Genomic DNA, 63,208 nt, shown 5'->3' on the forward strand with positions numbered 1-63,208 from the left:
TTCTAATCCTCTCTCTATTTTTTGCATTTTGCCCTCCCTCGATACTTTTTGGGTCTTGCCCTCCCTCGGCTTTGGCAATTGTCTCTTTTTCGCGCTTAATTTTATATAGTTCTCTGCGCCTAGCATTTAGTTTTGCTCGAACCTCAGAATACACAGTATCTCTTCCCTATTTATCACTAGCTTTCTCTTCCGTGCTACTCTCAAGATCATCTACATGGTCCCTTTTTTTGCGACCAGACATTTTTCTTTATGAGTTTATCACAAAGAAATATTTTCGAATATGGGATATATAAGAAATGAAAAAGTTGTATATCCTACTTGAAATCTTCAAAGATTAACCAATACTGTACCAGCCTTTCACTTTTAAAAGTAGAAAAACTATACGGTGTAACTTAACTCTCGTTTCATACACATAAATACTCAGTGACTGAAAATATACACCTTCGCATTGAAATTTCAGTCCAGAAATGAAGAGGATTTAGTTGCTGGCAGCAAAGAGAAAACATCCAACGTAAAAAACAGGAAGTGGTTAAAGGGAGGGTGAAATAGAAAATCGAGTTATTTTGTTTTTCAATTATTCTACAGATTATAAGACCAGTCTCCGTAGTGAAACGTCCAGGAAATATCTCCGAATGATTTTAAAATTAAAATTAGGTTGAGATTTATGGATTATATGAAATTAGGACCTGTGCCCAATCGCGTAACGCCCTGCTTTCTTGTTAACCAAATTTCCGTACCACACTTCATGCCGAATGAAATTTATCGCGAGATTTGATAAAATTTGAGCGCAATGTTATAATCGTGGCGGAGATGTAGAGCGTGCAACTGGAATATTGTTAACAGGAAGGCAGGGCGTTATGCGAATGTTTAGAGGTCCTTATTTTAAACTAGCCTAAAAAGGTCCTTATTTCAAACTGGCTTAAAAATCTGAACCTAATTTGAATTTTAAAATCATTGGGAGGTATTTCCAGAATGTTTTTCCACTTCACCCTCCCTTTAACATTCCAACGCAAGCAAACCTTATCTCCTTTTAGATAAGCCTCGACTCTCTGCATGATTTTTTTTGGGCGAAAAGCTAACGAAGACAAAAGATATATAGTAGTGTCATCCCATGTTAACTTGCCAAAAGCCCTAATACAGGCAGAGAAGGGTAGCAGAGCGGAGCCTCCGTCAGTCAGGGCCGGAGCCCGCTAGTCCTGAGCTAGGGTGTAGTGTAACGGCCGGCTACTTCACTCGCCGTATAGGCGCTAAAAGCCGCACGTCTCCATACTCTCCAACCCTCTATGCCTTTAGGGTGTCCTATTGTCATCTTAGCTGGGGTGGTCCTCGTGACCCTGACCTCCCGGACTAGGATGCCATTAGGCACTAATTTCAGTTTCCAAGAATCTACCTAAATTTATGGCTTGATGACTTGGCGGAGAGATGTTAAGAAACTCTCTCCGAATGGTTCTATGACAGGGTTGACTTGGGGGATTCTGTTGTTCCGAATAATAATATATCAGTTCTATTTCTACCCTCAAAACGAAGTCACTTTTTTAATAGATCGAGCTCGTTAGGAAACATGAGAAGGCGGAAGAAATCAAAAACAAGCATCAAAAACAAGCTATGCTTTTCTATCCATTTAGTTTTTAAAAAATTTAGAGGTTATTAATGGTTATTTTAAGAATTAAATTCACAACTTTCAATTTAATGAAGTTTGGTGGGGTATTGAAGACTTCTTCGATCGTGGTCACTTATAAGTGCATTTTGTTCAAACAAGTTCCGGAGTATCCGACCCCACAAATAAGAGGGCTTCGCCCCCATCCTCGACTCTTGAGACATATTTGAATTAATCGCCAAAGCTACCAAAAGCTACCGAACGAGAACGAAACCCACGAGGAGCGCGGTAGGAAACGGGAAAAATCGTTATCTATTTAATTAGCACATAAATAAAAATAAATAAATATAAAAACCTAAAAGAAAAAAAAAAGAAAATAAATATAAAAACCTAAAAGAAAAAAAAAGAAAATAAATATAAAAACCTAAAAGAAAAAAAAAGAAAATAAATATAAAAACCTAAAATAAAAAAAATCAGAAGTGTCCGACCCAACAGTAAAAAAAAAAGTGTCCGACCCCACAGATAAAAATTCAAAGGTATCCGACCCCACAGATAGAGAGGTACACTCCCCCCATCCCCGACACTTTAGAAATAAACTTAACGATAGAAACTCGAATATTCTATCGAGTTTGTATGGTTCAGTGGTAGCGAGCCTTCCTTCTGCGCCAGCGACCCGGGTTCAATTCCCGGGTGCGACGTGAAAATTTTTCAATTAAAATAAAATCTCTAACAGAGCTCAGCTACCCCTGTTGGTGGGTTTGGGTACTATCGAGTTCCTTTTAAGCTAAAATATAACGATTAAGGCTCGTTTTCAATCAAGCAAGCTTTTTGCTTACGATTGAGGTGGCAAAAAAAGCGTATTTTCAATCAGCGCGCTATCGCGTGAGAAAAAAGCAAACTGCAAAACTACTAACCGTTTTCAAACTGGTCGCGCAAGCTTTTAAAGCGTGCGTTTACCGATATCACGTGATAGTGGGCGGGTAACAAAGCCTTTTCGGCCCTAAAACTATAAACAAATATGGCGGTCACCTCGAAAAGACGGAGTATGCTAAGCCTCGGTTCCGTAAGTTTGCTTTATGTCTCACCAATTTTTAACAGCGCCACCTTTTTTAGCTGCCTATCTTTCTATCCGGTGCATTTCTTTTATTATTTATTTTTTTCTGCCATTTTGATTAATAGTATAATTGTTACAAGTTATTCAATGTAAAATATAACACTAAAAATCTCCGAGTCGAACGGTCAACACACACTCAGAGGCATGAAAAATGGAGAATTTCTATTGGACACTAAACTGTGACGTCATCCTCCATCACGCTTCAAAGCAAAAAGTTAACGCAAATATCTACGGAGGATAGATATCTGCTTGAACTAACATTCAAGCAAAAGCGCGCCTATGAAAGCTTAAAGCTTTAGCCCAAGCGCGATTGAAAACGGCTAAATATTTTGCTTTTGAGTTTTGCTGTGATTTTTCAAAGCTTGCGTTTTTGATCAAAAAAGCTTGATTGAAAACGGGGCTTTACGATAGCGAAAACTCCGGCCACTACTGTTACTACTACGGCTCGGGTCAAACTAAGAGCCTCATCGTATACTACGATGTGGCTAAAAAGGACCTCGGTAAATTTTCAACACCGTGTGATACACAAAAAGTGAAAATTGGACTTGGGTTAAGCATTTAACAAAAGCACTTTCGTCCAATAAAGCCTTTTTGTTCAAAATCAGGTTAGGTTAGTAATATCAGATCCGTGCTAATTAATTAGTTAGCTAATTTAATTTCTAATTAATTAGCAACATTTACTAATTGAAAATGGTAATTGAATTTTAATTACCTTAGTGCTAATTGAGAAGTAATTCTAATTAATTAGTATGAATCGGAAGGGCAATTATCTAATTAAAATTTAATTAGATTTAGGATTAACTAATTAGCCAATTGGATTTTCAATTAATGTTTAACGCCAATTTGTTGTAAAAAAATCGAGGAATTAGCTCTTGATTCATCTATTTGAATATGAAAAAGCCTTATTATATCAATGAGGAAACCTTAGTGCTACTCTAAATTTTTCAGCTCCTCAAATATGAGAGAATACTAGTACTAGTAGAAAATTTCGTAGTTCGCAACTGTCCCATTTCGAAATTTCGATTGTTTTACCTACTCGAATTAATAGCAGTGCGCATGTATTTACTACTCAGGAGTCCATAATAGGAACTGTGGCAAGGAAATGAAGAAATGAGACAAATTTTAACATGACGGAAGGCTCGAGGCTTGTCTCATTTTTCGAGAATAATTCATGCCTTCCGTACCCGTTTTTCAATGGCATTAAAACATTAAGCTTTGCATTACCAAAGTACTAAATCCATGGGCACTTTTAAACTTTTATGTTTACTTATGGTTTCTTTTTTACCTTCATTAGAAAATAGTAATTCTAATAAATTAGTTTGATAAATAAATGTCTAATTTCTAATTGAATTGAATTAGTTTCTATGTCTAATTGCTAATTGGCTAATTAATTAGTTCATAAATATTTCCCTAATTGCTAATTTGCTAATTAATTAGCTCATAAATATTTCCCTAATTGCTAATTTTAATTCAATTAGTTGTCAGCTAATTAGCACAGCTCTGACTTGGGGTTATAATTACACAAGAACGAAACATCGACAGCCCTAAGCCTTTGGAGAATGAAAATCTAGCAGCAAAGAGAGTATAGGGGAGGAGTGGAAAGAGGGGCAAAACTTGTCACGCTTTTCTACCGCGCATCTTCAATGCGCAGTACCGAGGCATTTCCGTTTGAGGCATTAAATGGTATCGTAGGTGGCGCGACTGAGCCGGAAACTCCCTCGTACCACTAGTATAATTTAGGCGAGACATTGTAATTTAGCCTTGTGGAGCGGGGGAGCTTCCACTCCTCCCCTATACTCTCTTTGCTAGCAGACAAATGGGCCGATACCGCGGAGAACTTAAAGAACTATTTTTGCAGTAAATTGGTTAAAAGCTGTGTACTTGCGCAAAGTTTTCGCGGTTTTCTTGAGGTTGGTCGGACTCTCGTTACCAAAGCAGGCTCTAATGTCTCCCTTCTCTCTTATTCCCTTCTGGTAATATTTTATAAATCATTTAACATTGTTAAGCCTTTTCCAAAATATTGATGTTTATCTTCATTGACTTCTCAAATAATATGCCTTTTCCAAAAAGTTGCTGTTCGGTTAGGTTTGGTTTGGTTAGGAGGACGTCTCGTCCTCTTTGGGGCGGTTATACACTTCAAGTACAGTAAAACGGCTGGCTTAAAATATTTCATAATGAATATAAGATAAACAAAACGGCCCAAGGGCTCGTAATAGTAGCCATATCGTACGAGTGAATAGCCCCTCTATACCCTACCCTAATGACTGGATAACCCCTCTATACGTTACCCTAATGAGTGAATAGCGCTATCTTTTTCAATGCTTAAATGATTTACCGTGCATAAAATCAGAGTGAATAGCCCCTCGATTCCCTACTCTAAACAGTGATTAAATTATAACCGTATAAATTTACTTATGCTGTAATTCTAATATTCCGGCGAATCGAAGAACGGATAGTTTTTAGTGATAATCCCCTCGATGAGTTTACAACATAGACTTATGCCGATGCACACTTATCGCATCTTATAAATTTCTAACAAGGACTTATGCCCAGAAACTTTTGAAAGAGAAAGTTTAGTTATAGTGATTACGCATTTTAGTGATTATCCCCTCGAATTACCTTTAGCAATGCTAAAATGATCAAACGCATAACGCTCATTTAACACTATGTTAGCTCTATCTAAACCCACATTTGAATTAACCGCCAAAACGTTCCAGTCAAACATAACATAGATGACGATAGCACCGAACGAGAACGGAGCGCGGTAGGAAACGGGGAAAATCGTTATCTATGTAATTAGCACATACATAAAAAGAAAATAAATATAAAAACCCCAAACATACAAATTCATAAGTATCCGACCCCACAGATTAAGAGGTACCCCACCCCGCATCACCCCGACATTTTAGAGATAAAAATAAATGAAAAAAAAACTCGGGGTTTCTATCGAGTCTCTATGGTTCAGTGGTTAGAGTGTTTGTCTACTACGCCAGCGACTCGGGTTCGATTCCCGGGTCTGACCTGAAAAAATTTTAATTAAAATTAAATCTCTAACCGAGCCCAGTAACCCCTATGGGTGGGTTGTGGTAATATAAAGTTCCTTTTAAGCTAAAATCTGACGATAACGAAGCGACAACCCCGGCCACTACTACTACTACTACTACTACTACTACGGACGGCTCGGGTCAAACTAAGAGCCTATCGTATACTACGATATGGCTAAAAATAAATAAATATTAGCAATTGATTTTATTATGTCATATATTGCTGATTTATTACTATTTTGATCTTATAATCCTTAGTTCTAAAATAATAATTTAGAAAATGTTTGGATCTAGTGTTCATTTTACGTAGGCCGTAAATTGTTTTAAGTTAAATTAATTTAAATTCCATCGGGAAAAAAACCCGAAGTGCGGGTTTTTCGGTGCATAGGAATTGTCCCATTGGACAGCATCTTAAATCCGCCAAAGTGCGGGTTTTCGGTCGAATGTCGTTGGTTCGGTTGAATGGGATTCGGCGCAATGCTACTGAAGCGTTTAAATAAAGCTAAGATGACGTTCAACTGAAATTTTGTTTTCCAACGAGAAGCGGCACGTGTTTTTCTGAAAACAATGTCTCTTATTTCTCAGGAATTAAGTCAACCTAAGTATTTAAACCGACACCATTGAAATATTTCAAGATAAACCTAAAAAAATATCTTTAAAACTAAGCTTATAAACCCTTAAACATGATAGGAAGCTAAGCTTTTAAACCTTTAGTCATGTTTCAAACCTAAACATATAATCCTGAAACATGTTATACAACTAGGCATATAATCGTGTAAACACGTCTTGTTACTAAGCATTATAATATAATAACATGACATATACCACCTTAAACATGTTTAAATACTAGGTATAACAAGCGATCAACACATTTTGAAACTAAACATAAGGTACTGCAAATCTAAACACCATTCTTACTTAAACATGAGTTTTTTTAAACATGATAAAATATCTGTTGCATTGTCGTGTTTAGGCAAACACTTTTTTTCTGTGCTCATTTGGTAAAAGTAAGCTCCCTAATTAAGATACCATCAAGGGGAAATCAAAGGCCAAGGATTATGCTATGTTCACACTTGCACAGGAGTCGGTTGTCAACTCGTTTGCACAACTAGTTTTGAAATAGACTTTATTAATAGTTCGAAGCGATTTCAGCAGCCTCGGTTCACGCTTTGGTATTGCTTGCTAAGGCGCGGTGAAAATAACCTTACCGATTGACTGCACGTTACAGATATTGCAATTTTTCTTTAATTATTTCTATTTATTTAATCCTTAATCACTATTTAATTCAATCAACTGATTTTACTGTAAGTTTTTCTATTACATCTAAATTAATTGAAAAAATTACATATCTACGCTTTTTCAAGAACTATTCCATTTTCCGAAAACACATTATCAATGAAATTATTTTGAAGGGATTTAGTGTCGATGCTCAATAACTTGTAGTGCAAGTACCAGTACAAGTACAAGTACAAATACAAGCACCGGTACAAGTACAAGTACAAATACAAGCACCGGTACAAGTACAAATACAAGCACCGGTACAAGTACAAATACAAGCACCGGTACAATTATAATTACAAGCACCGGTACAAGTACAATTACAAGCACCGGTACAAGTACAATTACAAGTACCAGTATGGAATACCCCTGAAAACTAGAAACTAGCCTACAAAGCCGCTTCAAGTTGGTTCGCGAAGCAACTTCAAGAAATCAAGTTTGTAAGTAGCTTCTCAAGTATCAGTTTTGTTCACACTTAATTTTGGAAGCGTTTTGAATCGCTTCCTCATATAAGTGTGAACAAGGCTTTAGGTTCTTCTGGCTCTGAGTCCCAATTCCAACTCGTGCCACGTGACTACCGGTCGACCGCCCTTTTTGGTCTAAATTCGTATGTGTGAACCGAACTAAAATCTTGCCGTCGAAGGGCTGCGTAAAACTCACTTTTTTGACGCAGTGCTCAAGTTTTCGGTCGTCATTTTCGATCAAGTGGGAACCTAGCTTTAAGAAACAAACTCCATAATTGAACACCGTTTGCTAACTTATGAATTATGCTATTGCAATTTTTGTGGTAGGTTAAATATCAAAGTTGAGAGACCTCATCCTGCATCACAAGGAAAAGTCTCGGATAAAGATAAGGCAAAACTCATAACTAAAGAGACGCTCAAAGAAGGAAATGTATGCACTTTTTAATATGAGAGGCTAGTTTGAACTTTTCTTGAGAACCAAACCTCTCTACGCACATATTTCTTCGTCATAATGTATTGCGCATTTCCAGATATCCGTATCACAATACAAGCAATATTTCAAAGCCTACGGTATAACATGGTGTGCGATATACCAAGTATTACTCACCAGTGTTGTAGTCCTTAATTTTACGTCAATGTATTGGATTTCTTTGTGGTGCGCGGACTCCAAGGAAGATTTTAAAGCAAACCCAGACTTAAAGGCAACCCGTATTGCGGTCTTAGTCGTTCTTGGACTAAGCCAAGCCATTGTGGCATTTCGGAACGTAATCATGAACATCGTTCGCTGTCTACGAGCTGCAAATTGTCTACATGGGAAAATGCTCGAAAGTGTATCTCGTTCTCCCATGTCCTTCTTCGACACGACTCCCGTTGGAAGGATACTCAATCGTTTCTCCCAAGATATTGACGCCCTCGACCAGCAACTACCTCCAATGCTGTCTTCCACCAATTGGGGATTAATATTTTTAGTGGTTTACCCGTTAGGAATTGGGATATATTTACCATTGTTCATAATTCCCTGCATTATTGTTGTCGTCGGATACCTTTTACCTCAGGTAGGAACTACATTTCAGTCTCATGTCATAAGTTGTTATACAGTAACACTGTCAATTGTTAATTTTCGTTTTTAAACCTTGAATTCGAATCGAGTGAGAGATAGACACTTTTGATCCAAATTCGGTAGTTTTGAAAAATAGAGCAATAAACATAGCCAATATTTCCAAAACTTAACAGACATTTTATAAAGTGACGGGAAAGAGATCTTGTTATATCTTTTCCATCCAGCACTTTCTACCCGAAATTAAAATAATATACAAATCTTTGAAATATTGAACCACTTTAAGTGTTTTGGCACTAAAATATTTTATGGCAAAAAATGTAGAAAGTATGCACGCGGCGTGCTGGCGTGAACTCCTTTGGATTTTTTTCTAAAAATGAAGATTTTCAGACATACCTTTTGCAGCGTTTCTTGATGTCGAGCAATCGTCAATTCAAGCGGATCACAAGCTTGAGAAATTCCTTCTTGTTTTCGCACGTGGGAGGATCAGTTTCTGGCAGCACTGTCATCAGGGCGTGTGACGCCGAAGGGAATTTCGAAGGACACTTCCTAAAACTTATCGACGAATTAAGGCCGCTAATTACATGATGAACATGGCGCAAAGGTAATTTTGTAATTGCGTCATTTTTCAATTGCATCTTGCTCTTTTTGGAGCGGCAGTTTTTTTCAACATCTGCACTACCATTGGATTGAAAAGCTGTTTATGCAATGAAAAGCGACAATTCCAAGTCGCAACTCATTTTTCTAATTTAATCAAATGCAATTTATTTTCAGATGGCTGAGAGCACGCTACAATATCTTGGGAAATTGCTTGTTGTTTTGCACAGCAATTTTCATCATTTTGAGCAAAGGGTCTCTGTCAGCTGATTTTGTAGGATTGATCTTGGCTAATGCCGATCGGGTAAGCGCTACCAATGACGACGAAGCGAGTAAATCATAATCCGTTCCACAAGTTAAAATCTCACAATCATGCAAAGAATATCTCGAGATGGAATTGAATGCGACTGGGGTTTGCATGGGAGATTGATAGGCCTATGGTGAAGCGTAGAAAGTTTATACTGTTCAATAATGTTTGGTCTGAAGGATAGCTGAAAATATCGTGCATTTTTTCAAGAAAGCATGAAACTTGGTATAAAGTTAGTTTGAAGTATGTGAAGTCAATTAAAGATTGGAGGCATTCCCTATCTCTGTTGTCACAGCCGTGATAAGCCGTCAAAGTGCCCGTGAAATTCGAAACTCACCTAACATCATAGGTAGCACCCCTTAGATACGCCGCCATTGAGCTATAGAGAAAATAGGGTCGTGTATAAAGCCTGCTTGATCGAAAATTTTGGTTATGTGTACTTTTCGCGATATACCATTTTCCTTACATTCAAGTCGTTATCAGGTCTTATCCATGAAAGATATTTCATTCCTTATTCTAATTGGCTAGTAAAAATTTCCCCTGAATTCAACCGTTACTTATTTTCTGGCGCTTTTCCGTCTCATCGAAGGGGTGCGCGGTCAGATCATCATAGACGGAGTGGAGATGGAGCGATTGGGAATGTCTGATTTGAGATCCCGGCTGACCATTATCCCACAAGAGCCCGTCCTCTTTCGGGCACGCTCAGACTCAACCTACACAAAAAATAGTGTTTAGAAACTAAACACTTGCCTAAACACGACAATGCAACAGATATTTTATCATGTTTAAAAACACTCATGTTTAAGCAAGAATGGTATTTAGGTTTGCAACACCTTATGTTTAGGTTCAAAATGTGTTGATCGCTTGTCATATCTAGTATTTAAACATGTTTAAGGTGGTATATGTCATGTTATTATACTATAATGCTTAGTAACAAGACGTGTTTACACGATTTAATACCTAGTTCTATAACATGTTTTCAGGATTACATGTTTAGGTTTTAATCATGACAAAAGGTTTATAAGCTTAGCTTCCTATCGTGTTTAAGGGTTTAAAAGCTTAGTTTTAAAGATATTTGCAGGTTTATCTTGAAATATTTTGAATGGTGTTACGAAGTGCGTCGGTTTAAATACATAGGTTTAAATAATTCCTGCGAAATAAGTTACACTGTTTTCAGAAAAACCCGTGCCGCTTCTAGTGGGTAAACAGAACATTTCCATTGAACTTCTAACTAGCTTTATTTAAACACTTCAGTAGCATTGCGCCGAATACCATTCGACCGTAAAACCCTCACTTTGGCGGATTTACGATGCTGTCCAATGGGACAATCCCATTGCACCGAAAAACCCGCACTTTGGGTTTTTCCCGATGGAATGTAAATTAAATTAACTTAAAACAATTTCCGGCCTACGTAAAATGAACACTAGATCCAAACATTTTCTAACTTATTATTTTAGAACTAAGGATTATAAAAACGAAATAGTAATAAATCAGCAAAATATGACATAATAAAACCAATTGCTAATATTGGTTTATTTTTTATGTTATATTCTTTATGAAAATATTTTAAGCCATCCGTTTTACTTTACTTGAAGTGTATAACCGCCCTAAAGAGGAAGAGACGTAGTAACGTTTTGGAATAGGCATATTATTTGAGAAGTCAATGAAGATAAACATCAATATTTTGGAAAAGGCGTAACAATGTTAAATTATTTATAAAATATTACTAACCTAACCTGGATTTGAACAAAAAGGCTTTATTGGACGAAAGTGCTTCTGTTAAATGCTTAACCCAAGCCCAATTAATTCGACAAATAGCGTCGTTTGAATTGTAAATACCAAACCCGCGGTTGGGCTAAATTCATTAGAAACTTTGGCGGGATTCGGTCTAATGGAATTCTGCGCAATGGGTATATACCTATTTAAACAAATCTAGCCGACCTGTTGGAAATGTTGTTCTATTATTAAAGCCAAGAAAGCTTATTTATTCTTCATGTCTAGCCATCACTTTAAACATATATTTTGCTGAAAATTTGAGTAAAGGAAGTCCTTTTCTCAATATAAAATGAAAGTCATTGTGGCTTACATTATTAATATAGCCACAAGGTGTTAGATTATTCACCTTGTGGCAAAATATACCTCCACTTTTTAATTGCTTTTCTAAAATATAATTCTTCATAAAATAAAGACTTAAACAAGTTGGGAAAACCAAAATATTACCTCTCCGAGTTAAGAGGCCTACTACTACAAACTTATTTACCTAGATATGGAATTATTTCTCTTTTTTGAAGTAATTTACGAAATATTGAAGCAGTATTCCAAGCATAGCGAATATACAGTAAAGCAGACGACATTTTACATCCAATAAGGATAAATCTTGGACACATGGAAATCAGTCAATGGGGAAAAGATCAGGAAATGAAGTCTACGCTTCAGCTGTTTACCGTATATTCTGATAGCTACATTCACAACTGGTTTGCAGTGTAAACACTATCGTCTCGTCTCACCTCAACAATATTCTTAGTTTGCCAACATGAATGTTAACGTTAAATAACACCAAAGCTAAATTGTAGCTAGACGCACTAATAGTCAATGCGCACCACAAAGAGAATAAAAAGTCTGTAGCTACTACCCGTTTACCATTAGCCCTTTTACTATTCTAATTGCCACCATGATCTTTTCTTCTATTATAAAACCTTAACCTGATTATTTAATAGTGTATTTAACTTTCGGCTCACTCTGAACCGTTGATGTCTCTTCATTTCAGACACGAAAATCAAAGCCCAAAGTTTACTTCACCTCAGGCCTCAATTATTTACTCTTTGTTTCACTAAGCCTATTGCGGATGATACTTAATATACCCGCCGGAGTCTAGGTCTTAGTGTTCATCATGAAATCACTAAACCAAGGATTATTCTATATACAGATGTAGTATAGCTTAAGTAATATATAAACAGCCATTTCAAATAACAATATTAAAAAAAATCTTTGGAATATCAAAATGAAACAGAGCTTTACAGCTACAAAAGTACTAAATGCATCATAATAGGCCTTTCCTATAATGGGGGTAGTAAAACTGTACCAGTCCAGAAAGAACATATAATTTTGTTTAAAAATGGACTAGCAATATTTCACTATTTTGTGTTCCTTAAACTTTAATGTCTGGCAGCTCTGTTGCCAATAGTTTTTGGTTACTTTGCTTTGGTGTGTCTGGTCACTCTGGTGACGACTAACGGACTAAGGCTTAGGCTCATACGCGAAAATGCCGAACTGTATACCTTATTCCAAAGTTAGGAAAGGAGGAACCACATGTTGTGTTCCAAATTGTAAAAACAATACTACGGATAGAAATGGGGTTTCGTTTCATATATTCCCAAAAGACGAGTATCTACGCGAGGAATGGATTCGAAGAATCGCCTTTTTAAAGAACACGATTTCAGCTAAGCCTCGGCCCAATAAGGTGGGCAGTGATTCCCAGTGGTATCCTGCCAAGAGAGCTGTTGTTTGCGGTGTTCATTTTCGCAAAGATGGGAAAAAGCGGAAGGAGGACACTAACCCAATCTACATGGGCAAGTTTGTGTTTTCAATAAATGCAACAAAACCTATTATACTTATCGACGAGGGCCAACTACCAGAAGTGGCGGCGTATAAAACTGTTAGTTCAAAAACGATACCTGTTTCCGCTGATGCTCCTCAATTTACCACAATTCAAGCACATTCGTCAGGTCCGAATCTCTACAGCTAATTAAATAGTTATCAATTTTATTGTCAATTAATTTTATCTCTAATCCCAAAATGTTTAGATCACAACTACAGTAAAACAAAAGGGGAGGAAAATGTAACGTTGAAGCAAAATGAAAATAAACTGATTGTGAAGATTTCTAATCTAAATTTGAAAGTGGCTACTCTACTTGAGGAAAACGCTGCTTTGAAGGATAGGATACATGCCTTGGAAAAAGCCTTAGAAAAACAGTCCAAAAATGCATTTAATTTTGAAAATATTAGCGAAAATGAGAAGAAATTAGAATTTTACACTGGATTCACATCTAAAACCGAGCTCTTAGACCTTTATGAATACATAGAAAATGATCTTCCCACTCTAATTATTTATAATAATAACAAAAAGGATTACAAAGCCACGCCTAGAAGTGATACTACACCAGGTAGACCTATGGTTTTAGATTTCAAGAACCAATTATTTCTGGTATTATGCCGACTGAAAGTTGGACTTTTAGAGGCGGATTTATCGTACAGGTTTCAGATTTCTGTTTCATCTGTTAGTAACATATGGATTACTTGGGTTGACCTTCTGTACAAGCGGCTTACTCGAATGATCATTTGGCCCTCTAGGAGAATAGTTGACAAGTACATGCCTGAACCATTTCGCGCACTCTATCCTACTACACGAATCATCATAGATTGTACAGAACTGTTTATTGAAACTCCTATTGATTATGATACTCAAAGCGATACTTATTCGAACTACAAAAGCCACAACACAGCAAAAGGCTTGATCGGAATAACACCAAATGGTTTCGTGAGTTTCATATCAGACCTCACTCCAGGGCACGTGTCTGACAAAGAAATTACAAATAAAAGTGGCCTGTATAAGAAATTAGAGCCCGGTGATTCTGTGATGGCCGACAGAGGATTTTTAATTTCTGAAGAGCTGCAAGAAATTGGAGTGACCCTCAACATACCACCGTTTTTACAGAACCGGACACAGCTAACTGAAGATGAAGTTAAAAAAACTAGAGACATCGCAAACTTGAGAATACACGTAGAAAGAGTGATAAGAGAGTTAAAAACCAACCGTATCCTAAAATATACATTCCCTAACCGCATGCATGGACATTTAAATAAAATCTGGAAAATATGTTCCTATTTGGTCAATTTTAAAAAGGAACCTTTGCTAAATAGAAAATCTGCCGCAACAAGCAACGATGCTTCATTTGAAATTGAATCACAATCTTTAATAATGGAGGAACATTGAAGTGCTTAAAAGCTCATACATTTTGAAAATACTTTAAATGAAAATCATAAAGTTTAGGAACCATTAATTGTAAAAACATATCACTATTAAACTTAATTCTTTGGCAAATGAAATCATTTCCTGTGACTATAAAAAAATCACACCATTGAAATCCGGTCACACCAAGTTCGCCTTGTATTTGGAAATAGTAGTTGTGATTTTCTTTCAAGACAATGTCTCCATTCTTTTCTTTTTTCAAACATGGGGCTATTTTATGTTCGATAGCTTGGGAAATACTATAACCCTCCTTTTTAGCTTTAGAAAGTGTTTTGATCTCCAGCAAGCCAAATTCTTTTTCGTTTTTATCATAAACTATTTGGTCGGGAGAAGCACCTATCACAGGCAAGGAAGGATTAACGCACAACCCGACAATAAAACAGATCACAGCACTAGCTTTAAAATCTTTGTACATTGAGATTGCATTTGACTCATTTGCCAAACCTTCCTGGACATATGAATTGCCACTTAAATCACAGCCTTTTTTTATTGTATCAACATATTTTTCAGTAACCGCCTTTTTTCTTTTAATTACATCACCAAATTTGGATGCGGTTATTCGTTTAACTCTCTCGCTTTTCCACAGTTGAGAATTCGATTGCTCTCTGGTTTGGAGTTCTAGAGATTTAGCTTGGTTGAGCGTTAGAATACAATCATCAGGAAAGGGCTTGTCAAATTGATGATTTGGTATTTCATTAAAGGGAATATCCGGTTCAAGAGTGTTTTTAGGAACTTCATCCGATAACTTTTCAATGGCTTCTTCAACAGTTATTTCTTTTGGCTCTGGAAGGTATTCATTTTCTTCTAATATTTCTTGCCACAGTTTTCTTGATCTTTTCCCAAAGTTTTCTGCAACACGCATTAGTCTATTCTCCAAATCCTTATCGTCAGCTTGACGTTTTTCGTCATTGTCTAGCACTGGGAGGGATGAATATTTACACTCTAGCTTTGTTGACTGAGGCATTTCTTGGCTGTAATTTGGTTTGTGTTTAACAAATTTAAGGTTTGAAAATTTGAAGTTTTTAATATTGCTGTTCCCTTTCTTTAATCCCCATTTCTTTACACGTTCGGTACATGACTTGTCTTGTGGGATAAACAAATGCTTTTCCAGCTTTATCTCCCATAAATACCATAAAACTGCGCAGGTATGTTTGCATACGCCTCCGTTTCCACACGGACACTCACAATACCCATCTAAAATTGATCCGCTAGTTTTGTCTAATTTTAATTGGATTGAATATCTTTTGGCCAGCTTATAAGACGCAACAATTGCACTTTTCACAAAAATATAGGTTTTGTCTTTCCCTGGATCACAGAGGAACAGACCTGCTACTTTTCTTGCTTTATGCATACGATTTCCATCTTCAAGATGTTTCTACGCTTTATAGTTTGTGAAATAATTAACAACATCTGCTATGTTAAACTGTAAAGGCAAGCATTTCAACTGGTTGGTCCATGGTCCCTTGGGGAAATCCTTTAATGGAACTCCTGTTGATACTCTCTTTTTTAACGTTTTCTGAGGATTCTCTTTATCAAAATCTTCATAAACCTTGTTCCTGTTTATTTTTTATTTACTTTTAACACAACATAATTTGATAATAATAATAATAATAACCAAAGTAATAATTACCTTTTTGGTGGAGTATTTTCAGTGGATTTTAAAATATCCATGGTGGCATATCAACAACTTACAACAGTTAAAAAACCGAGGCCTAACTTTTAGGGCGTCTGCTAGACCTATAAGGTACAATTCGTTCAGTAATATAAATCGGTTACATAGGCAAGACGCACTGTCCACGTTCAATGTATGGCAGACCTGCTATAGGAAGAGTACAAGTTTCCAATTTTTGGCGAAAAACGTGGGGGATGGAAATATGGCGGATAGATGGAAAGGCCTATTACGAAAAATACTTCCACATATTCACTTTATATTATGGAAAAAGGGAATATTAAGGTTCTGTATGATTTCTTAACACATCAACAAAAGGCTAACTGCTAACGCGACACACTAGTGTAACAATTTTGGGCTATATATACGATTCGTTTCCATTATGATAGTAAGGAAAAAGTGCAATTGCGAAAACCTTTGGTGGCGATCCCACCTTAGGGAGGCCAGACGTTTCTCGTAACCCTAGCTGATCGCCGCGTATATCCTAAAACCAAACGATGATAATGGAGTAGAAGCGAATGAGACAGATTGGTGTCTATGTGGAATAGACGGAAGACCAGTAGATGGTGGTGTTTAGAAGCCGGATTGTACAGACTGGTGTCCAAGTGGGATGGACAAAGACCAGAAGATGGTGGTGATTAGTAGCCAGTATGTACAGACTGGTGTCCAAGTGGAATGGACGAAGACCAGAAGATGGTGGTGATTAGAAGCCACTAAGTAGAGACTGTTGTCCGTGTGGGATGGACAAAGACTAGAAGATGGTGGTGTGAGAACTCAAGTAGAGGAGCCATTTCCGTGACTGTGAAAGCAGTGCGGAAATGGCGAACACGTTTGCTCCGATTTGGAAACTGCGAACGCGGTCACGTGGGTGTAACAACAGACAGACAGACAGACACGATCGTTACAGAACCTCTCCGTGACATACGTCACTCGGAGAGGTAAAAATTTAAACCATAAACCAACGTATTAAAAACATGTTACATTAAATAACACCTGGCAAGCGTTGATGTTTACGATAAGACCTGTGACTGATCTAATTGCCATGATGACACTTCATTCTATTAAAAAACCTAAACCTGTTTATTGTAATTTGTATATAACTTTCGGCTCGCCTCTGAACCGTTAATGTCTCTTCACAAAAAAACCAAAACAGGCTTTCTCAGCTACGAAACTACTAAAGGCATCCAAATTCCGAAAAATATTTTCCATACAAACTTTGAAATTTGACAAAGGCCTAGTTTATTTAACCTCTCCGAGTGACGACGACGTCACGGAAAGCAATTTTTGGCTTCTACTCTCATCGTTAGGATTAAGAAATAAGCGGCGATATGTTCTTATCATAATTTTTATTGTGAATAATCGCCTTATAGGCCTAAACCCTTAATTTCCAAAAATAGTTAAAGTGGCATAAGTTTGAATTCAAACGTCAACAAAAGCTATGTTTAAAATAATTTTAGGAATAAAGTTTCTTAAAACGATTTAACTAGAAAGGGAGAGCATGTTAAATATTATAATCAATTTTTATTTCGAGCAATTATCCACATAATTGACAAACTTTGTCGTCATTAATTTTTGTGTTTTTTTAGTTTCATTTGTATTTTTTCTTACGCGGTATTTTTTGAGTTTTTAGTCCCCAAAGTTGCACACCTGCATTAGGAAGCTCTCTTAATCCCCCAACCCCTTTGTTGACATAAACGCTGTTGTACGATGGGCCGGTAATTCTCCCCTCCCCTCTCTCAAGAGTTCAACAACACCGTACCTTACCAAGGCTTCCAAATGCAGGAGCACCACGAAAACCCGAAAAAACCCATGACGCACACGTTTTCCCTCGAAAGAGAGAAAAACTTGAAAGTGTACCTTTGTGTGGTCAGTTTTTGAGTTTTTATTCCAACCTGCGGGTGTATAAATTTTTGATCGCGAGTTAACGCGAAACTAAACTCCTTCCTACTGCCCTTTTTGATCTTTTAATTTGTAGTAGTAAATCAATATTCAGTCGTTTAAATAAATTTGTTTTGTTTTGTTATTATTTTAACCCGCTGTCGCGTTATTTTGCCGCCTCCCAGAACCTACGATTATTTTTTCAGTCGGTAATCGGCCGGTTCAGACTCCAATTCCTCCCGCTCTCCCACATTTTTGGTGCAAGATACCCGGGAATCTTTAGATGAACTAATTAATTTCGAACAAAGTTAAAGCGCGAGGCGCGTTACGGACTAGTACAACGAACGTCATAAGGACTATTGATGAGGAAATAAAGAAAAGAACGCCAGATTTAGCTATGATAGAGGAGAAGCTAATGCAGCTTAAAGAAAAAGAAAGGAAACTACTCCTTATGAACGACCAAATCCAGGATCTAATAGACGACTCGCTGATAGAAGCCGAAATTCTCAAGACCGAGGAGTGCCACGAAAGAATTATCTCCTGTAAGTTCAAAGCCAGCAAACTTATTCAACGTGGTGGAGAAAGATCCCACGGCAACGGAAACAACCAAGCTGCCGCCGAAGAAGATCGGTCGTCATCGTGCGGGTCCTCCTGCCAATCCCAAACTCCTTTGGTGAAATTACCAGTTCTGGAGATAAAAAAGTTCCACGGCGATTCCGCAAACTGGCAAGAATTTTGGAGCCAGTTTGATTCCGCAGTTCACCGAGCAGACCTGGACCCAGCAGTTAAGTTTACCTATTTACGTTCCTATCTTGAAGGCAAAGCCGCTAGGGCGATCAGAGGCTTACAGCCAACGGGTTTAAACTATGATTCAGCCATAAAGGTCCTTGAAAAGCAATTTGGTAGGAAAAAAGATATCATAGGCGCTCACATGAAATGTTTAACAAGCATGACTAAAGTTAAAGACTCAAGCGACGTCGCCGCGTTAAGAGTTCTATATGATAATTGCGAAATCCAGATTAGGAGCCTAGAAAATTTAGGAGTATCCACGAGTAGTTACAGCGCGCTACTTACGCCCGTTTTAATGGACTTAATTCCGGAAGACATAGTTATAGCGTTTAACCGAAAGTTTGATGATTGGGATTTAGATGACTTATGCGAATTTTTACTGCGTGAAGTCTCGAGTAGAGAGAGAGCCGCGGCTCTGACTAGGTCCAGAAAGACAGACAGCGAATCCAAAAGAAGCCAGTCTGACGCTAGAGGTAGCCATTCCCGTCCCGAATCCCGACCGAAAGGCAGTTTCTCTGCTCTGAGCGTTACCTCAAGCCAAAAGTTTTGTCTTTTCTGTGACGTAACTAGTCACTTCACGACCGAATGCACTAAACATAGTCCAGACGAAAGACGCGATATAGTGATGAGTAAACGTCGATGTTTTAACTGCCTACGCGAAGGTCATAGAACTAATGATTGCCGCGCTAGAGTAAGACAGTGCAAATGGTGTAAGAGAAAGCATCATTTCACCCTTTGCTATAACAAGGACCAAGATAGAGGTCAAAGCACGGAGCCAAAATCGGTGGACACTCCAGATGAACAACCAAGAGAAAACCCTCCCGCGAATATCGTGTCCGCGATTTCTAATAGCTCGAGCGTCATATTACTCCAGACCGCGCTAGCTACCGTAAAAAGTCCTAACGGTCAAACCTCCAGTCAACTCCGCTGTTTATTAGATAGCGGAAGCCAGTTATCTTTCATTAAAGAAGAAGATTCGCGCCGTCTCCAATTAGAGGTCATCGGAGAAGAACCTCTCCGTATTAATCATTTCGGTAGCGACACTCCCGTTTATTCCAAAAGAAGAAAAGTGCGCGTAGTATTGTGCAATATTCATGATCCTACAATTTCAACTCCCGTTATCGCGTTTGAAACCCCGCAAATATGCGGATCGGTTGTTTCAATACCCAGTGGCGAAATTGTGCAAAAAATGCAAAGTAAAGGTCTAGTTATGGCCGATGAACCGCGTACCGGTCGTCAGTATGATCACGCATCAATCGAAGTGCTAATCGGGTCGGATTTCTATTGGGAAGTAGCGAGAGACCGACACGAACGTCTCGGGAAATCAACAGCCGCGATCGAGACGATTTTGGGATGGACCATCCAAGGTCCTGCTGAGTTAAGCGTGAGTCGGTCGGTAGTCAGCGTAAATTCCGTGACGGTAATGAGAGTAGCGGCGGAACGCGTCTCGGAGGAAGAACTTGTCTCGCGTCAATTACGCGCCTTTTGGGACCTAGAAATTATGGGAGTCAAACCCGAAGAACTAGAAAAACCCCTCCAGGACGACGTCCAAGAATCTTTTAACAAAACCGTAAAATTTGACAACAATCGCTATGAAATCCAACTACCCTGGAAACCAAACAAGGATACTCTCAGCGATAATTTCGCCGTGGCAAAGAAACGAACAACCAACCTGCTAAACAAGTTAGCATCTAATCCAGTTTTATTGAGAGAATACGATGATATTCTGAGAAGCCAACTTCAAGAGGGAATAATCGAGGAAGTAGACCCGTTTGCAGTCCCAAAACTAGCGTATTATCTTCCCCACCGCGCTGTCGTCAGGGAGAACAGCGTCACAACCAAAGTCCGTGTTGTCTACGACGCCTCGTCCCATAGCCAAAACTCGCCGTCCCTCAACGATGTCCTAGAGTCGGGCCCAAACCTTAATCCCGAGCTTATCCAAGTTCTCATTCGTTTCCGAGAGCATCGCGTCGCCTTCTCCAGTGATATCGAGAAGGCTTTTCTCCAAATATCTGTAAACCCTAGTGACAGGGATGCCCTCCGATTTCTTTGGACCTCAGACATCACCAACCCGAGGAAAGCCGAACTAAAAACCTACCGAATCTCTCGGGTACCGTTCGGAGCCACCTGTAGTCCATTCCTTTTGGTAGCAACGCTACAATTTCATATCAGTAAATTTGAAGCCGAGTTCGAGGAGACCTGCAAAATCCTAAAATTAAGCCTGTACGTCGACGATTTACTGGCTGGAGCCGCAAACGTAGAGAAGGCGCATAAAATCACCGAGGAGAGCAAATTCATAATTAGTAAAGCCGGAATGAATCTCCGTAAATGGAATACGAATTCACCAGAGCTCAGAAAGTTATGGGGAGAGAAGGATCCACCCCCAGAAAGCGCCACTCATAATCTTTCCAATCCAGGAGAACTGACGGTCCTCGGATTAATTTGGAATAGTCAAGAAGACACTCTAAGTTTTGAGGTCAACAATTTGTTGCAATTCCTCTTAGAAAAACAAGAAACCAAAAGATGGGTATTAAGATCCCTCGCGAGAATTTACGACCCGCTGGGCCTCCTTTCACCTTTCACAGTTCGCGCCAAATTCCTTTATCAGCAGCTGTGGGAGTGGCAAGACAAACAGAAGAAACGCAAGTTACAGTGGGATGACCCACTTCCGGAAGAATTAGCAAGTCCGTTCAACAACTGGTGTGCTGAGATTGCATCACTCCGCAAATTACAAATCCCTCGGTTTTATTTCTCCGGAATTCCAGAAAATAATCACGTTACGTCAGAATTGCACTGTTACGTAGACGCGAGCGAAAGAGGCTTCGCCGCGGTTGTTTACCTGCGTTGTCAAAGAAAAGATGGAAAAATACAGACCAGTCTGGTTGCCGCCAAAACCAGAGTTTCCCCGATAAACAAGTTATCCATTCCCAGGCTTGAATTGATGGGTGCGGTCTTAGGCGTTCGCTTAACTAAAAGCGTCACGCGCGCTCTCATAAATAAACCGGAAGCAGTTCACATGTGGACTGATTCAACTATTGTACTGAGTTGGATAAAAGACAAGTCAAACACCTGGCGCCCCTTTGTCTCGAATCGCATACGCGAAATTCAAGCTAACTCCGATCCAAATACTTGGAATTATTGCCCAACAAGAGATAATCCGGCAGACTTGCCAACACGGGGACGAAGCGCGGAAGACCTCCTAAACAATTCCAAATGGTGGCGTGGACCACAATACTTATACGAACCGAACTGCAAAATTCCATTCGGTCAAAATCCTAATCCAGAGCCATTCCCGACGGAAGTCTTAGATGAAATGAAAACAGAAGCTCGCCTAGCCGCTCAAGGAGTTGTGTCCACCGCCATCAAAACAGACCCGCCTTTAAATCTAAACGCATTCAGTTCAATCACCAAGATATTTCGCATTACAGCCTACGTAATGCGCTTCATCCGTATCGGTCGAGGAGAAAAGCCAAAGGGACCCTAAACGGCCGAAGAAATACGCGATTCCGAGCTCTTATGGGTGAAAATCACCCAAAAAGATGTATTCCACTCAGAAATAAAAAGGTTGAAGGCTGGTCAAGAAGTAGAACAGGAATCCCCAATCCGTAGTCTAGATCCCAAACTAGACAATGCTGGCCTACTCGTGGTAGGAGGAAGATTGAAGACTAAATCCCTAACATACAGGGAGACCCATCCCTGGATTCTTCCAAACAACCATCGGTTTTCTGAGCTACTCGCTCAAAATTGCCACGCGCGGTTGTATCACGCCGGGGTGAATGACGTACTCGTGGGTTTACGGGAAACCTACTGGATAGTACGCGCGCGTCAACTTGTCAAAAGAATAGTTGCTGGTTGCCTTCTCTGCCGACGGTTTCGCGCGAAGCCCTGTACCGCCAGAATGGCTCCCCTTCCGGAGGAGAGAACCACTCCCGCTCCACCTTTCAGTGTCATAGGTCTAGATTACGCTGGACCGATTTACAATAAAAAGGGTGAAAAGTGTTACCTCGTTTTGTTTACGTGCGCGGTCACGCGCTGTATTCACCTTGAATTCGCGGAAAATATGTCGGCCGAGTGTTTTTTACTCGCGTTTCGCAGATTCGCCGCTCGTAGATCCATTCCGAGCATTATTTACTCGGATAACGCCAAAAGTTTTAAACGCGCGAACACAGACTTAAAAGAAATTTTCGCAAACATGCGGAATCCGGAAGTAATTAACTACTTCACTGATTTAAAAATCCGTTGGCGGTTTATTATAGACCGAGCCCCTTGGGTTGGCGGTTTTTATGAAAGGCTAGTGCGATCTGTCAAAAACTCATTGAAACAAACTTTAGGATCTGCTAGCCTATCAAATGTCGAATTATCCACAATTTTAGCGGAAGTTGAGGCCACTATAAATTCCAGGGCGATAACTTTCATGTCCCAAGAGGTTGGGGACCCAATCCCACTGAGCCCCGCCCACTTCCTGGTTGGTGGCCGGTTAACTGTGTTGCCATCGAGAAAATTCTCAGAAAAAGATATTCAGCCCGTCACGCGAGAGGACATTAGAATCCGATATAAACACCAACAAGCCTTGTTGGAACGACTATGGACCCGTTGGAAGCGAGAATATCTCCTTGAGCTGAGAAACGCTCATCATCTAAGTAGAGTTAAGTCGACCCCAGAACTAAAGGTGGGAGATGTCGTCATAGTAGAAGAGAACAGGATGCCCCGTCTCTGTTGGAAAATCGCGGTCATAGATGAACTGTTTAGGGGCCGCGATAATATTGTCAGATCTTGCATGTTAAGGTTAGCGAATGGGACCAAGATGAAAAGGCCCATTAAATTGTTGTATAATTTGGAAATTGCCAATTGAACCCTACTTTGAGCATTGCTCAAGGCGGGGGAGTGTGTTAAATATTATAATCAATTTTTATTTCGAGCAATTATCCACATAATTGACAAACTTTGTCGTCATTAATTTTTGTGTTTTTTTAGTTTCATTTGTATTTTTTCTTACGCGGTATTTTTTGAGTTTTTAGTCCCCAAAGTTGCACACCTGCATTAGGAAGCTCTCTTAATCCCCCAACCCCTTTGTTGACATAAACGCTGTTGTACGATGGGCCGGTAATTCTCCCCTCCCCTCTCTCAAGAGTTCAACAACACCGTACCTTACCAAGGCTTCCAAATGCAGGAGCACCACGAAAACCCGAAAAAACCCATGACGCACACGTTTTCCCTCGAAAGAGAGAAAAACGTGAAAGTGTACCTTTGTGTGGTCAGTTTTTGAGTTTTTATTCCAACCTGCGGGTGTATAAATTTTTGATCGCGAGTTAACGCGAAACTAAACTCCTTCCTACTGCCCTTTTTGATCTTTTAATTTGTAGTAGTAAATCAATATTCAGTCGTTTAAATAAATTTGTTTTGTTTTGTTATTATTTTAACCCGCTGTCGCGTTATTTTGCCGCCTCCCAGAACCTACGATTATTTTTTCAGTCGGTAATCGGCCGGTTCAGACTCCAATTCCTCCCGCTCTCCCACAGAGCAGTTATTGATAGCTACAAAGAGAAATGATAATTGTTGGCAAAATCTTAAGAGATCAGAAGGAATCCGGAAAATCCTAATTGCTTTCCCGTGCTATTAACCCTATCAAATTAGTACGATAAAATATGGTTAATGAGCAATTAGTTCTTATAAATAACTAGGAAAATCACTGCATATGCTATAGTTTTACCGTAAATTAATAAGTATTAAGTAACCTCGCTAAAGGTGGTGATTTTTGTTATGGAAACTGGTCCAGTATTCATAGATTAGTTATCATTGAGAGTGAAATACACGGGTGTACCCAGAAGTGTGATGAGACTAGAAGTGAAGGGCTCTAGCATTGATAGTAGATCCTGGCACTAGTGAACAAATTTGAGTATTTTATGCCGCTTCCCACGCGCATACACTACTGAGAAAAAAATTGGTCGAGTTCCAAAAACATTTCCTATCCCCTTCCCCTCAACCTAAAGCGGCCGAACACGGACGTGGCTCCTTGAATCTAGTTCGGCCGTCTACCACCGCGAACGTCTCACGTTTTGGAGAGAAAATTCAGAAACCGCTACTAGAGGGCCAACCTCTCTTGTGTTATCAAGAATATTCAGTTTCGCCGAGTGAAGAATTTGGTTAGCTCAGTACTTCTGGCCTCATCTCACTTCTGGTGTACCTCGTATCAGCAGTTCCCAGAAGAGCAGTTCTCGAAATAGCAACCGCGATTCCACAAAAACAGCGATGTTGTTCAAAATTGCTGTTTTAGAAATAGCGGCTGCTATTTTGGGAAATAGCAGTGTTTATCTTGTACTTCCAAGTATCTAAAAGGATTGACTCGTTAAAAACGAGATCTGACAACAATGAATAACGGTAAAAGAATATCTTGAAGGAATGTCATATAATATACGTAACCCCTAGGATTGTAAAAGAATGGAACAAAATTAAGCAAATATAAACAAAGATATAGCATTACACTGTTAAAAATAATGGAACTATATGACACCTTTAGAGGTGTTTCATAATGCATCCCCAGTAGCACCCCTATTGGTGTTGAAAAGCAACTTTTACAGAGGATGTCCATACGCACCTTTGAAAATAGTGCGAAATAATACCTTCACTGAAGGTGCTTTCTAAATCCTGTTAGGTGTCAAAATGGTATCTTCCCTTTCAACCGAATTCCCAATGGACCGAAATCCCATTCGACCGAACATCCCGCAATGATTTTAGATTTCCAGCCCAATGGCTATTTTCCCGATGGACCGAAATCCCAATCGTCCGAATATGCCCCTAAAAATACATCAATATAACTTGAAACACTGTAGCCTTCAGCGATTCGGTGATGTAGTGGATACGATGTTGGACTGCGAAGCGATAGGTTGTTGGTTCGAATCTCCGAAAGGTATGTTAATAATATTAAAAGTAAATGTTTCGTGATACTAATTAAAACGCTCACTTTCATTCCTTTCAGGGCAAGAGATATATAGAATTAATAAAAATATTGTGCTTAAAATGAAGTACAGTCTTAATGGTAGTTCCATCAATGTCTTTAAGTTTTAAATTAAGATTTTAATATTTTGGTTTCGGGTGGGTTAAGTTCGGTTAGGTTAGGTTAGGTTAGGCAAGGTTAGGTTAGGTTAGGTTAGGCAAGGTAAGGTTAGGTTTGGTTCCAATAATTCGTTGACACCTTTTCCAAAATATGCTCCTTTTAATTAGCTACCACCTTTTCCAAAATATTCTCCAATTAATTATCTGACATCTTTTTCAAAATATTTCTATTATTGCTAATAAATTGTTCGTGGTAAGAGGCGGGCTTTTAATACTCATATAAATAATCTAGGTGAGGTTCGCCGTAATTAAAACGTAGTTAAAATAAGTGCAGTAATACATTTTCAACTCACATTTATTTTAACAATAATAAGTTGTGAAATTAAAAATATATTTAATGCAAAACCACACAGTATGTCTTCTTCCAGTTCAATAGAATTTCGGTCCAATGGGACTATAATAAAATCGCACCTTTTGGCTACGTTCGGTCTAATGGGACACCACAAAAAAAGCCGTTCTGTCGAATGGGAATTCGGTTCAATGGGACCAAAGCGTTAAAATGACTTTGAATAGAGGTGTAATTTAATACCACAAAAAATGTTTATAAACACTTAAAAAAAGGTTTTTTAGGCTAATTTGGTGTTTTTAAACTCCATTAACGTTGGTGCTTTTTAATTCATGTTAGGTGTTAAACATCACCCTTAATAGAGGTGTATAATTATACCAGAAAGGTGTTTATAGACTCGGTGTAAAGGTGTTTTTGAAATAAATGTTTTCAAAAAAACATGAGTTACCATAGATTTGTCTTTGAAAATAGCTGCTCGAAATCTGCTGCTTAAATCCAGTAGATCAAGGGTAAACGCTTTATCTGCTGCAAGCCTTACAAACGTGTAAGAAGGGAAATGTCTATATTCACGGTTTGTAAAAAATAATAATAAAAAAACAAGTTGGGAAACCAAAATAAACCTCTCCTAGTAGAGACGAGGGCTAACATTTACTACCAAAAAGTATACTTCTTAAACAAAGGTCAATCAACCAATGAGTAAACATATTAACTGTATATATTCCTGATATAACCTCGTAGAATTAAAGAGTTTGCAAAAAGGTGAGATAAAAGCGTTGAAAGCGACAAGCCTGGAATTTTGATTTTGGTCAGCGGTACAGAGGATTCAAATCATCAACTGCTTCGAAAACTGAAAACTTAGAAAACCTTTTTGTAAATAACCTTGATGGTATTAATTTTTGAGATTAGATCAATAGTAGCTACTTTGGGCAATGAAGACTACGACTATCCTGATCTATCACAAATTACGCGTCATCCACAGTAGACCCGTGACGATTAAGGACGTCCGACGCTTTAGCAATGATAGAAATAAATAACCTCGCTAAAAGGCTTATGACCAGAAGCCCAGTTGTTTAATGCAGGACTTGATATATTCCCTAGAAAGGGGACGGCCATCTTGACTTTTGTACAAAAATAAGCAGAAAACCCAACCTTTCTAATAACAATATGGTCAAGGGCATAAAACGAAGCGTGACAGTAAACACGACGAGTAACTCAAAGCTCTATTCAAATAATATTTGTTAAAATCGGGCCTTCACGGGTCAACCTTAGAAATCTTGCAGGTGGTGGCTTCACGGAAAATAAACCCTTCAATTGAAAATAATCTGACGTGAAGCCCCCACCCATTGAAATCAAACTAGTACACCCCTTCCAAAGACGTTCCATCCGAGCCCCCGAAAACCCATTGCGTCACTGACCGCTATAGATAGCATGGCCCCTGAAAGGGCACGAAAATAATCCCTCGAGCATGGGGGAAGGAAGTAAAAATTCCTTGTAAGAACCCCTTTTTTTTCTGTGTACAAGTGAATAACAATCTCGTAGCAACCTTTAGAGATAAGACCAAACTTCTCAAAATAAAATTTAGTCAAAACCAAGAAAACTTGTATTTTTCTTCACAATCAAATCTTAGAATTTCAACTTTAAAGAAATTACCTCCAACCAAAATAAAACTTAGTTAATAGATTGGCAACTACAAATTGAATTTTTCAGTCGGCTCAGTTTATATGTATTAGCTCTGCCAAAACCTGGTTAAAATTAGTAGCCAGCCTTAGTAATAAACTTTAACTTTTGATTATCAGTCTTGATATTGTTAAATTCTCCGTTATGCGATACGTTGGCCTAACGTCAGTTTACTAAATTTTAAATGAAGGCTCCAATTCATTTAAGATTACGTTATCTTGAAAAGCGTATACATTTTTATAAATAAATGTTACTCTTTTTGGTTGTTATCAACGATGGCATATCATCATAAGATTATTAAATAGTCTTTCCTATTTATACTAAGGACAATCTTTCTTCGAGAAAATGCACAGTTCATAGAAGTGCACGAAGGATTTTAACGCCCGAAGTCTGGTATTTTATTATTTAGTTTTAACAGAGAGAGTTTATAATAAGGAGTGCAAGCTCTTGCCCTTGACAGTGCTAAATACTATGTAGCTCAAACAAGTAGGCTGTGACGCTAAAAACTTGCCAGGTAAATTTCCGGTCACGAGACACTCTTTTAATTTTAAAGTTTGACCCCAATCACTGGGATTGTACAATTACCCAATAAGGGTTCGCGATTTCGAGTGCTGCTAGCGTCATTTGGAGTTATTTTAAGTCAGACATTTCCCTTTCCCTAAATAGGTAGTGTCCATCTCCTCTAGAGACCCTCCCGCAATATTCTAGAACCACCCTAGAGGGTGGGGCCACAAAATATTATACCGGAAATAGACTTGGCCAGTTTTGTTGATCACGTGATTTTTGAGCTACATAATATTCCTCAGTTTCCGGTCCCTATTATATGTTCTCTCTGGTTTTAATGTAGTCGAATCTGAAATACACTTGTGTTTGGCGAGAGAGCTTCGATGTAGGCCTTTTAATGTAGGGTTTGACGGTTTTACGCTATTAACGTAAAAGTTTAATGGGGAAAAATAGAAGTATTAGTTAGACGCACGAAAATATCACAGCGACTAGTTCGTTAAAGAAGTTTCTCAAATTGTTTTTAGCAAAGATTTTAATATTACTCAACATCAAATGGATTCATTTATTCTGGATGACTTTTGTGAATCTAAATTTTGGGTATGTTAGTGTGTTGTTTATTTAATTTACCAAAGCTTTGATTTAGACATTTGATTGGTTCAAAATTTTACGTTTGCGTTTAAACATTAAGTGTGCACATTATTCTAAACAGGACGCCAATTTGACATGGTACACGGATAATCCTGATTTCACGCCTTGTTTTCAAAAGACCATATTGGTCTGGGAGCCATGCGCGATACTTTGGTTTTTCCTCCCATTAGAAGTCGCATTGATCGCCAAGTCGGAACGGCGAAGCTATCGTTGTTCTCATCTTTCTATTATTAAGAGTGTAAGTCCTTTTACACCTAACGAACAGGGAATCGTTGACGAATTCGGAAACCCCATACTCAGAAAACAACTTTCAGGGGCACTAGCCATATCGGGGGCCAAATACTTGTAATAACACTTCACGGTAGATGGCGCTAAAAGACTTGCCCTTGATATTAATTATTTTCTTAAAAATGTTTCGTTTTATTTTGCGTTTGTATATATACAAATAAATTTATACCTAAGGTCCAAACTTATTTATGTCAAAATTGATATAATTACTATAAGTTCAATTAGTTTTTAGTTCTCGTTTTAAAGTGTAGGGGCGAACGGTTTAAAAAAGCGCACTCTCATGCTGATTGGCTAGAATTATGCACCAAGTCATTAGCATCGTCTGCTCACGGGTCCGTCTATCCCTTACAAAAATCTTCTTAAGAACTCTTAAGAAAATTCCTTGGGAAATTTCTTTGGAAATCCTTAAGGCGTTCTTTAGGAAATTGGGGAATATTGGCCTCTTTTTCTTTGGAAATTACTTGGAAATATCTTTGGATTTTTCTTGGGAAATATCTTTGGAATTTCCTTGGGAAATATCTTTGGAATTTTCTTGGGAAATATCTTTGGAATTTTCTTGGGAAATGTCTTTGGAATTTTCTTGGGAAATGCCTTTGGAATTTTCTTGGGAAATGCCTTTGGAATTTTCTTGGGAAATGCCTTTGGAATTTTCTTGGGAAATGTCTTTGGAATTTTCTTGGGAAATGCCTTTGGAATTTTCTTGGGAAATGCCTTTGGAATTTTCTTGGGAAATGTCTTTGGAATTTTCTTGGGAAATGCCCTTGAAAGTATCTTGGGAAATATCTTTGCAATTTACTTCGGAAATATCTATGGAATTTTGTTGGGGAACATATAGAGAAGGTTATGGGGTAAATTAATTTGGCCACTAGAAACGAGGATAGTTCTCACATGCAGAACCATATCCCAATACTGGGAGTGCAGTTCTTATATGCTGAACTACACCCCTTATAGCGAGGGAAGTTCTCGCATGCAGTGTGAAATTGCTTATAAAGTCAGAAATTTAATCGGCTTTAAAACATCCGTAAACGGCAGAAAGTTTTAACCTTGTGCAATTGTATGGGGTACTAAGTGGGTTTTGGTGGCTTTAATAGCCAAGCAGTAGATACAGACGTTGTTGTTAAATTTAATAATGTATATTCATTGAGAGTTTTTCGAGTATCAGAGACGCGTTTAACCTAATTTTCTCTACAATATTTTTTAAAAAATATTTATTTTGGACTCTAATTACGCTCGAAATAAAGATACAACATGCCATAAGAGAATTAAGCAACAATTCCGACTGCTAGCTTAGATTCCCTGTAAATCTAAAAATAACGATTTTAATTACTCTTATTTTACTTTTAATCTATTTTATCCTTTACATAAACACCTCACGGATTATTAAAGGGAAAAAATAAAAAAATAGGTACATATAACATTCCATTTCAGCGCTTGCTGAGCCTTAGCTACGGGACAAGCCTTTGTGAAACGATTTTAAATTTTTTAACCATCAAGTTAATGTCTATCTAGGAAAGCTTTAGCTAAACAATTTGGGTAAAAATGTTTTGAGATAACTATATGTAAAGCATAATTGCAATATATCTGGCCCTTTGAAATTCATCTCTAAAATTCTTAACTAATTTCGTTGTAAAATAAACCCTAGACCTTCTTTGGAAATATATCATTTGAATTCCAAACAAATTTCTTTGGAAAATAAACCCTAGATCTTCTTTGGAAATTTATCTCTAGAATTCTTATCGCATTTCTTTGGAAAATAAACGGTATGGTCCCATTTCTCCCAATTCTGTGTTTCCCAAAATACATTTTTATCCCAAACTTTCCGATTCCCAGTTCTCCCAATCTTATATTTCCCAATCGGAATTTTTATCCCAAACTATTCAATTCTCATTTCTCCCAATCGAATGGTTTCGTCTAATATTTTATGCTGCAAAGGGTTGCTTTCAAAACGACTTTCATTATTTTTAATGCGAATAGGTTAGGTTAGGTTAAATAATTTTCCTACAAATTAATGTGAAGTGTTATTCTAAATGTATTATATTTTTCTGCTAGATCCACGAGAAAGTTCGTGTTTTATAAATCATTTAACTATGGTACGCCTTTTCCAAAATATTGATGTTTAGCTTCATTGACTTCTCAAATAATATGCCTTTTCCAAACCCTTACAAAAATCTTCTTAAGAGTTCTAAAGGAATTTCTTTGGAACCCTACGGAGCCCTTGGGATCATTTTCTAAAGAAACTATTTCCAAAGACTTCCTTGGAATTTCCTAAAGAATTCTTGAGAAAATTTCCAAAGAATGTCTCGGGATTATTTTCTAAAGAAATTCTTTTGGAATTCTAGAGATAAATTTCCAAAGAATGTCTTGGGATTATTTTCTGAAGACATTCTTTAGGAATTCCAAAGATTAATTTCCAAAGAATGTATAAGGTTTATTTTCTAAAGAAATTCTGAAGGAATTCTAGAGAGGGATTATTTTCTGAAGACATTCTTTAGGAATTCCAAAGATTAATTTCCAAAGAATGTATAAGGTTTATTTTCTAAAGAAATTCTGAAGGAATTCTAGAGATAAATTTCCTAAGAATGTCTTGGGATTATTTTCCAAAGAAATTATTTAGGAATTCTAGAGATAAATTTCTTAAGAATGTCTATGGATTATTTTCTAAAGAAATTTTTTAGGAATTCTAGAGCTAAATTTCCAAAGAATGGCTTGGGGTTTTTTTTCCAAAGAAATTCGTTAGGAATTATTGAGATAGATGTCCAAAAAAGCTCTAGGGTTTATTTGATTTACTCCCATTTAACCCAAACCGTTTCTCCCAATTCCCATATCTCCCAATCCCATTTGACCCAACACTATGTCTTTTCCCCCAATTTCTTTTGTCCCAATTCAGCATAAAACATATGTTAATAAGTTCAAAGAGAACTTTTTTGTTTTATTAACAATGATATGTTTTACATATTCAGTTTAGTTTGAATTTCCATTTTGTAGTTTCTAGATATTCAAATGGAGTTTTTCTCCCCGCATCCAGTTCCCTTTTTAGTTGTTTTTTTTCCTCCTGAATCTTGTATTTTCTGGTTGGTGGTCGAACAGGTTACCCCCCATTTCACCCAATTTAAAACACCCAATTCCCATTTACCCAAACCTCATTCAACCCAATTCCCAGTTCTCCTATTCCAATTAACCCAATATTGCATACCCAAAAAGACTCAAATAGAGTAGAATTTGATGGTTTTATTCATTTATTTTTTCATTTCATAAGGGATACACTTACTTGAAGTGTATAACCGCTCCAAAGAGCAAGAGACGTCCTCCTAACCAAACCAAACCTAACCTAACATAACATAACAGTAATGTTTTGGAAAAGGCATATTATTTGAGAAGTCAATGAAGCTAAACGTCAATATTTTGGAAAAGGCGTAACAATGTTAAATGATTATAAAATATTACTAACCTAACTTAACCAAACCAAACCTAACCTATCATAACAGTAATGTTTTGGAAAAGGCATATTATTTGAGAAGTCAATGAAGCTAAACATCAATATTTTAGAAAAGGCGTACCATAGTTAAATGATTTATAAAATATTATTAACCAAACCTAACCTAACATAACATAACAGTAATGTTTTGGAAAAGGCATATTATTTGAGAAGTCAATGAAGCTAAACATCAATATTTTGGAAAAGGCGTACCATAGTTAAATGATTTATAAAACACGAACTTTCTCGTGGATCTAGCAGAAAAATATAATACATTTAGAATAACACTTCACATTAATTTGTAGGAAAATTATTTAACCTAACCTAACCTATTCGCATTAAAAATAATGAAAGTCGTTTTGAAAGCAACCCTTTGCAGCATAAAATATTAGACGAAACCATTCGATTGGGAGAAATGAGAATTGAATAGTTTGGGATAAAAATTCCGATTGGGAAATATAAGATTGGGAGAACTGGGAATCGGAAAGTTTGGGATAAAAATGTATTTTGGGAAACACAGAATTGGGAGAAATGGGACCATACCGTTTATTTTCCAAAGAAATGCGATAAGAATTCTAGAGATAAATTTCCAAAGAAGATCTAGGGTTTATTTTCCAAAGAAATTTGTTTGGAATTCAAGAGATATATTTCCAAAGAAGGTCTAGGGTTTATTTTACAACGAAATTAGTTAAGAATTTTAGAGATGAATTTCAAAGGGCCAGATATATTGCAATTATGCTTTACATATAGTTATCTCAAAACATTTTTACCCAAATTGTTTAGCTAAAGCTTTCCTAGATAGACATTAACTTGATGGTTAAAAAATTTAAAATCGTTTCACAAAGGCTTGTCCCGTAGCTAAGGCTCAGCAAGCGCTGAAATGGAATGTTATATTTACCTATTTTTTTATTTTTTCCCTTTAATAATCCGTGAGGTGTTTATGTAAAGGATAAAATAGATTAAAAGTAAAATAAGAGTAATTAAAATCGTTATTTTTAGATTTACAGGGAATCTAAGCTGGCAGTCGGAATTGTTGCTTAATTCTCTTATGGCATGTTGTATCTTTATTTCGAGCGTAATTAGAGTCCAAAATAAATATTTTTTAAAAAATATTGTAGAGAAAATTAGGTTAAACGCGTCTCTGATACTCGAAAAACTCTCAATGAATATACATTATTAAATTTAACAACAACGTCTGTATCTACTGCTTGGCTATTAAAGCCACCAAAACCCACTTAGTACCCCATACAATTGCACAAGGTTAAAACTTTCTGCCGTTTACGGATGTTTTAAAGCCGATTAAATTTCTGACTTTATAAGCAATTTCACACTGCATGCGAGAACTTCCCTCGCTATAAGGGGTGTAGTTCAGCATATAAGAACTGCACTCCCAGTATTGGGATATGGTTCTGCATGTGAGAACTATCCTCGTTTCTAGTGGCCAAATTAATTTACCCCATAACCTTCTCTATATGTTCCCCAACAAAATTCCATAGATATTTCCGAAGTAAATTGCAAAGATATTTCCCAAGATACTTTCAAGGGCATTTCCCAAGAAAATTCCAAAGACATTTCCCAAGAAAATTCCAAAGGCATTTCCCAAGAAAATTCCAAAGGCATTTCCCAAGAAAATTCCAAAGACATTTCCCAAGAAAATTCCAAAGGCATTTCCCAAGAAAATTCCAAAGGCATTTCCCAAGAAAATTCCAAAGATATTTCCCAAGAAAAATCCAAAGATATTTCCAAGTAATTTCCAAAGAAAAAGAGGCCAATATTCCCCAATTTCCTAAAGAACGCCTTAAGGATTTCCAAAGAAATTTCCCAAGGAATTTTCTTAAGAGTTCTTAAGAAGATTTTTGTAAGGGAAACATTACTGTTATGTTATGTTAGGTTAGGTTTGGTTAATAATATTTTATAAATCATTTAACTATGGTACGCCTTTTCTAAAATATTGATGTTTAGCTTCATTGACTTCTCAAATAATATGCCTTTTCCAAAACATTACTGTTATGATAGGTTAGGTTTGGTTTGGTTAAGTTAGGTTAGTAATATTTTATAATCATTTAACATTGTTACGCCTTTTCCAAAATATTGACGTTTAGCTTCATTGACTTCTCAAATAATATGCCTTTTCCAAAACATTACTGTTATGTTATGTTAGGTTAGGTTTGGTTTGGTTAGGAGGACGTCTCTTGCTCTTTGGAGCGGTTATACACTTCAAGTAAGTGTATCCCTTATGAAATGAAAAAATAAATGAATAAAACCATCAAATTCTACTCTATTTGAGTCTTTTTGGGTATGCAATATTGGGTTAATTGGAATAGGAGAACTGGGAATTGGGTTGAATGAGGTTTGGGTAAATGGGAATTGGGTATTTTAAATTGGGTGAAATGGGGGGTAACCTGTTCGACCACCAACCAGAAAATACAAGATTCAGGAGGAAAAAAAACAACTAAAAAGGGAACTGGATGCGGGGAGAAAAACTCCATTTGAATATCTAGAAACTACAAAATGGAAATTCAAACTAAACTGAATATGTAAAACATATCATTGTTAATAAAACAAAAAAGTTCTCTTTGAACTTATTAACATATGTTTTATGCTGAATTGGGACAAAAGAAATTGGGGGAAAAGACATAGTGTTGGGTCAAATGGGATTGGGAGATATGGGAATTGGGAGAAACGGTTTGGGTTAAATGGGAGTAAATCAAATAAACCCTAGAGCTTTTTTGGACATCTATCTCAATAATTCCTAACGAATTTCTTTGGAAAAAAAACCCCAAGCCATTCTTTGGAAATTTAGCTCTAGAATTCCTAAAAAATTTCTTTAGAAAATAATCCATAGACATTCTTAAGAAATTTATCTCTAGAATTCCTAAATAATTTCTTTGGAAAATAATCCCAAGACATTCTTAGGAAATTTATCTCTAGAATTCCTTCAGAATTTCTTTAGAAAATAAACCTTATACATTCTTTGGAAATGAATCTTTGGAATTCCTAAAGAATGTCTTCAGAAAATAATCCCAAGACATTCTTTGGAAATTTACCTCAGAATTCCAAAAGAATTTCTTTAGAAAATAATCCCGAGACATTCTTTGGAAATTTTCTCAAGAATTCTTTAGGAAATTCCAAGGAAGTCTTTGGAAATAGTTTCTTTAGAAAATGATCCCAAGGGCTCCGTAGGGTTCCAAAGAAATTCCTTTAGAACTCTTAAGAAGATTTTTGTAAGGGTAGCCAATCAGCATGAGAGTGCATTTTTTTAAACCGTTCGCCCCTACACTATAAAACGAGAACTAATAACTAATTGCACTTATAGTAATTATATCAATTTTGACATAAATAGGTTTGGACCTTAGGTACAAATTTTTTTGTATATATACAAACGCAAAACAATACGTAATTCTTTTAAGAAAATAATGAATATCAAGAGCAAGTCTTTTAGCGCCATCTACCGTGATGTGTTATTACAAATATTTTGCCCCCGATATGGCTAGCGCCCCTGAAAGTGTTTTCTGAGTATGGGGTTTCCGAATTCGCATTGTAAATTAGCAGTAGCAGAAAAGAAGGAAACGCACGTTGTTTGAACTGCAATACCTATTAATTAGGTATTACATTTGCTTTGTGTTTTCAGCTCTTACTTTTGATACTGGCCGCAATTACCGTCTTAAAGTTCGGCAAACAAATACACTACGGCGATTTTCAAGTCGTTGACAATTTGGCGGTCATCCTTCAATTTGGAACTTATGTAACACAAATTAAAAAAAGCAAAAACGTTTTCATGAATTAATTTGAACTCGTGAGTTGCAGATCTTGGCGTTATTCCTCATTGTTTACGGCAGAGGGGATGGCACGGTGTTGTCCGGAATCCTGACATTGTTTTGGTTCCTCTTAACACTAACACTAACTGTGACACTGAGATCCACCATCATGAAATACTATTTACAAGTAAGCGAAGGTTTATTATCCATTTTATAATAATATTATGCTAAAATAAAAACGTGAAATATTTCAGAACGACAAGGACGACTATTTCGGGTTGGTAATTGAGTCGGTAATTTACCCTTTAGTAGTAGTTTCCCTCGTATTACACACACTGAGTGACACCTCTCCGCACTACGAGAAACATAATAACGCAATCGAAGCTAAAATGGTAATACACTAGGATTTTTTTTTATTATAAGTGGTCTATATATGATATGTTTGGCACTGGTTACTAGGAGCTCTGTCTTGTCGCTTGTCGCTCTCGATTTAGCTCTCAGTAAAGTTTTAGCGTGCAACTTTTTTGGTTAGTAGTAAGTTAGTAACGCGAGGACGAGTGCGCGCGCAATGTTCAATGTGCAACGAGTTAGATTATTTGAAAGGTGAAATTCGTCATGCGTAAGGTCTTCCCACCAAATACGCGTAGATACGACGAGAAAATTACTCCACAATGATTCCTATAAGCAGGAGTTCATAATAACCCCCCCCTTCGGGGAGGAGGGAAGTACTAAACTTTTTAAAAAGCCCGTAACAACAAAGTTACGCCGTAAAGCTCAGCGGATTCATACACAACTTAACTCCCAAAGAAATAGTTACCCCAATTTTTAGCGCCCACGCGCATTAACTTACGCACTTCCGCTTCAGCACTAGTTTTATCTTGTGATTTTGGGAGCGAAAATAGCTCGCGTCTGTGTCTGTCGGCGCGGTGGAAATTTGGACTTGGCTAAGAAGTTTTTCGATGGTTTCTAGTTTTCTACAAAACATTTAAACGATCGTCATTAATGTTTTGTTGTGATATGTGTGAGGGAGAATTCCGTGGTTAAACTAAAACGGTTTGGACAAATTTATTCGCAGTATCTTTAATATAAGAATTCCATCGTGTTTCTACCCCTTACAAAAATCTTCTTAAGAGTTCTAAAGGAATTTCTTTGGAACCCTACGGAGCCCTTGGGATCATTTTCTAAAGAAGCAATTTCCAAAGACTTCCTTGGAATTTCCTAAAGAATTCTAGAGATAAATTTCCAAAGAATGTCTTGGGGTTTTTTTCTGAAGAAATTCTTTAGGAATTCTAGAGATAAATTTCCAAAGAATGTATAAGGTTTATTTTCTAAAGAAATTCTTAAGGAATTCTAGAGATAAATTTCCAAAGAATGTCTTGGGATTACTTTCTAAAGAAATTCTTAAGGAATTCTAGAGATAAATTTCCTAAGAAGGTCTAGGGATTATTTTCTAAAGAAATTCTTTAGGAATTCTAGAGCTAAATTTCGAAAGAATGTCTTGGGGTTGTTTTCCAAAGAAATTCGTTTGTAATTATTGAGATAAATGTCCAAGAAAGATCTAGGGTTTATTTTCCAAAGAAATGCGTTTGGAATTCAAGAGATATATTTCCAAAGAAGGTCTAGGGTTTATTTTCCAACGAAATTAGTTAAGAATTTTAGAGATGAATTTCGTAGGGCCAGATATATTGCAATTATGCATTACATAAAATTATCTCAATTTCTCAAAATATTTTTACCCAAATTATATAGCTAAAGTTTTCCTAGATAGACATTAACTTGATGGTTAAAAAATTTAAAAACGTTTCACGAAGGCTTGTCCCGTAGCTAAGGCTCAGCAAGCGCTGAAATGGAATGTTATATTTACCTATTTTTTTATTTGTTTTTTTTTTTTTGCCTTTAATAATCCGTGAGGTGTTTATGTAAAGGATAAAATAGATTAAAAGTAAAATAAGTGTAATTAAAATCGTTATGTTTAGATTTACAGGGAATCTAAGCTGTCAGCTTAAGATCCTAGATCGTTCCGGTTGCCACCCTTCCCCCTTTGCGGATAGGAGTTAGCATCCAAATGGAATTGTATATAAGGAGAAAGTTTCTAGTGTATAAATCAGTTCTCATTTTGCAGTCTCATTTACACCCGGGTAAAATGTAGTCGTTATTATTTTCCTGAACGCTATGTTTAAAATTTTATTAGTTTGTGTGAATAAAATCAAAAGTTTTGATTAACCCGCTTGCTTTGCCTTCCAAATTAAGTTAAAGAATTTGAAACCCCTTGTCAACGGAACGGACAGAATCTTCTTTTCCGTTGCAATATTATTTGAAGATTAAAGCAATAAGCCTTGATTAAAGCAAACACTCAGTTCAAGAATATATGAGGTGAGTTTATACTAATTTAGTTTAATAGGCAAGGTTAGAGTAGATCTGCTAGAGCAGACGAGAGAGACCAAACTTTCAAGAACGTGGTCACATGTTGACGCTTCAAAATAAATGTCTTTCCGATTTGCCGATTGTGCCCGCTAGGTACCGTTTGGAACGTCCACCTTTGATAATTCCCCCTTAGACATTTTAAAAATCCTTGCTAGCCTTGGCACAAACGATACTCATTAAAACCAATTAACCAAAATGTTATCCATTCTAAAATAGTTTACATGATTAATGTACGGGAAAGAAAATGAACCGAAATATTCTGTAGATCAGTCTGGGAAATAGCACACTTCCTCTGGTCCAAAACCAGTTTATTAATTGCCTGGACTAGTCTTTTAATTCAAGAAGTGGGGGTTACTGGTCCTCAGGACCAGTTTATTAATTGCAAATCTATAGGAGAACAAAGGCTGGGACCAGTCCGGAGACCAGTTAATTATTTCGGGGACTAGGGGGGTCACTGGTCCCAAGGACTAGTTTAAAAAATATCCTTATTTCCCAGACTGCTGTAGATAATACGATTAGTCATAAGCGTGTAGTTGTTGGTTGGGAAGTGTACGTTGCGGTAGGATTGCAATCCTACCCCCCAAATTCGAGCGTGTCACTCTAAATTAGGTTAGGTTAATCGCGTATATTTTCTAAAACACAAATAGGGTTTAGGAATCGAGAAATTTTTCTGACAGGAGCAGCTATTGTCAAATATTCTTGAAGAAATTACGAACATCATGTACAAACATACTTTTCAGTGGGCAAGTAAAAGTCACAAAGAGATTCACCACCTTCGAGTGGTGGCGAAGGGCATCGTAGTGTACCACACATATCTCGAGGTCCATTATCTGTTTTTCCGGAATTCCCAAGCCACATTTATGGTTCCCAAAAACTTTGGTTTCTATTCAAAACTAAACCAAAAAAATAATTGTCAATTTGTCATTATTAGCAATGACAATAGGCCAAGGCTTGGTAATGATTTAGGCGCCTTTAAGATTGTCAAATTTCACTTACCTTATAGTTCTGACTTCCGAAAAAAATTTTTTAATTTAATTTATGTTTTCATACAAATAAAAGTTTTATTCCTATTTAGCAAACATTATTAATTGTGATCATTATATAATTAATAAACTGGTCCCGAGGACCAGACGCCAGTAACCCTGTAACCGCAGTTACTTGTGTTAAAAAACTTATGCCAAGCGGCTTCGGGTAAGACTAAGGTGCAGAATAAAGATTTTATCCCTAAGGGTGCCTAAAGGTGGAAAATCACTAAATCCCTAGTCTGGTGTAGAGTGGGATATAGACCGAGTGGGGAAAGGTGAAGCCCCGCCCATTGACATGCGCGGTAACCACTGGATGTTTTACTTCCAACAGCAACACGTAGATGGCGGAAAAATCTACATTTTGGCGCGAAATTTAAAATGCTTCGTTTTACAACATTGGTGTTGATATAGATAATGTTAGTTCAAATCTTAATAAAAAAGGTGAATATTTGTGTTAAAATATAGATTTTAAAATATATTTCCCACCATGTTTTGAACACAACATACACATTGTTTATTTCTAAACAGTACCATTAATTAATCCTGACGTTAGGAAAAAATGGTTAAAATTATTTGTTGACCGAGCGATGATGCCTAAATTGGAAAATACCTGCACTTGCTTCTTTGCAAGATCATGCCTTGTTTTTTCGATGAAAGACATAATAGTTTTGTAATAGCTATTTTGTTTCATGGATCATTTTTCTCTGAATTTTTGCAGTTAATTCCAGGATGAAGAGAGTAGTTTTGTAAAGTGCGTTGCTTAAAGTCAATTTAGTTACCAAAAACATTAATAATGACGATAATGAAACAGACTGAATGTATGTTAAACTTTTTTTGTTATTGTCTTAACTTTGCATTAATATAGCCGAAGCAAAACAAGTTTAACATACATTCATTCTATCTCATTTACATTTTTGGCCAATTCAAGTAACTTCAAGCGTCGTACTTTACAAAGACTTTTCTCCTCATCCCGGAATTAACCTCAATAAATCACAAAACAACCCTGATAACAAACAAGCAAGATATGTTATTAAATCTAATTTTATTATACATTTCCGCTGTTTATTCTTTTATTCATCATAGGGGCTTTAATTGATCTGCATTTGGGAGTTACTTTATTATTTCTACCAAAGAAATTCAGAGAAAAATTATAATTGAATGTTTATTGTGTATAAAAAAGTTGTAAAACAACTCACGCGATTATACACTTGATACACATTTTCAATCCAAAATATCAAGAGAATTACGCATAAATGAAATAGTCACGCGTACAAATTTAAATTGGAAAAAAGAAAGTAGTAAATCAGTGAATTTTTTCTCCCTCTCTTCTTTTAACATTCAGTAACCTTCATTAAGTTGAAGTCGAATTATTTTATGTACATCAGATACGTTGTTCGAAAAAAGATCAAAAACGCTAGTTAAGGAATTGAATTTGCATCCTAATTGTAATACTGCTATTGCAAAATGTATTTTGGGCTGCGCAAATGTTTAGGAACAGAAAAATTAAGAGCATTTAATAGAGTTGAGGGCTGGAGAATGTTATGAATTAACTTGTGAATAAAAGTAATATGATTCAGTCATTAATTTTGAGGAGATCAAGGATTGCCAAAAATAGTCCATATTTATATGTATAGCTTTAGGTAAAAAGTATTTGTGCCCGAACTCTATAAAATTATGCTGTACTGCTTCTACTTTTTTTAGGAGAAATTGGCTACAGACAACCCAACCAAACAGCAACCTGGAACGAACTAGGCTTAAATATAAGATGCGGAAATGACGCAGAGATTTCAACTGACTGGTGACGTTCCTACAAAAATGTAACTTAGCGTCGAATATAGTTCCAAATCTTTAGTTTGAGTTGCTGTGCGGATGTGTTAGGAGTCACTTAAAGCAAAGCGCGGGTCCATCGGAGTAGGTAGAAAAGGGGGGTTCTAACTCAGTGGTATTCAATGGTATCAATGGTATCGATGGTATCGACGCCATTTTTTTTTCTGGGCGCCATTTTTTTTTTTTTTCTGGGCGCCATTTTTTTTTTTTCCGGGCGCCATTTTTTTTTTCTGGGCGCCATTTTTTTTTTTTTTTTTTTTTTCCGGGCGCCATTTTTTTTTTCTGGGCGCCATTTTTTTTTTCCGGGCGCCATTTTGTTTTTATTTGGGCTGGAATTTTGAAAATGTTAAGTCTTATCTGACTTCAATCAAAGTTCGTTGAGATATTCAAAATCCCGGGCTTCAATCATTTGCTGATAAGGCAAGCAATCAAAGATTAGGTAGATAAACCACAGTTATGATATATTAGAAAGTGAACGTCTTATATACTAAGATGTTTTGGGAATGGTGACAGACGGCATACATTCTGATTCAAACCTTAATATTAATTTATGCATACCATTAATAATAATTATTTTGACTTAACAGGGTGCAACGCACGCTAACTTAAATAATTGTCGAAGAAAATAATTAATATTAATTATATTTATTTAAATATTCAAGAAAAACTGGAAACTCAAAACACTTTCTTCAAAACTTTGACACGAAATTTGAAATTGTTAAGCCTTTGCGTGGGTAATTTAAATCTCGGGTATAAAACCAAACCAACTTAGCCAACCAAACCTACCCCACTGCGAATATTCTATGTAAATCTCTACACTTAACCCCGAAGTTGATATTTTCAAATCTCGCGCCAAAGCGGAATTGGGATCGGAATTCCTGGTGTCTGTCCAAAGTGTTTGTTTAGGAACTTTAGAGCTTTAGTCGACCTCGGGATGAAGCCAATTAACTAATATATTTAGCTAAATTAAATAATTGTCGAAGAAAATAATTAATATTAATTGCATTTATTTAAATATTTAAGAAAAACTGGAAATTCAAAACACTTCAAAACTTTGACACGAAATTTGAAATTGTTAAGCCTTTGCGTGGGTAATCTAAATCTCGGGTATAAAACCAAACCAAACCTTACCTAACCTATTCTATCGTGCTTGAAAGTGTTGTTCAATGACTAAATCGTGCGTGAAAGTGCTGTTAAATGAATAAAAAGTCGTTGAAAGGGTTGAGAAAAAGATGGTTGAACTTGCTGATAAATGACTAAAATGTGGTTGAAAGGGTTGAGAAAAAGATGGTTGAACTTGTTGATAAATGACTAAAATGTGGTTGAAAGTGTCGTTAAATGACTAATGCATGATAGAAAATGTCGTTAAATTACTGAAAAGCGGTTGGAGGTGTTGTTAAATGGGTTGAATTTGGTTGAAAGTGTTGTTAAATGACTAAATCGTACGTGAAAGTGCTGTTAAATGAATAAAAAGTTGTTGAAAGGGTTGAGAAAAAGATGGTTGAACTTGTTGATAAATGACTAAAATGTGGTTGAAAGTATCGTTAAATGACTGAAATGTGGTTGAAAGTGTCGTTAAATGACTGAAATGTGGTTGAAAGTGTCGTTAAATGACTGAAATGTGGTTGAAAGTGTCGTTAAATGACTAAAATGTGGTTGAAAGTGTCGTTAAATGACTAAAATGTGGTTGAAAGAGTCGTTAAATGACTAATACATGATAGAAAATGTCGTTAAATTACTGAAAAGCGGTTGGAGGTGTTGTTAAATGGGTAAAATTTGGTTGAAAGTGCTGTTAAATGACTAAATCGTGCGTGAAAGTGCTGTTAAATGAATAAAAAGTCGTTGAAAGGGTTGAGAAAAAGATGGTTGAACTTGTTGATAAATGACTTAAATGTGGTTGAAAGTGTCGCTAAATTACTAACACATTAATGGAAACTTCGTTAAATGACTATTTATTTAAGTGGGTGTTGCTTGTCTCCGAAACAAAACATACGAATAATAAGAAAACTTGGTAAGAACTGATTGTAAATATAAGTTATAAGCTGAATATTAAGCCTCGGATCTCTGTTTACAGTATATGGTAGTAGATATGCAATATTTCACCTATCAAATAAATTCAACTCACCATTTAAAACCATTCCGGAGGAGAATTAAAATGTTTAGACTGGTTTACATGTGGTGGTGGTTTGAAATATCTAGATATGTGAATGGACACGTTGCCGGCGATAAAAAAGAACCGATAAGAAATATGGAATCTTCTATCGATAAGATATGTTTCCACGTGGTAGGAAAATTTCCAGATAGTAAACTAGAACCGAAACTAGAACTATTTATCGATAAGATATCTTTCCACGTGGCGACGGAAACCAGAACCCAAACTAGAACTGTTTATCGATATCTTTCCACGTGGCGACGGAAACCAGAACCGAAACTAGAACTGTTTATCGATATCTTTCCACGTGGTGGGGGTAAACCAGAGCCGATAACTGAAACAAGAACTGTTTATCGATATATTTCCACATGGCATGGGTAAACCAGAACCGATATCGTGCTATTTCCAAACTTATCGATGTCTTGGAGATCTTATCGGGCTTATCAAAGGTTTCTCAAGTATAAAAACTCCTGCACGTGGCGATAAGATATGTTTCTACGTGGTAGGAAAATTTCCAGATAGTATAGTAAACCAGAACCGAAACTAGAACTATTTATCGATAAGATATATTTCCACGTGGTGGGGGTAAACCAGAACCGATAACGGAAACAAGAACTGTATATCGATATCTTGCCACGTGGTGGGGAAAAACCAGAACCGATATCGTGCTATTTCCTAGCTTATCAATGTCTTCATCGAGTGTTATCAGACTTATCAAAGGTCTTTGAGTTTATCGGGCATAAAAACTCAGGCACACGATGATAAGATCATTCTACGGCTAACCCAACTCTCTCCAGCAACTAAAGTACCAGCAGGACTCTCTCTCTCACCGCAGGAAACTCTACGCTGATGTAAGTACACTCTCCGGAGTCTAAAATTCTATCCTTAATTAAATATATATATAGAACATGACCTTTTAGAATATTTCTAGAGATAGGTTTAAATTATGTGTGTGTGGATTTTAATTAATTTGTTTTTCTCTAATTAGGGACACCACCAATATCTTCGAAATATCATCCACGAAGTCCGTCTCGGTTACTCCTGACTGTAAAGTTAGACTAGGCTTAACGGACGGTTCAACCGGCATCACGTTAACGGAGGCTGAATATTATCAACTCTACGGAATGCGGGAACAAGTAACCAACTATTTCCTGAATGATGGTGCTACACCGTCGTCTTCGTTCTTTGATGGGTCGAACCTGAAACGTATCGAACTGAATATGTACCAGGATTGGAAAGTACTCAACATTCGTGAGATGAGGGCGGGAAGTGGTGTAAACTACGGAACACTCTACCCGACCAGGATTGGGTTTGCAATTGGAGCCGTCCTTTGGGGGAAACTTTTGGAGAAGCACGATCAAGTGGTAACATTTCTAAACGCCGCTAAGCGCGTGTCCTCGGAGGTCGACGAGATTGTTAAGCAACAACTGACCAAGTACATAAAGGATGCCTGCAACGGTTGTATCATATCCCACGGATCTCAGCTACAACACGAGTGCATGACTATGGACTGGATTGAACGCCTGAATTTACATTACGAAAATGCTGTTAATAATTTAGATATCAATGTAATTTTCCAATTGTTTAATAATTCAACATTTTTAAGTATGGAATTTTGTAAAAGAATTGCTTCAAATGTAATATGTTATTCAAAACTTGCTTTATGAGTAAAACTTGAAAAATATTGAAGTCTTATCATTTATAATGAATAATTAAATAGGTTAGTTTAAATTAGGCCTAATTTTTTTGTGAATTAGAAGGTTCGCATCCTCGAAATGACTAAAAATGTAAATTTCGCACATTTTATTAAAGTTTTACGGGGTCCATCTCCACATGCTATAATTATATCGCGGACTTTCTATAACTACGTCTGATCTCGATTGTCTAAACGTGAAAGATTTATATCAATATAATATGGTTGAAAATGTATTTAAGACGAGTTGTATCTTTAAAACCATTCCGGAGGAGAATTAAAATGCTAAGACTGGTTTACACGTGGTGGTGGTTTGAAATATCTAGATACGTGAATAGACACGTTGCCGGCGATAAACAAGAACCGATAAGAAATATGGAATCTTCTATCGATAAGATATGTTTCCACGTGGTAGGAAAATTTCCAGATAGTAAACCAGAACCTAAACTAGAACCATTTATCGATAAGATATCTTTCCACGTCGCGGGGGTAAACTAGAACCGAAACTAGAACTGTTTATCAATATATCTCCACATGGCGGGGGTAAACCAGAACCGATAACCGATATCACTCACGCTATTTCCATACTTATCGGGCTTATCGATGTCTTTATCGAAACTAGAAATCTTATCGGGTTTATCGATGTTTTCATTGAGACTAGAAATCTTATCGGGCTTATCAAAGGTCTTCGGTTTATCATGTATAAAAACTCCTGCACGTGGCGATAAGATCATTTTACGGCTAACCCAGCTCTCTCCAGCAACTAAAGTACCACAGCAGCGGAATTCAGCAACTATAGTCCCGCAGGAAACTCTACGTTATAATGTAAGTACACTCTCTGGAATCTAAATTTCTTAGTTTGTAATTATATACATATAGTGCATGACCATAGTAATTTAAATTACTTAAATTAATATATATTAAATTATGTACAACTAAAATTGCTCCTAAATCATCTTTAATGTAAGTTTGATTTTTTTTATGTTAAACCTGATATTTACGTATAACCTCTATTTCTTTCGATATTATATTTTGTTCTCTGAGTATACTAGATCTTTCTCTCTCAATATTTTATTTTGTTCTCTGGGTATTTTATATACGATATCTTTCTCTCGATTTCAACAGGGATACACTCAAGGAAGAGTTGGAGAAATTGGGATTCGGCACTGTACCCGTTAGTGGAGAATTGGAGTGCCCCTATTGCGAGGGCGAGTTAAAGGAGTCCCCCGATTGCGGAAAACTTAACCACTATTGCATTTCACCGGAATGTGAAAGATTTCGGAGGGTCGTCCTTGTCCAGAGGAAAACCATCCTGAGGATTCCAACCACCGCCGAGTCTCGGCACTTACTGGACGCCCGGAACCATTGCGCTGAATGCGGGCAGTATAAGCGCGTCATTAAAAGTATTTGTCCATGTCGGGAGTGGGTAAAGGAAAACGAATGATGTATTTCAATTGTTTTGATTAAAAAAGAACATTTTGCACCGTCCTTAATGTGTATGCATACATTTTTTTTTAAACTATTTTAAATCTGATGTTTTCATTGTTATTTACAAACATTCCATATCTACAGCTTAACACAGCACAGCCGCATTTATCACGATGTCAGAGATTAGGCGTATTTAAAAAACATTTACTCCTGACTTCTATTTCAAAGCCCAATAACCTAAATTTCTATAAGATGTTATGGTGCAAACCCTAAGGCTTGACAATGAATTCCTAGAAGAGACGCCTTACTCTTAACCGAGATACATTAAAAACCTGTAAATTTCTGATTTTACAATGTTTTTGTTTGGTGCGACGTAGACTATAGATAAATTCATCAACCCACTTTAAAGGTTTAGGAAAAACGAATGTTCAAGGTGGCAGGTGCAGGGTGTAAAACGGGTGATTTGAATGCTCAAGCTAAATAACAGAAAATCGTTGAAACACCATACGTTTAACCTTAATTTCCAGTTTTATATTATCGCAGTTTGGGTTCCAATTAATTTATGGGGATTTGTGTAAGAGACCACGTTGTCAATTGACTGAAATGCGATTGATTTAGTTCTTAAGAATCTTAAAAGCGATTGAAACTGACATGAAATGACTACAGCTCAATTAAGAGTATCAGCAAAACTCTTAAAAACTACGTTCAAGCTTCTTTAAATGTATTTATGTTTAATGACTAGTGGTACGGTAAAAAAGTGTTGCTATCCTACTTAAATGTTGTTAAAACGATGTCAAATAAACAAATTTCAATTAAACGTGGAATGACTAACAATGCAGATGAAATTTTCGCTATTCATTCTACTTAAAATTTACCAATGTTTCACATATTCTTCTAAACAAAATGGAATATCAAACCATTAATGACTGATATGCCATAACCCTGGCACGCTTGGGAGATACAGAACCTCATTCACAGTGTATTTGGAATAGAATAGGCTAGGTTTGGTTTTCAATGGGGTTAATTTTCCGAAAACCCAAGAAATGCCACTGCTCATGGATAAAAAGGTCAAGTCTCTAAACCTCAAGGCTGGGAGGGCCGCCTAATAAAACACGCACCGGCGAACAACAAAAACACGCGTGCGGCGGCCCTCCCAGCCTTGAGGTTTAGAGACTTGACCTTTTTATCCATGAGCAGTGGCATTTCTTGGGTTTTCGGAAAATTAACCCCATTGAAAACCAAACCTAGCCTATTCTATTCCAAATACACTGTGAATGAGGTTCTGTATCTCCCAAGCGTGCCAGGGTTATGGCATATCAGTCATTAATGGTTTGATATTCCATTTTGTTTAGAAGAATATGTGAAACATTGGTAAATTTTAAGTAGAATGAATAGCGAAAATTTCATCTGCATTGTTAGTCATTCCACGTTTAATTGAAATTTGTTTATTTGACATCGTTTTAACAACATTTAAGTAGGATAGCAACACTTTTTTACCGTACCACTAGTCATTAAACATAAATACATTTAAAGAAGCTTGAACGTAGTTTTTAAGAGTTTTGCTGATACTCTTAATTGAGCTGTAGTCATTTCATGTCAGTTTCAATCGCTTTTAAGATTCTTAAGAACTAAATCAATCGCATTTCAGTCAATTGACAACGTGGTCTCTTACACAAATCCCCATAAATTAATTGGAACCCAAACTGCGATAATATAAAACTGGAAATTAAGGTTAAACGTATGGTGTTTCAACGATTTTCTGTTATTTAGCTTGAGCATTCAAATCACCCGTTTTACACCCTGCACCTGCCACCTTGAACATTCGTTTTTCCTAAACCTTTAAAGTGGGTTGATGAATTTATCTATAGTCTACGTCGCACCAAACAAAAACATTGTAAAATCAGAAATTTACAGGTTTTTAATGTATCTCGGTTAAGAGTAAGGCGTCTCTTCTAGGAATTCATTGTCAAGCCTTAGGGTTTGCACCATAACATCTTATAGAAATTTAGGTTATTGGGCTTTGAAATAGAAGTCAGGAGTAAATGTTTTTTAAATACGCCTAATCTCTGACATCGTGATAAATGCGGCTGTGCTGTGTTAAGCTGTAGATATGGAATGTTTGTAAATAACAATGAAAACATCAGATTTAAAATAGTTTAAAAAAAAAATGTATGCATACACATTAAGGACGGTGCAAAATGTTCTTTTTTAATCAAAACAATTGAAATACATCATTCGTTTTCCTTTACCCACTCCCGACATGGACAAATACTTTTAATGACGCGCTTATACTGCCCGCATTCAGCGCAATGGTTCCGGGCGTCCAGTAAGTGCCGAGACTCGGCGGTGGTTGGAATCCTCAGGATGGTTTTCCTCTGGACAAGGACGACCCTCCGAAATCTTTCACATTCCGGTGAAATGCAATAGTGGTTAAGTTTTCCGCAATCGGGGGACTCCTTTAACTCGCCCTCGCAATAGGGGCACTCCAATTCTCCACTAACGGGTACAGTGCCGAATCCCAATTTCTCCAACTCTTCCTTGAGTGTATCCCTGTTGAAATCGAGAGAAAGATATCGTATATAAAATACCCAGAGAACAAAATAAAATATTGAGAGAGAAAGATCTAGTATACTCAGAGAACAAAATATAATATCGAAAGAAATAGAGGTTATACGTAAATATCAGGTTTAACATAAAAAAAATCAAACTTACATTAAAGATGATTTAGGAGCAATTTTAGTTGTACATAATTTAATATATATTAATTTAAGTAATTTAAATTACTATGGTCATGCACTATATGTATATAATTACAAACTAAGAAATTTAGATTCCAGAGAGTGTACTTACATTATAACGTAGAGTTTCCTGCGGGACTATAGTTGCTGAATTCCGCTGCTGTGGTACTTTAGTTGCTGGAGAGAGCTGGGTTAGCCGTAAAATGATCTTATCGCCACGTGCAGGAGTTTTTATACATGATAAACCGAAGACCTTTGATAAGCCCGATAAGATTTCTAGTCTCAATGAAAACATCGATAAACCCGATAAGATTTCTAGTTTCGATAAAGACATCGATAAGCCCGATAAGTATGGAAATAGCGTGAGTGATATCGGTTATCGGTTCTGGTTTACCCCCGCCATGTGGAGATATATTGATAAACAGTTCTAGTTTCGGTTCTAGTTTACCCCCGCGACGTGGAAAGATATCTTATCGATAAATGGTTCTAGTTTAGGTTCTGGTTTACTATCTGGAAATTTTCCTACCACGTGGAAACATATCTTATCGATAGAATATTCCATATTTCTTATCGGTTCTTGTTTATCGCCGGCAACGTGTCTATTCACGTATCTAGATATTTCAAACCACCACCACGTGTAAACCAGTCTTAGCATTTTAATTCTCCTCCGGAATGGTTTTAAAGATACAACTCGTCTTAAATACATTTTCAACCATATTATCTATATCTATATAAATCAAAGTCCTGACTGACTGACTGACTGACTGACTGACAGACTGACTGATAATCAACGCCCAGCCCAAACCGCTTGCCCTAGAAGGCTGAAATTTTGCAGGAACGTTACTCATAAGTAGTAGGCGCGTACTAAGAAAGATTTTTCCAATCCACCGCCATCTTAAAAAATGGCGCCCAGAAATGTAAAAAATATTCTCTATGCAATTAAGTACGCGCGTTTCAACCGATTTCACAAATATTTAGTACACTGGTTTGCTTTAACCTTAAGACGGGCTGAATGGTCTTTCGGGTTCGATTTTTCGCCATCTTTTAAAATGGCGCCCAGAAATGTAAGAAAAAATTCTCTATGCAATAAATTCCGCGCGTTTCAACCGATTTCACAAATATTTAGTACAATAGACGGGCTGAATGGTATTTTGGGTTCGATTTGTTGCCATCTTTTTAAATGGCGGGCAAAAACTTAAAAACCCTTCTTATGGAATAATGCCCGCGTGAAAAGTAATAAAAAAATATCCCGACGGGCTGACGGACTGTGCCGAGTGCCTTCGCTCCTAGGGTGCTACAAAAATATTAGTCATCAGTAAAATCTACACATTATTTATATCATTTTAGATGGAAGTTCTTATTACACGCGAGCGACGCCGCGGGTAACGGCTAGTATTGATATAAATCTTTCACGTTTAGACAATCGAGATCAGACGTAGTTATAGAAAGTCCGCGATATAATTATAGCATGTGGAGATGGACCCCGTAAAACTTTAATAAAATGTGCGAAATTTACATTTTTAGTCATTTCGAGGATGCGAACCTTCTAATTCACAAAAAAATTAGGCCTAATTTAAACTAACCTATTTAATTATTCATTATAAATGATAAGACTTCAATATTTTTCAAGTTTTACTCATAAAGCAAGTTTTGAATAACATATTACATTTGAAGCAATTCTTTTACAAAATTCCATACTTAAAAATGTTGAATTATTAAACAATTGGAAAATTACATTGATATCTAAATTATTAACAGCATTTTCGTAATGTAAATTCAGGCGTTCAATCCAGTCCATAGTCATGCACTCGTGTTGTAGCTGAGATCCGTGGGATATGATACAACCGTTGCAGGCATCCTTTATGTACTTGGTCAGTTGTTGCTTAACAATCTCGTCGACCTCCGAGGACACGCGCTTAGCGGCGTTTAGAAATGTTACCACTTGATCGTGCTTCTCCAAAAGTTTCCCCCAAAGGACGGCTCCAATTGCAAACCCAATCCTGGTCGGGTAGAGTGTTCCGTAGTTTACACCACTTCCCGCCCTCATCTCACGAATGTTGAGTACTTTCCAATCCTGGTACATATTCAGTTCGATACGTTTCAGGTTCGACCCATCAAAGAACGAAGACGACGGTGTAGCACCATCATTCAGGAAATAGTTGGTTACTTGTTCCCGCATTCCGTAGAGTTGATAATATTCAGCCTCCGTTAACGTGATGCCGGTTGAACCGTCCGTTAAGCCTAGTCTAACTTTACAGTCAGGAGTAACCGAGACGGACTTCGTGGATGATATTTCGAAGATATTGGTGGTGTCCCTAATTAGAGAAAAACAAATTAATTAAAATCCACACACACATAATTTAAACCTATCTCTAGAAATATTCTAAAAGGTCATGTTCTATATATATATTTAATTAAGGATAGAATTTTAGACTCCGGAGAGTGTACTTACATCAGCGTAGAGTTTCCTGCGGTGAGAGAGAGAGTCCTGCTGGTACTTTAGTTGCTGGAGAGAGTTGGGTTAGCCGTAGAATGATCTTATCATCGTGTGCCTGAGTTTTTATGCCCGATAAACTCAAAGACCTTTGATAAGTCTGATAACACTCGATGAAGACATTGATAAGCTAGGAAATAGCACGATATCGGTTCTGGTTTTTCCCCACCACGTGGCAAGATATCGATATACAGTTCTTGTTTCCGTTATCGGTTCTGGTTTACCCCCACCACGTGGAAATATATCTTATCGATAAATAGTTCTAGTTTCGGTTCTGGTTTACTATACTATCTGGAAATTTTCCTACCACGTAGAAACATATCTTATCGCCACGTGCAGGAGTTTTTATACTTGAGAAACCTTTGATAAGCCCGATAAGATCTCCAAGACATCGATAAGTTTGGAAATAGCACGATATCGGTTCTGGTTTACCCATGCCATGTGGAAATATATCGATAAACAGTTCTTGTTTCAGTTATCGGCTCTGGTTTACCCCCACCACGTGGAAAGATATCGATAAACAGTTCTAGTTTCGGTTCTGGTTTCCGTCGCCACGTGGAAAGATATCGATAAACAGTTCTAGTTTGGGTTCTGGTTTCCGTCGCCACGTGGAAAGATATCTTATCGATAAATAGTTCTAGTTTCGGTTCTAGTTTACTATCTGGAAATTTTCCTACCACGTGGAAACATATCTTATCGATAGAAGATTCCATATTTCTTATCGGTTCTTTTTTATCGCCGGCAACGTGTCCATTCACATATCTAGATATTTCAAACCACCACCACATGTAAACCAGTCTAAACATTTTAATTCTCCTCCGGAATGGTTTTAAATGGTGAGTTGAATTTATTTGATAGGTGAAATATTGCATATCTACTACCATATACTGTAAACAGAGATCCGAGGCTTAATATTCAGCTTATAACTTATATTTACAATCAGTTCTTACCAAGTTTTCTTATTATTCGTATGTTTTGTTTCGGAGACAAGCAACACCCACTTAAATAAATAGTCATTTAACGAAGTTTCCATTAATGTGTTAGTAATTTAGCGACACTTTCAACCACATTTAAGTCATTTATCAACAAGTTCAACCATCTTTTTCTCAACCCTTTCAACGACTTTTTATTCATTTAACAGCACTTTCACGCACGATTTAGTCATTTAACAGCACTTTCAACCAAATTTTACCCATTTAACAACACCTCCAACCGCTTTTCAGTAATTTAACGACATTTTCTATCATGTATTAGTCATTTAACGACTCTTTCAACCACATTTTAGTCATTTAACGACACTTTCAACCACATTTTAGTCATTTAACGACACTTTCAACCACATTTCAGTCATTTAACGACACTTTCAACCACATTTCAGTCATTTAACGACACTTTCAACCACATTTCAGTCATTTAACGATACTTTCAACCACATTTTAGTCATTTATCAACAAGTTCAACCATCTTTTTCTCAACCCTTTCAACAACTTTTTATTCATTTAACAGCACTTTCACGTACGATTTAGTCATTTAACAACACTTTCAACCAAATTCAACCCATTTAACAACACCTCCAACCGCTTTTCAGTAATTTAACGACATTTTCTATCATGCATTAGTCATTTAACGACACTTTCAACCACATTTTAGTCATTTATCAACAAGTTCAACCATCTTTTTCTCAACCCTTTCAACCACATTTTAGTCATTTATCAGCAAGTTCAACCATCTTTTTCTCAACCCTTTCAACGACTTTTTATTCATTTAACAGCACTTTCACGCACGATTTAGTCATTGAACAACACTTTCAAGCACGATAGAATAGGTTAGGTAAGGTTTGGTTTGGTTTTATACCCGAGATTTAGATTACCCACGCAAAGGCTTAACAATTTCAAATTTCGTGTCAAAGTTTTGAAGTGTTTTGAATTTCCAGTTTTTCTTAAATATTTAAATAAATGCAATTAATATTAATTATTTTCTTCGACAATTATTTAATTTAGCTAAATATATTAGTTAATTGGCTTCATCCCGAGGTCGACTAAAGCTCTAAAGTTCCTAAACAAACACTTTGGACAGACACCAGGAATTCCGATCCCAATTCCGCTTTGGCGCGAGATTTGAAAATATCAACTTCGGGGTTAAGTGTAGAGATTTACATAGAATATTCGCAGTGGGGTAGGTTTGGTTGGCTAAGTTGGTTTGGTTTTATACCCGAGATTTAAATTACCCACGCAAAGGCTTAACAATTTCAAATTTCGTGTCAAAGTTTTGAAGAAAGTGTTTTGAGTTTCCAGTTTTTCTTGAATATTTAAATAAATATAATTAATATTAATTATTTTCTTCGACAATTATTTAAGTTAGCGTGCGTTGCACCCTGTTAAGTCAAAATAATTATTATTAATGGTATGCATAAATTAATATTAAGGTTTGAATCAGAATGTATGCCGTCTGTCACCATTCCCAAAACATCTTAGTATATAAGACGTTCACTTTCTAATATATCATAACTGTGGTTTATCTACCTAATCTTTGATTGCTTGCCTTATCAGCAAATGATTGAAGCCCGGGATTTTGAATATCTCAACGAACTTTGATTGAAGTCAGATAAGACTTAACATTTTCAAAATTCCAGCCCAAATAAAAACAAAATGGCGCCCGGAAAAAAAAAATGGCGCCCAGAAAAAAAAAATGGCGCCCGGAAAAAAAAAAAAAAAAAAAAAATGGCGCCCAGAAAAAAAAAATGGCGCCCGGAAAAAAAAAAAATGGCGCCCAGAAAAAAAAAAAATGGCGCCCAGAAAAAAAATGGCGTCGATACCATCGATACCATTGATACCATTGAATACCACTGAGTTAGAACCCCCCTTTTCTACCTACTCATCGGATCCCCTACAAGGTAACTTTCCTCCTGTACTCCAGTTTTGGCTTGACAAAGGCTAGTGGGCGGGATTTTTAAGTGCACTTATAAATCCCACCCATAAATGCCTCCTGCCTTCGCCAAGCCAAAACTGGAGTTCGTAAGGAAAGTCAACATGTAGGGGATCCGCTGGACACGCGCTTTGCTTTAAGTAGGAGTTCAGCGACATTCAAACGAATTGCTTATTAGAAAACTATTATTCTCTCATTGATAGAACAAAACATTACCATGCAAAGACGGAAGTGCCGGTACTTTCTTTTTAAGACATCATTGCTCGGTCCACTGATAAATTTCCTGACGTTGGGACTATTTGGGAAATATACATTCATTTCTGTGTTTCTGAAACTCGAAAATGGGCATTTACAACCCATGTTTGTTTTTCAAATAATAAATTTAAATCCTACAGACAAACTACTCCCATAATTATACATTTAATATTGCAAAACTTATGAACTTCAGCATATTTACTTTTATTGTTTAGTAATAAACAATATGTATGTTGTGTTCAAAACATGGTGGGAAATATATTTAAAATCTATATTTTAACACATATATTCATTTTTTTTATTAAGATTTGAACTAACATTATCTATATCAACACCAATGTTGTAAAACGAAGCATTTTAAATTTCGCGCCAAAGTGTAGATTTTCCCGCCATCTACGTGTTGCTGTTGGAAGTAAAACATCCAGTGGTTACCGCGCATGTCAATGGGCGGGGCTTCACCTTTCCCCACTCGGTCTATATCCCACTCTAGTCTGGTGAAACGGCGGTAGTTGCTTCTAACTTTTTAATTATCTCGGACTAATTGATTTAGCTAATTGCATATAAAGTAGTGATATTTATAAGAACACCCCTTTCAACTTTTAAGTTATTTATTCAACTATATTCTATTAATATCACCCTTGGGCACCCACTTCAAGAAATTAGAGAATGAAGGAAATATGCTCCGTAACGACCGAGTAAAATCAATGAGGTTTGATATATCATAGCCCCCTGGATCACGCGACTCGCGGACGCAGGCTGCTCGCGCTATAGAAGCCCGCTCAAAGAATTAATTTCCTATGTTAATGCGCGTATCGGGGATTTCTGCCTGAAAAATCAAAGCCGTCAGCTTTTAACATGGTCGTCTATGGGAGGAACACCGTTTTTTGGCCCTAATTTGGCAAATACGGGCTCAAATCTCTTGAAATTTTAATCGGATGTGTAAAATAAGGTTTGTGATTTTTGCGCTAAGTTTCAAAAGATTACATCGTGTAGTTTTCTAGTAAAAAAAATTAAAACTTAGACGAAAATCAAAGCCGTCAGCTTTTAACATGGCCGTCTATACCGCCGTCATAGCAGAATGGTATACCAGCAGAATGAAAAAACCGAGTCAAAAATTCTCCCAGACTCGCGACGGAAAAATTTCTTCAGACCTATGAAATATCTGATTCTGGCAGAATACCAATTCGCCCCCCCCCCGAGACCTAACTAATATAAATTCTACTCTTTTGTTCTTCATACTCTTAATTGATACTGTAAAATGTTTCATTTAATTAATTAATTTTAAACAAAGGGGGGAAATAACTCGGCCCCCCAACGGTGAATTTCCTTGAAACTTTCACCAATTATACTACTCAATCATACGAATCAAATGAGATACGTCTCATTAAACTAAAATCCTTCGTTCTTACACTAATTAATTATTTAATTTTAAACAAAAAGGGGGAATAACTCGGCCCCCCAACGGTGAATTTCCTTGAAACTTACGTGATATATTTTAATCAATCATACTAATCAATGAGATACGTCTCATTAAACTAAAATCCTTCGTTCTTACACTAATTAATTAATTAATTTTAAACAAAGGGGGAAATAACTCGGCCCCCCAACGGTGAATTTCCTTGAAACTTACGTGATATATTCTAATCAATCATACGAATCAAATGAGATACGTCTCATTAAACTAAAATCCTTCGTTCTTACACTAATTAATTAATTAATTTTAACCAAAAAGAGGAAATAACTCAGCCTCCCAACGGTGAATTTCCTTGACACTTTCACCAATTATACTACTCAATCATACGAATCAAATGAGATACGTCTCATTAAACTAAAATCCTTCGTTCTTACACTAATTAATTAATTAACTTTAAATAAAAAGGGGGAATAACTCGGCCCCCTACCGGTGAATTTCCTTGAACTTTCACCAATTAATCTACTCAAGCTTACAAATCGAATGAGCCATGCGTCATTACTGTAAAATGTTTCATTCGTGCGCTAATTATTTAATTAACTTTATTAATGTAAAACCAATGGGGAGATGAAATGGTTGAATATCTCGGCCCCTAAACGGTGAAATTCTTCCAAAATTTCACCGACTTTTATATTATTAAGCTTATATTTACGGATTTTTATACTAAGCGTATTTACGATTAAATTTATACTGTGGATTTTTATCTAGACATATAATTACGTATTCTCAATTAGGCATAAAATTGCGGATTTATATGCTTATAACAATGGATTTATTAACTTATAAATGACAGGCAAAGGCTGGGCATTGTGCGCAATCAAGGTTAATAGCACTAAATTGCGTTGCACCCGACGAGTAGTACTCAATATTACACAATATTAGTTGGTAAGACCTAATGAGTGACACCTAATTAATCATCGTTTTATTGAGTTTAAAAGCTTGGTTGTTTAAAAAATACATCATGCAGATACGTGTGGCGTCAAAGATTATTTAGTGTCTACATAGACAGGAAACTTTTCCAGGTTTCAAGTCAGAATAATTAAAAAATTACGCGCAACGCCGGGTAGTTAAGCATATTAAACCGAGGGAGTAACCACTTTAGCTATTCTCTCTCGCGGCAAGAAGCAACGCCACACTGAGCCCGAGTTCACTACACGCGGGAGCGAACCAACTCGCACTACCTCTGGCGGAGCTTCTTGGCGCGAGGGAGAATACCCCATTGGCAGTCTCGCTCCTATGTTTTGCTTTCTCTGTTTGTAATAAACGAAATTGTCTATGGGAAACTAAAGCAATTGGAATGTAAGATCTTTTTCTAATCAAGCTAAACATGCACATTTAAGAGTATTCAAAGATAGCGTTTTAAGATTTCATTATACTGTTACTGGGCCAATTTCAATAATCCGTTTTCAATCTAGAGAATTTTGTTGACTATAGTAAACTTTGGTCTTTGGTTTGGGTCGCGTAACACTTCGTTCAATCCTATATTAAAACCTTTTCTAACCCATGATACTGTACCCTGGGAATGAAAAGGCAACAAATGACATATTAAACTGTAGGGAAATTTATAAAAAAGATATAGAAAGCTGTACAAGATTACATAATTAACCCATAATCCGGTACAGCGTCTTAGACATAAGACACCCATATTAGGCTTGGGATCCTAAACTTAAGAAACCCAAATTAGGCTTGGGATCCTAGACTTAAGAAACCCAAATTAGGCTTGGGATCCTAGACTTAAGAAACTCAAATTAGGCTTGGGATCCTAGACTTAAGAAACTCAAATTAGGCTTGGGATCCTAGAGTAAAGAAACCCGCCCGTGGCTGGCCTTGCATGGCTATCGGGCGTGGCCCCTAGGCGCGAGGATGCCCATTTCCGCACATTTTTCGAGAATCATAGCCCAATTCCGCACACTTTTTATGGAACATTTCCGCACTCTTTTCACATTGAAATTTTAATTCACCATTTTTTACCATAACCCATTTCCGCACAGCTTGCAACTAAAACATTTTTATTTGCTTGTTGATTAGGTTAGGTTCGGTTCGGTTCGTTTAGGGTTAGGTTCGGTAGGTTAGGTTTGGTTATGCTACAATAGGGGCATGCTTCTAAACTTTTGATTTGACCATTGCAATTTCACTATAGATATAGTTTAGGGTTAGGTTAGGTTTGGTTATGCTATTAAACTTGTGATTTGACCATTTCAATTTCACTATAGATATTGTTTAGGGTTAGATTTGGTTCCGTTGGGGTTAGGTCAGGTTTGGTTAGGTTCGGTTAGGTTAGATGAGGCTCGGTTAGATTAGGTTAGGTTAGGTTATGCGACAATAGGGGCATGCCATTATACCTGTGATTTGAACATGGCAATATCACTATCGATATAGAAAAGTATATTGATAGACGTAAGCATTAAACCAAGTGTGATTTTGTTAAAAATATAAGTAAAAGGAGCATTAAAAATAAATCTGTCGTTAAATAGCATCGAAAATTTTAGTCATAAAACCTCACATTTTGGCTCTTTTCGGATCAATGGGCAAGCAGCATAAGTTTAAGTTTTTTAAAATGTAATCAACTAGAAATATTTATTTTTTTACTTTTGCAAACTGTGGGGAAATGGGTCATGAAAAAGTGTGCGGAAACGGGCTATAGGTTTTTAAGATGTGAAAAATAAAACTGTGCGGAAATGGGCGACCACCCCTAGGCGATGGGGTTGCCAATTCTTCACAGAACTGGTAGTGGCACAGCCACCATGGACCAAAGCAAGGACTATATTTAAAGGGTTCCACATCCATAAGTAACTTGGTCAGGGTGTAATCGTGTTACCTACTTAACCTGTACTAGGTGAAACTAATTGGTTAATATAAATAAAATAGTTGTTTTAATCATCTGTACAACATCTGTACCAAAGTATAACTAAAAAAGCAGGATAAACACTTTTACAGGGGCTACGGGTTTCAATGTAGGTTTCCCTCACCCTATAGGCTGTCTTGTCCCGACAGTAAATATTTATTTTGTATTTCGTTTTCCGCAACCATAAGGGTAACAAATTGAAAAGGGGAAATTTATAAGAAATAATTCATTGTGTATTTAAAGAGACCGGGTAATAATTTCTATGTGGTCTTTGAGGTGTACCACCGTTTTCATTCGTAAACAAACTAGTTTGAAGTTTCCATTGCAACAGTTACTTGGTCGAACGCCGGAAATAAAAAGGTGAGAATTCAACATATTATTTTCAAAAAGTAATTATGTTTAAACAGTTCAGATAAAGAAACTAAATTTATATTAAATTTCTTTCCTTAAGGTTCGCCGACTTATTAGTTACAGCCAAAGTTTCTTCTACGAGGCGAGTAGGGAAATCTTACAAAGAAGAAAGTTCCAGTTACGAAGTGATGGGCAGCGCCAAAAAATGGGAGATGTTAAAATCAACTATTCTTAAACTAACTGCTTATAAAACAAATTTCTGTAATGAGTAAAAATCACTTCATAGTTTGTATGAAAAGGAATACACAGCATTGCCGCATAAATCGTGACATAAACTAAAAATATACCGATAATTTAAAATAAATATATTATATATTAAAATTAATTAATTAGAGTGCGGATGAAACATTTTAAGTATCAATTAAGAATAAAAGAGTAGAATTTATATTAGTTAGGTCTCGGGGGGGGGAGGAGGTGGTTAGGGCGAATTGTAAATTGGAGGGAGGTCAGTGGTCTACGGGATGGCTAAGAAAATTCATGGGTAACCAGAGTCCCGACATTAGTCAACTATATTAATTATATATATATATATATATATATATATATAGCTTCAAACATACGAAGTTTCAGTGATCAAAGAATCGCATTCTTAAAAATACAAAACGCTCCTAACCAAACCTAACCTAACATTTATGATTTAAGGTAATTTTTTACTTATTTTAACAAAATTCATTCCGCGTAGATTATTTTATTTTTACATAATTTACACATTATTTTAGGTTAGGTTTGGTTTGGTTAAGTGCGGCGCCGCTGCGAGTATCATCACAGCGAGTCCCGGCAAAGCCTTTGGCACTGCTATATATATAATTAGTTTTTAATGTTAATTATTGTTTGCGCTTATTATAATGGTCTGCAATGAATAGAGGAAGGCGTAAGCTCTCATTTGGTATATGATTTATTAAGTTTGGAAGAGCAGGGGCTATTCTTAAATTTAGCCTTAATATTTAACAATAATTTTCACTATTTAATAGCGCAATCTTAACGACGACAATTACAGTTTAAAATTCTCTCTCTTTTGGAGCGTCCGCGACAATTCAACAAATTTTCTTAACATTAAAATTTACCTTTTGAATCTGAGCTCTACTTGAAAAGTGATTTAAATTTGGTTTACTATTCTAATTGTAAGGTGTTTTTTTTTTTGAGTTTTTTAAGATAAAAATTAGAGATGGCCGATACCAGGCTTAACCCGATATCGATCGATACCGATATTTACTCACTATGATCCAAAACCCGATAATTCAACCGATACCGATATGGTATCGGTTCATCCCCAGAGAGTAGTGGGCGCGTACTAAGAAAGATTTTCGCTTATTAGTTGTTAGATAAACTGAATTCAGGTACTTTTTATATAAATGAGAACTCTTCACGATTGAAATTCATAGAAATGAGACATTATCACCATCATTACGTTACTAAAAGACCTAAAAATGTCATGTAGCGCCATATAACGCATTTCAAACGAGTATCGGTTTAGTATCGGTATCGAACCAACCGATCCGATACTATCGGGAAACCCCGAGTATCGGTGCCGATACCGATATGGTATCGGTACCGGTTCATCCCTATTAAAAATTATAGATAAGGAGCCGCGGGTTACAGTTAGACGAAATGACGTAGTCTATAGTCTAAAAGACTAATGTTAAAGGTTTTTTCTTTCATACTATTTTTAAATAGTTGCAATAAAAAATATAAGTTTTTACAGATTATTTACTGTTTTTTTATAAAATTTGATTAAAGTCTAAAAATATTCAACACCTTAAAGTGAATTTAGCAGAGGACACAGGATAAGCTTGGTAAAGACTCGGCTTCCATTAAATGAATGGTCATCTTAAGAGTTTAACGACTGAGTGGTCAATCAACATTTTTCATTAAAACCTAGAAATTAAGAATTGTCATCTAAAAGAGGGATTATTTATAAACGACTTAAAAATGAACGAGGACGCTAAAAGACGTGCTAGAACGCAAGCCTCGCAAGGTATGTTTTATTTAGACAACAAATGGAACAATAATGGTTGAAAATTAACTTGAAATAAAATAATTAAAAAATGAATTGATTAAATATGAAATTTAAATAGAATACAAAAGACAGTCGGACTCGAATCAGCGTCTTAACAAGTTTTTAAATCAGGATGATGATAGATATCAACCTAAACCATACAATTATCCTAATTTTGCTCCACCAAAAAGCAGCGGAGAGACTCATTTAGGCTATGAAGTAGGCGCCAGTCAAAGTCCTTCTGTCTCTCTTCCAGTAAAATGCACCGATTTCACCAAGGATCATTTCAGAAAATGGATTATTTTGGATCCCTCAGCAAAAAACCCTTCTTTGTAAGTCGCCCTGTTTTCTGATAGTAGTTTCATTTAATTTGACAGTCTGACTCTTTTAAATGTTTTTAGACTCTACTATGACCCAAACGTTTTGCATACTGACGAAGCGACTCTTTATTACGAAATGATAAAAACCCCTCTTTTAATTCTGTATTATTAAATCTCTACCGTAACGGGAAAGATGGAGTCGCATGGCATAGTGATGATGAAAAAACTATGGGGGTTTGCCCCACAATAGCCTCAGTATCCTTGGGTGAAACGAGAATTTTTGAATTAAAGAGATATTCCGTAAGAAAAGAGTTTAGTTTAATAATTAAATATTTAATTGCAACGAAAAAAACTATAGAGTTTTGACGCTGAATTTCGGGTGCATTTAGAAAATGGAAGTTTGCTGATAATGTCGGGTAACACCCAGCTGGATTGGAAAGTATTTATAATTAAGTAGTTATTAATTGACCAAAGTAATTTAATTGTATCATTTGCAGCACCGAGTTCCAACAGAAAAAGATGATAGACAACCGAGAATCAATCTCACATTCCGGAACATTCAACCCATTTGAAACCAAAAAAAAAAAAATAAACATTTCATGAATTGTAAATTTATTTGTACTTTCAACGAT

At 36.6% G+C, this 63,208-nt stretch overlaps 5 protein-coding genes and 5 long non-coding RNA genes across 10 annotated transcripts in view; 8 read left to right on the plus strand and 2 right to left on the minus strand.

Annotated features, from left to right (window-relative positions):
* The first annotated feature begins 7,747 nt into the window (after positions 1–7,747).
* Positions 7,748–9,409, plus strand: LOC149719848 (ATP-binding cassette sub-family C member 2-like). Its single transcript, XM_089864294.1, has 4 exons — positions 7,748–7,927; positions 8,028–8,552; positions 8,960–9,158; positions 9,329–9,409. Exons 2-3 carry the CDS (start codon positions 8,133–8,135, stop codon positions 9,140–9,142), a joined length of 603 nt encoding a protein of 200 aa, XP_089720420.1. The 5' UTR covers positions 7,748–7,927; positions 8,028–8,132; the 3' UTR covers positions 9,143–9,158; positions 9,329–9,409.
* A 2,309-nt stretch (positions 9,410–11,718) lies between these two features.
* Positions 11,719–14,543, plus strand: LOC149719849 (uncharacterized). The gene is made up of 2 exons (XM_089863222.1): positions 11,719–13,198; positions 13,262–14,543. The coding sequence occupies exons 1-2, from the start codon at positions 12,721–12,723 to the stop codon at positions 14,449–14,451; spliced, it is 1,668 nt and encodes a 555-aa protein (XP_089719348.1). The 5' UTR covers positions 11,719–12,720; the 3' UTR covers positions 14,452–14,543.
* A 1,191-nt stretch (positions 14,544–15,734) lies between these two features.
* Positions 15,735–16,167, minus strand: LOC149719850 (uncharacterized). Its single transcript, XR_016376273.1, has 2 exons — positions 16,118–16,167; positions 15,735–16,043 (listed from the first exon to the last, which is right to left on the minus strand). It is a non-coding gene; the product is annotated as an uncharacterized LOC149719850 (long non-coding RNA).
* A 2,264-nt stretch (positions 16,168–18,431) lies between these two features.
* On the plus strand, positions 18,432–22,307 carry LOC149719851 (uncharacterized). The gene has a single exon (XM_089863235.1). It carries the CDS (start codon positions 18,432–18,434, stop codon positions 22,305–22,307), a length of 3,876 nt encoding a protein of 1,291 aa, XP_089719361.1.
* A 414-nt stretch (positions 22,308–22,721) lies between these two features.
* Positions 22,722–23,675, plus strand: LOC149719852 (uncharacterized). Its single transcript, XM_089863245.1, has one exon. It carries the CDS (start codon positions 22,722–22,724, stop codon positions 23,673–23,675), a length of 954 nt encoding a protein of 317 aa, XP_089719371.1.
* A 1,912-nt stretch (positions 23,676–25,587) lies between these two features.
* LOC149719853 (uncharacterized) lies at positions 25,588–26,650 on the plus strand. Its single transcript, XR_016376274.1, has 2 exons — positions 25,588–25,730; positions 25,800–26,650. It is a non-coding gene; the product is annotated as an uncharacterized LOC149719853 (long non-coding RNA).
* A 2,275-nt stretch (positions 26,651–28,925) lies between these two features.
* LOC149719854 (uncharacterized) lies at positions 28,926–36,969 on the minus strand. The gene is made up of 3 exons (XR_016376284.1): positions 36,875–36,969; positions 36,390–36,799; positions 28,926–29,275 (listed from the first exon to the last, which is right to left on the minus strand). It is a non-coding gene; the product is annotated as an uncharacterized LOC149719854 (long non-coding RNA).
* LOC149719855 (uncharacterized) lies at positions 36,304–37,386 on the plus strand. The gene is made up of 3 exons (XR_016376282.1): positions 36,304–36,559; positions 36,622–36,759; positions 36,827–37,386. It is a non-coding gene; the product is annotated as an uncharacterized LOC149719855 (long non-coding RNA).
* A 21,044-nt stretch (positions 37,387–58,430) lies between these two features.
* LOC149719856 (uncharacterized) lies at positions 58,431–60,752 on the plus strand. The gene is made up of 2 exons (XR_016376271.1): positions 58,431–60,209; positions 60,301–60,752. It is a non-coding gene; the product is annotated as an uncharacterized LOC149719856 (long non-coding RNA).
* A 326-nt stretch (positions 60,753–61,078) lies between these two features.
* Positions 61,079–63,208, plus strand: part of LOC149719857 (uncharacterized) — a 2,149-nt gene continuing 19 nt past the window's right edge. Inside the window, exons 1-2 of the mRNA XM_089858110.1 lie at positions 61,079–62,235; positions 62,336–63,208. The exon at positions 62,336–63,208 is cut by the window's right edge and continues 19 nt beyond it. Of these exons, the coding sequence (XP_089714236.1) occupies positions 62,190–62,235; positions 62,336–62,592 (303 nt within the window). The 5' untranslated portion in view covers positions 61,079–62,189 and the 3' untranslated portion in view covers positions 62,593–63,208. The remainder of the gene's footprint in view (positions 62,236–62,335) is intronic.

This window comes from Phalangium opilio, unplaced genomic scaffold (assembly GCF_054372755.1).
Source record: "Phalangium opilio isolate 3A_F unplaced genomic scaffold, DU_Popi_V2 ptg000002l_1, whole genome shotgun sequence".
NCBI lineage: Eukaryota > Metazoa > Arthropoda > Arachnida > Opiliones > Phalangiidae > Phalangium > Phalangium opilio.

What these genes read in the sequence shown, in the direction of transcription:
- LOC149719851 (XM_089863235.1), top strand. Translation starts at nt 18,432, where the DNA reads ATGATAGAGGAGAAGCTAATGCAGCTTAAAGAAAAAGAAAGGAAACTA.
- LOC149719848 (XM_089864294.1), top strand. Translation starts at nt 8,133, where the DNA reads ATGTATTGGATTTCTTTGTGGTGCGCGGACTCCAAGGAAGATTTTAAA. An exon ending in TCGGATACCTTTTACCTCAG is followed by an intron (nt 8,553 to 8,959) that starts GTAGGAACTACA and finishes TACCTTTTGCAG; the next exon opens with CGTTTCTTGATGTCGAGCAA.
- LOC149719849 (XM_089863222.1), top strand. Translation starts at nt 12,721, where the DNA reads ATGCCGAACTGTATACCTTATTCCAAAGTTAGGAAAGGAGGAACCACA. An exon ending in GTCAGGTCCGAATCTCTACA is followed by an intron (nt 13,199 to 13,261) that starts GCTAATTAAATA and finishes CAAAATGTTTAG; the next exon opens with ATCACAACTACAGTAAAACA.
- LOC149719852 (XM_089863245.1), top strand. Translation starts at nt 22,722, where the DNA reads ATGGCTCCCCTTCCGGAGGAGAGAACCACTCCCGCTCCACCTTTCAGT.